Here is a 72,089-nt window from a genome sequence, read left to right on the forward strand (position 1 = left end):
TGAAGCTGTGGTGGACAGTCGTGTAAGGTTAGGGGTTGTGGGCCTTCACCCAGAAGCTTGACACGACTATGTGCTTCCAACAAGGCACGCAATGAAGGGTATGATTGCTACAAGATTAAAGAATACAAAAGAAAAGTTGATAGCAGATGCATTACCAACACATTACACAGGTATTGTCAGATATGTTGTCCTTTATGAATCTAGATGTACCTTGCAGTAACTCAATGATTACACAGAGTTGCTGAAGAATCATTGGAGTAAGATCCAATATGACTTCCATGTAACACATATGGTTTCATGGTCATGGAATTTTGTATTGATTCAAAAGCCAACTTATTGCAGAACACTGCTCTTTAGGATCCACGTCTGATGGGAATGGGAAAGACAACCTCCTGGGTTCTTTTGGACTGTAAAATTGGAGAGAGACAGAATGTCCAGAGTTTCTTTGCTCATGCCACAGTGGATGTTCAGTGAATGCACCATCAGCAGAACAAATGATCCACTGGAATACTGGACAAGACACCAGATCATCTACCCTCATCTCTTCCATTTGGGAAAGAAGTACGTTGCAATCCCAAATTCTAAAGCTGGAGTTCTGTGCAAAAAAGCAATCTTTTAAATGTTAAAACGGTCAAAATACTTACTTTTCTTAATATTTTTTTTATTCTTACACACACAAGTTTACCTGTTCTATCTACTGGAAATAAGACATACCTATATTGCTGTCTTCTATTGTTTTTTTCTTCTCCAAATCTAATTACAATTACTACACATTAAATTCACAGGTGCACTTAGAAAAAAATGCATGTTTGTTGTCACTGTAAAATTCTCCTGTTTGCAGTCAGTCTTGATCTTAATTTTGCAGGGCTCATGAATGTGCACCCAGAACCATATCTAGATTAAACAGCTTATTCTCATGACAATCATGAGTCTCCATTTGTGAGTGGTCAATATTTTTCAAAAATTATAAAAAAATATTTTTAAATAATAATAGAAACCATTAAGGAATAATTGTTACCTTTAAGGATGTCCCTAAAGATTACTTCTGTCAGATGCAGCTAACTTCTGGGGACGATTTTGCATGATAAAGCTGTACCCAACCCTAATGTAAAAAAAGAAATAAAATGACATCTCATCAGCTACCTATCAAGTACCTAAATGCACAATGCAATTGGACGGATAGTATTTGTAGTATTTATGACTATCCCAGCAGACAAATTGCATATAGCAAAGTTTAGTTAAAGCATTATTTATTTATTTATTTATTGGCATATTTAATGAATTTAAAGTAAAAAAGTCTTGTACTTGACATTTAAGATAAAGTTAACCTATGTTTTTAAGTCCTGAAATCATTTCACCTAGACCAGTGAATTAACCTTGGCTTGTTAAAGGACTATTCTGGATTCAATACAAGTTATTCTCAATAGACAGCATTTGTGGCATGATGTTGATTACCTCATAAATTAATAACGACTCTGTCCTAAATAGTGTTTATCATAAGGGAAATGAAAGAAAATCACATTAAATGTTTTAGTTAAATCTGTACTACTGTACTTTTATTTTGAATTAATGCAGTAATGCAGTCTCTCTCTATGCAAAAAAATGCAATGCCATGTCATGAAAAGGTGTGTTTACTGGTGTTTTAAAATCCCAGTAGTGGGAAACAATTAACATGAATATATTGGATATAACTTTACACAAAAAAGGTTAGCAAGTGTTATGTATCACACTAAAATCATGTTAACATTGTTTAGGTTTTGAGGATATACTTTAAAACAGTGAGTATTTGAACGTTTGCGGCTTGGCTCCATTCACGTCCATTCACTGTAACCCAGATTTCTGCTTTTCGAAATAAAATTGAAGTAAGTCTAAATAAAATTGTTGTGGTAATCAACATGCTGTCGATTGAGTTTAACTTATATTAAACCCAGAATATTCTTTTAATAGTGCAATTCGGGCAGAGGTTAGGTGATTGTAATGCAGCATGCAGTTACGTGTGCTATGACAGTCTCTTGTTTCCAAACAGCCATTTCTCCAAATTGTTCCATGTTACGGTGAAATAACAATGGCACCATTTGTCCTTACTGTTGTAATCCCATGACAAGCCATAATCTCACACAGAGCAAAATGGAAAACTGTCAGACATATCCAGTATATGTTTGCTTACTACCCAAGATTGTTGAGTTCACAATAGGGTTTTTGATTAATTACAGCAGGTTTTTCCTGCTCTTTCAGATTGCCAGCTTCACACCAGTCAAGACATACATTTCAGCCTGAAAGGCCCTTTAAAAAAAGAAAGAAAAAATGATAAATTTGGTGATCAAAAAGGTTATGCCTAGCAGTTCATAAATCAATTTCAATGAAAAGGAAGCTGGATTATATCCTTTCTCCTTAGCACAAATGGAACCGTAATTGACAGAACAAAGTGAACCAATTAACTGTTTTCTTATACGAGTGAATATGGAACGGCATGGCCATTCATCATTGTATGTCAGACTCGCGGTTGGATGAAGGAGCATTGAAAGTGGGGTGGATTATTATCAACACGCTTGGTGTTTTATTTGGCTGTTATAGTAAATGTAAGGGATTGAGCTCTGCCTGATTGTTAATGAACATAAATGAAATGCCCACCTTGCACCCAACATTTCTCTAATATAATGTTTACTTTTTGAAACATTAGGTAATGGACACAGTGTAAAACTGAATGGCTGCAACATTTGCAGGCCCAAAACATATGCCTGAACAAGTACATGAACAAAAAACGCTTCTAGCTATCCAAACTCAAATACACAATATTATTGTGTTCAGAAATGTGTCATTCTGTGATTTATTACACAACACCAGAACGTTGCATTCTCAGCTTTTGCACAAAGGGCGATATTAAGAAAATGAGTGTAAACTGTCTCCTACTCATTTCCCATTTTCTCATTCAGATTGACTACTATCATCATGGCAGAGCAATAGTTTGAAGAGACTCTTGTTACAACATGTTAACAAGCTACCTGTATAATAAAAATGGTTTACTGGCACAGTCATTTGAAGGTGCGTTCGCGTCTAGCGCTGGACCGCAGCATTTTATAGACAAAATGTCAAGTTAAAAAGAACTTGAATTGTTAAAAAAGCATCTTGACCACCTGGATTGAGGACCTACTGAACTGGGAGAAAAGGGGATAATAATTATAATAATAAAAAAAAGCATCTTGAGACAACTCTGTTTCATTCGTTGTTTCATCTATCTAGCTTGTTTTAGCACAGTTGTCATAAAGATTCCGTTCTAAAGAAGTTCAGGTTGCAAAGAGGACTTCATGTGGCCGTTACACTGGTGTAATTTCTTCCCCCAAAACCATTTGAGTGCAAACCACACCCAGCATTCATGGCTAAACCCTCAGGAAGGTTTTCAGTGGTCATCTCAAGGATGCAGTCACCTGTGATTAGTTCAGACTCCAGAAAGGCCATGAATAGATCCAATGCTGACCAACGGTAAGATAAGCCTGACGGTAGTTTTCATAAAGGGCATGGTTTGCGCTCAAGTGGTTTGGGGAAAGAAATCATGCATTACACTGTCACGCATCATTTCAGATTGTTCTTTACCCAGCAAAGTTTCAACGCTTGATAAACAGTGAGCCAGTGTTTCTTTCATTTTGCTCTGGTATACTGAGGGGCCACCAGGCTTTGTTAAAACTTTATTGTATAGCGCTTTTCACAACACATATCCTTTCAAAGCAGCTTAAAATTTTTTTAGCTGTAGCAGAAAATTATGCTATAATAAAGTCCTCATTGAGCAGTGAAAATTTTGCATTAAAAATGATTTGTCTTTAGGCCTCCTGTGAGCAAGCCGAAGGCAACGGTGGCAAAGAAACCAAAACTCCATTTAAGGAGAAAAAATAAATAAAAAATGGGAGAAAGCAGGCTCAGATAGGGGAGCCAGTTACCTTCTGGCTATAAAACATGAAAATAATGCCAATATTAGTTGTATATTTGTTATACAAGTCATGTATTAATTGTGGTCATGAAGCCAATCCAAATGGCCAAAAGCCCTTGCGATCCACCTCTGAGTAAAGTCTTTGTTGACGTAAGTGTGTGCAGAGGGATAGGGTCAGGAAGTCCATGAGGGTGCATGAGTGATGAAAGTTTGCATTTGGGACAGACTTCAAGACTTCAATAAGATAACGGCATTCTCATATATTATTTTTCATATATATGTATGCATTTTTACAAATTATATTTGAAAAGTCATGACATTAATAGGGTAAAGGAACACACTTTAACTCTTGGATATTAGTTTTTTATTGAAAAATTGCAACACTCTGGCAATAAAGCAATAAGGATTTTACTTCACATATAACAACAACAAAATCCATCTTTTTAAAGGATTAGTACACCCAACAATGATAATTCTCTCATAATTTACTCACCTTTAAGCCATCCTAGATGTGTATGTCTTTCCTTCGTTAGCAGAACCGAAGTGAAGATTTTTATTAGCACATTTCAGCTCTGTTTATCCATACAATGAAAGCGAATGTGTGCCATGATGGTCCAAAAGGCATATCTCACATGACGTTGCTTCCTCTGTTGTATAAAAAGTATGCGATACAGACTTCTTGCGTGAATGCATGTGCTTATGTCATGCAACAGCTCCGTGATGGATCGACTGGTAGCAGGAAGCATTTTTTAAAAGTTAATAAAGTTTTAATGATCTATTTATTTTTCACACAAACCTATCGATTTGCTTCAGAAGACATTAATTTATTGACTGGAGTCATGAAGATTACTTTTATGCTGCCTATATAAGCCTTTGGACTGTCAAACAGCCAGCAGCCTCACGGCACCTATTGAATTGCATTGTATGGACAAACAGCTGAAATGTGCTTATAACATTTTTTATTTCAGTTTTGCTGAATACATAACAGAACAGAACATACGCACTCATATCTTAATGTTTTAGAGACAAGTGATCCATCACTTAGTTATAATTTTTAAAAAAGATGATTGAAATCAATATTTATTCTGTGATTGACATCGCCAAAGCCACCTTTTTTTTTCTCCAGCAAGGAAACTTCAGTCCGCTGTGATTGGTCAAGAGGCTCAGCAGCGGGAACTATTGTGTAGTAGTCCGTGGAGCTTGTACTAATGTGGGTTTAGCTGAAGGACGCATTGAAGGTGCAAAGGGGGCGCCCATGAGCACACCTCTGAGCATTAAAATGTCAAAAGGCACACCCTACGGTCTCATGGACTTCGCGGGAACATGCACATGAAGGCCACGAGATTGCAAGTTCACATCAAGTGTGCCATTTGGGACAGGGCCAGAAGGGTGAGTGAACACACCAACTGTCTGATCCAGTCACTCTGATTTATTTCACTCATAGAGTTAATAGCAACAAAGATTCTCACAATTGCTTGTAACACAGTGCACAAATAAATTATACACTGTTTTGTAAGCTCACAACAGATTTCACTGAAACACACTGATCATTTTATACATGTCATTTAATGTGCAAATAAATGCCAAGCCCTGTACTCTGTATTGAAAATATGTGTAAGCTTTTTGCATTATTTAGAACTTTTGAGACTTATTCCAAGACATTGATTCACAAATATAAGTGCCCGGTTAACACACTCACATTAAGTGAATGGATCAAAACTAGAAACTAAAACTCAAACAAGACCAGTCTACCTCAGCGAAAATCAAAAGTCATGAATAATTATTTAATCTCATCATTAAATAAAAATGAGATAGTGCCATCTCATAGGATAAGGCCATGCAGTCTCATGAATAGTTATGAGACACTGATGATGTGCTGATGCACTATAGTAAATGAAAACGTTGCATCCTGTGACGTTGACTTGATGTTGATTTTAAACCCAGAAGACGAAAATAGAACAAAAATATCCCTAAATTCCTCCTAATATAAAAATTAATGGATTCTAAATTTGTGTTTTATCATTTGCAACATATAAATGTCTGTTAACATCTCAGAAAATTTTGTTTAGTGTTTGATGAGCCTTTAACTGAGTAGATGTTGGTGGCCAGTGTTTAAAACTAAAGGATGTTTATTGAACTGTAAGATCAGTGATTAAGTATCTTTGAAGTCCATCCTGAATTGACTGTTGAATTGCACGTAGATGCAGCATCCTTCTTCATTTGGCTGATGAAGGCTCTGTTTGGCATTCCTTTATAAATGTATTCTATTTTAAGCGTGTGCTGTGCAGCCAATCAATCATGTGGCAGCAGTGCAGTGCTTAAAATCATTCAGAAACGGGTCAGGAGCTTCAGTTACTGTTCACATCAACCTTCATAATGGGGGAAAAAATCGACCGTGGCATGATTGTTGGTGCCAGACGGGCTGGTTTGAGTGTTTCTGTAACTGCTGATCTCCTGGGATTTTTGCACACAAACGTCTCTAGAGTTTACTCAGAATGGTGCCAGAAAAAAAAATTCCAGTGAGTGGTGGTTCTGCAGATGGAAACGCCTTGTTGATGAGAGAGGTCAACAAAGAATGGCCAGACTGGTTCGAGCTGACAAAGTCTACGGTAACTCAGATAACCTCACATATTTGGTGAGCCTGTGCCCACTGCACCCTCAGCTATCTGTTCTTAGCTGACCGAAGTTGAACCCGACGTGTTCTTCTGCTGCATTACCCTCAAATATCGATGTGTTGTGCATTCTGAGATGCTTTTCTGCTCACTGCAATCGTACAGAGTGGTTATCTGAGTCACCGTAGCCACATTTGGAGAAATTATGATGGATTTTTATAAATATTTTTATATCATATTTATTTATACATAAATGTAATTCATGTGAATTTTCTTCCAAATTATGTGATATGAAGCACTACAGAACTCTAATACTATTATATAGTGTGTTCCATTCAACCAGGACGACAGAGGCCATTAGCACTCAAGATATGAGAGAAAACATAACAGCTGTTCCTCATCTCTTACCATAGATTAAATTACACCGCAGGCAACAATGCTTCTGGGTTCTGTTGAGCAGCAGATTTCAATGGTGGATAAAGGCAACACTGCAGTTTTAATAATCTTTCTATCATAATATAATGTTACAATGTTTTTGTCATTAATACAAGTTATTTTAAAGGGATTTCTATGGTTTAAAGTTAAGAAATATATGTAGGTTCTTTCTGAACCATCAGCAAAACAAGTTCCACTTCTGTCACTCACTCGACATTGTGTCGAATGAAGTGACACAAGGAGTCTTTCTGGGATGCCAAACGTACCTCTGAACCTGAGAAAAGGCCAACGTCAAGTTGGCAGACAGAATTTTCATAAAGGGAGCAGGGCAGCGAGTGCAAGTCAGAATTTTTCTTCGGAGCCAAACGGTTGTGCAACAGCAAGCTGAAGTTCACCTCTGTTTCACTTACCTCTGTCAGCGAAAAGCATTGCTGTTGGATTTCCAGCTGGCATTCTCTCTCTCTGCACGCTGTGCAGTATACGCACCTGGGCGCTTCAACAGCGCTTTTCACTGTTAAATGAGTGTTCTCCTCCTGAAAGAGTTTGAGTTTTCCACTCAAAAAAGAGCAATACACAGTGGCGTTGAACGTCCTTTTCAGGATGCGTCTTTTTGAAGATGCCTTTCCGCCCCTGTGATGTTCCTGGATGCAGTCGATTTCTCTCCAAGACCGGCAGATGGCCGACATGCTTGCCTGGGCTGCCATGAGCGTGGGCTTGGACTGAAACCCTCCGTTCTCCCCACAGCTTTCGCGGCTTGATGACTGGTACCTCGGTTCCAGGCGCCGCTACAGCAATGCCCCCCGCGATCGTCCATTCCCACTACCCTGGATGGCAGGACGATCCACGGGTACACGGAAGTCCAACAAGTGGATAGGGCGGTTGCAATCAACCTGTGTCCTGAGAACGCAGCAACCTGGCGGGATTCAGTCAGTGCTCAGATGCCTCGCTCTCTTCGAGCCCGGCACAGCGGTTCCTCTAAAACAATTCCAGAGGCTCCTGGGGCATATGGCATCCTCAGCCACGGCTGCGCCGCTCAGGTTGATGCATATGAGACCGCTTCAGCACTGGCTACAGACTCGAGTCCCGAGATGGGTATGGCACCACATACCGTGTGACAATCACCCCTTCTTGCCATCAGACTTTCGACCCTTGGACAGACCTCTGCTTTCTGTCCCCTTGCAGCAGGTGTCCAGACGTGTCGTGGTGACCACAGACGCCTCTTGATAGGGTTGGGGTGCATAAATTGCCAAGGTGGTGTGCACTCTCGTCATATGTCACAACTCGCCTGCCATCTCCTCCTTTGGAGTCAGCCGTGACTCAGGTCGCTGTGCGCCACTCACATCCCTGGCAACCGCAACACAACGACGGACGCGCTGTTGTAGCAGGTTTCGCCCAGCGGAGATTGGAGGCTCCACCCCAAGGTGGTCCAGCTGATATGGGACCAATTTGGCAAGGCACAGATAGATCTCTTTGCCTCCCAAGACAACTCCCACTGCCCGCTCTGGTACTTGTTTGTAAATTGGTGTTCTTCACGAGCCGAAGACCCACAGAGGTGTGCAGTTCGGTCAGTGCTTTCATTCCTGCAGGAGAGGCTGGAGAGGAGGCTGTCCCCCTCCAACTTGAAGGTGTATGTAGCTGCTATCGCAGCCCACCACGACGCAGTAGATGTCAAGTCCCTAGATAAGCACGACTTGATTATCAGGTTTCTGAAAGGTGCCCGGAGACTGAACCCTCCCCGGCCTAGCCTATTCCCCTCCTGGGATACTCTGTCAGCGACACCTGCCTGGAGTTCGGTCCGGCACATTCTCCGCGACCAGGCTATGTGCAACAGGTTCCTATGACCCCCTTCAGGGAACAGGGAGGAAGCAGACCCAGCCCTTTCATTGCTGTGTCCGGTACGTGCTTTGCGTATCTATTTGGACCGCACGCAGAGCTTTAGATGTTCTGATTAGCTCTTTGTCTGCTTCGGCGGACAGCGGAAAGGGAACGCCATCTCCAAAGAGAGGTTAGCTCACTGAGTCGTTGATGCTATTTCTTTAGCTTATCACACCCAGGATGTGCCTGCCCCTTGCGGGTTCAAGCACACTCTACGAGAAGTGTGGCATCCTCGTGGGCACTGGCCCATGGCACCTCCTTAGCAGACATCTGCAGAGCAGCGGGCTGGGCAACACCCAATATCTTTGCCAGATTTTACAATCTCAGGGTTGAGTTGGTCTTGTCCCGTGTTTTGTCAGGTCCGAGCCAGTAGAACTCGGTAACACGGCACAACTGACCGGGTGTTCCGCTTGCACACAGCGCCCTTCACCAAGTTGATCCAGTGCGCCTTCTATCCCAGGTTAGCCACTAAGCTCGCTCCTGGATATTCTCCTCCCTAGCCTTCTGGCCAGCGAATTCAGCGGATTCATTCGCGTCCAGACCCACTACGAGTCACAGGTGCTCTGTACTGGGTCGGGCCCCACAGGCTTAGTTCCCTTTTCAGGCAAACTCCCCGTGATGTATTTCCCACGGTACGGTCCACCTGTCGGCGGACCTGCGTTTCCCTTTGGCAGCCCTGCTGACCCTGTCGCCGTGCTTGTAGAGTCTCCCCTCATTAGGCCGGACCTACCACTATGCCATTTCCCACTTACGGCTTCACAACCCTTGTGGTGTATTTTCCACATGTTTCCTCCCCCTAGACTGGGCAGGATGTGGACTCCGTAGGGTATTTTCCCCCTGAAAGAATAGGACCGGGAAAGACCGCCTTCCCCGACGCATTTCATAGCGTTAAGATAGCCCCAGCTGCATCACGTCCTATGTGAGAAACATAGTGAAAGAGAAGGCCGCGGCTGCCGGGCTTGCTCCCATGCTAGTCATGTAGTACCTGTTCCCCCCTCAGGGATGCGGGAAACCTAATATCTGTATGTGACATCTCTTTTGGGGCATTGGGGAGGGCTACGTGCAGCCGACACAATTGCCTCTAGCACGCAGTAGCTTGCTTGCACTTGTCTCGACAGTTCATGTAACATAGTCAGTGCATTGTGTTTTTATATGGGACCCCTTTTGTCACTTCATTCGACACAACGTCGAGTGAGTGACAGAAGGGGTATGTTAAATTAAAAAAATATATTATAATAATAATATTAGCTTTATGACATAATAATTTACTTATCCTTTCTCAAACAGTAGTTAATGTGCGGTGGTTAAGAAGGGGTTGTTCTTCCTGTTAGACCTTCCATGTGTTTTGTTATTATAAGATCATCGTTAGGTCAAATTTGGTCTCATATCCATCACAGTGACCGCACTTTAGAGATTAAAAAAATGCCATTTGCGATCAGAGTTTGTGTAATTACAAATCAAATCCATTAAAAGCCGCTGCGGTTCAATTGGGTCTTATAGAGAAGAGGCAGTAACAGTGAAGGTTATCTGTGAAATATAATAAATAATGTCAAATCCTGAGTTTGTCCTGGCGATCCTGATAGAAATGTAAAGAAGCTGGGCTGTTTCAACCTCACAAATAGCATATTTTGGGCATTATCAGCACAGTTTGAGCGAAGTGCCCATTGAAAGAATTTCTATTCTTGGCTGCCAAAAGAACCTGGAAGTGTCTCCACCTAGCGTTTGTTTGTAAAGAGTAACTTAATCTATAGTAAGATTATAAACTCTGTTTATATCATAATAAATGATTAGACTGATACATTTTTAGTGAATAAATTGGACATTTATTAAAATATATGGTTTATCTATATTTTCCAAATGATCACTGCCATTTTTACAAGTCTGTATACTTGAAGAGTTCTTTATCTGTTACTGAACCTGTTATTTGCTTCAGTCTGCATATTCAATCAGTCGGATCCCATGTTGAAAACAGGAAGTAATCGCATTCTCATAATCATTGATAAGCACAATTCCACAACTCACATTTAGTGCCCCTCCATGGACATTTCACCTGAAAATAGAGCTCACATTTGCCCATACACCAAACAACACTTACCACTTTTGCCACTGGGGGGAAGTGTTTTGCATTTTGATAAGCACAGACTGATTTTGGTAAAGAAAAGTCAACCTATTCTTTCCGATTTCCCATGAGACCATTTTGGTCGGGGAACCAGAGAAATAGCAACAGCCCGAAGGAGGTTTAAAATTAACAGTAGTTTTTTTTTACCATTTGTACCATTGTTTTTTTCACTCCATTTGTACATTCAAATTCAAAATTCAAGCAATAGTGTTCTAAAGTCCCAGTAAAAATGGTCATTCTGAGTAGCCAATCATCAAATAAGTCGATTCCATATTTCAGAACTAACATTAACCTCCTCACGGCCTTCTCTCACCATCTCCCTGTCTCTCTCTCTCTCTCTCTGCTACAATGCTTTGCTGATCTACCATTGTTAATTAAACTGTATAGTTTCCTCACTCTCTCTCTTCTGTGTTGTACGCTGAATTGTCCTCCCCCTTACGCCCTTCCCAGCCCTGCCATCACCACTGACCTGTGCTAAGCAGGAGATCAATAGTCAATTCCATTTTGTGGCCGGCGTGTGACAGCTATTAGATAGGAGTAGATTGGAACTTGTAAGCAGCATGAGCGTGAATCTGAGTGTATCTGACCCCTCCTCCTCTGCTGTCTTGGCCTGTTCTCATCAAGAGGACCGTCAAGCGCATAGAGGCACTTATCTGTTTTTCAGCCCTACCGCTCGCTCACAGATATGCAGCACACTCTAGATTATACAAAATACATGTTTTTTGGTGACAAACTGCTGTTCTCTTCTGCATGGAGTCATTAACTTTGAAATTTTGCTTTTGATACCAAACAAACTGATAATTGTGTGGCTGTTTGGACAAAGATGACTAGCATACTGTATAGTCAGATTAATTTTCATCAGTGAACCACATTGTTCTTTTCATGCACCAACCTGGAAACTCATTTTCGTCACTTTGTTCATTCTTGAAGTACAGTGATTAGATTCACTGTTTTGGACTGCTAGCTCTATGCACCATCCAAAAACATTCTGTGTGTGATAGCTGTGCTTTGTTCAACCTGTGACACAACATGCCGTGACGCTTCTTGTCCGCTGTGCAACCCACTTTGCTGTATATAAGCAAGTGTGTTTTTACATTGTTTTGTACTGATTCAAAGATTGATGAGATTATATTTTAGAATCCAAAAATCACACACCCATTGCTGTTTACCACAGGGACCCCTGGTCTTGCCACACTTCCTGTTTTTATTCCACTGCTTTGCCCAGCTTAATTTCTCAAGAGTTTACAGAAAATGCTTAATGCTCAAGGAATCTGCATCCACCCAAGGGCATGACAGTAAAGACTAAACTGTTTTTAGAATTTGGCCTTTTGATAAAAACAACATCACAGTTGCTAAATGTTCTTGTCTTCTCAGCATTTTTACTTTTTTCCCCCCAGAATTTTGTCACATAATCATTTATTTTCACTTTGTCTTATCAGTATAGTTTAAGTTGTGTTATTTTTCACTCTGACTGTTCTAGTTGTTGTTTTCCAGTTTAACTTTAGTTTTTCAGTATATTTTGTTTTTATTTTAATTTTAGTATTTTAGGGCTGCAAAATTAACGGGTTAAATGATATTATTTGTTGGATATGTTTAACTGCGTTACATTTATCAGGACCGTCTAGTGTTATTGTTGTCTGGGGACATTTTCATGTTTAGTGAAAGTGGCATGCAGCTGTCTGTCATCACTCAATCCACAAAGCCAGTCACCTCTGTCTATGTGAATCATATGGAGCAGTTATCCTTCTACCTTATCCCATCTCCATCGTTACTGGTAGTTTTGGGGCATCCTTGGTTGGTAACGCACAACCCACACATTTATTGGCCAACCAATACTGTTATTGCACTGTATGGTTTGTCTTAACTCTGCTGTGTCCCCTGTCCAGTCTTGTGTTTCATTGCAGGATGAACCGCCGGACATATCTCGAGTACCGTTGAATACCACGACTTGAGGGCGATGTTCAGCCTGTCCTGTACCATGACGCTTCCTCCTCATCGCCCACATAACTGTGCGATTGAACTGCTTCCTGACACTTTGGCTTTTTTTTCGGCTCCCGAGAGGGAGGTCATGAACAGGTACATCAATGATTATCTGGCAGCCAGTCTCATTCGCCTTTCCTCTTCACCATCAGGGGCAGGGTTCTTCTTCATAGAAAAGAAGAATGGCTCACTTTGACCCTGTATAGATTATCCGGAGCTGACTGACATCATGGTGAAGAATTGCTATCCTTTGCCGTTGATGTCCTCAGCCTTTGAACTCTTGCAAGGAGTGTCTGTCACATTTTTGTCACAAAATTCTTTATGAAGTTGGATTTACATAACGCTTATCACCTTGTCCGGATTAGGAAAGGGGTGAGTGGAAGATGGCCTTTAACACCCATAGGGGGCACTTTTGAATATTTGGTTATGCCTTTCGGATTGGTCAACACCCCCGCCGTCTTCCAGGGGCTTGTGACTGACGTGTTTAGAGACACCGTCCATTGTTTTGTGTTTGTCTATCTTGCTGATCTTCTCCCAGAATATCCAGGACCACGTGCAGCATGTCAGGCAGGTGCTTCAGCAACTGTTAGATAATCAGCTTTTCATGCACTGTCGGTGTAACGATTGAGCAGCGAGGCAGACGAGGAGATGCGGATCCAAATGCGGTTTGACTTTATTAAATAAACAAGCAAGTAAACACAAAGGAACAACCCTCAATGGGGAAATAAAACATAAAAATGAAACACGGGCACGATAAAACAAAACAGAGAACTCAGGCAACAAAACAGAGAACTCAGGCAGGGAACACATACCAGGCTAACAACAAACAACGATAGACAAGGACTGAACCAAAAACCAGGGTATAAATACATGAACATAGGAAAAAGGGGCCAATGAACAAACAGAACTCAAACAAGATAACAAGGTGATTAACAGAAGCAAAGTGGCAAATTAACGAGGGCAGGTGCAAACAATGAACGTGAACACGAAAGCTAACAAAGAGACTATGGAGTTACACAAGGGACAAAAGTGAAAACTAAGGAATGCAAAAGTGACAAAAATGGCAAACAAAAGGGCAACAGTGAAACAAGACAAGGTAAACATAACAGAGCCCCCCCCCTCAAAGGATCGGATTCCAGATGATCCTAAGGAACAAAAAACGAAGGACAGAGAACCCACAAAAAACAAAATGAGGGCACAAGGGGCAGACCGGGGGTACAAGAACAAGAAGGCAGTCCAAGGGGCACAGAGGGCAGGCAGGAAGTCCAAGGGGGCAACGAGGGGCAGACAGGCAATCCAAGGGGGCAACGAGGGGCAATGTGACGGTCCACGAGGGCACAAAGGGAAATGAGACAGTCCACAGGGCCAATTAGGCAGTCCCTGGGGGCACAAAGGGACAGGTTTGGGGGCCAGGGAGGTATCGACCGGGCAGGGACAGGTTTAGATGGCCCGGGGGCTGGCCATAAGGCAAGGGCCGGCTCAGGGGGCCTAGGAGGAGGCCACAGGACAGAGGCCGGTTTTGGTGGCCTGGGAGATGGCCGTGGGCCAAGGGCTGGTTCAGGGGACCTGGGACGTGACCACAGGACAGAGGCCGGTTTTGGTGGCCTAGGAGATGGCCATGGGGCAAGGACCAGTTCAGAAGGTCTGGGAGCTGGCCACAGGGCAAGGATAGGTTCAGGAGGCTTGGGACCTGGCCACAGGGCAAGGACAGGTGCAGGAGGTCTGGGAGCTGACCTCAGGGCAAGGACAGGCTCAGGTGGCCTGGGAGCTGGCCATAGGGCAAGGATAGGTTCAGGAGGCCTGGGAGCTGGCCACAGGGCAAGGATAGGTTCAGGAGGCCTGGGAGTTGACCACGGGATGTGGTTAGGCTTGGGGGACCTGGGTGGTGGCCGCAGGATAGGGGCCGGCGGAGCCAAGGAGGACTTCGGAGGCAGAGCCGTAGAAGACTTGGGAGGCGGCGTAGGCAGGACCGTTGGGGGCTTAGGAGGCGGAGCCGAGGGAGGCCCAGGAGGCGGGGCCGAGGGAGGCGATTGCGTAGTAGGCCCAGCAAATGGAGCCGTAGAGGACTTGTGAGGCGGAGCCAAGGAGTGCTCAGGGGGCAACGGCGAGGATGGCTCAGGAGGCAGAGCCGGGGAAGGAGCCGGAGGCGGGGCCGAGGGAGGCTTGGGAGGCCGAGCCGGGAGAGGCGGAGCCGGGAAGGAACTAGGAGGCGTCGGAGGCGAGGCTGAGGGAGGCTTCGGAGGCTCTGGGGTGGAGCCGTAGAAGGCTCGAGAGGCCCGAGGGGCGGAGCCCTGGAAGGCTCGAGAGACTTGAGGGGTGGAGCCCTGGGAGGCTCGAGAGGCTTGAGTGGCAGAGCCCTGGAAGGCTCGAGAGGCTTGAGGGGCGGAGCCTTGGAAGGCTCGAGAGGCTTGAGGGGCGGAGCCCTGGAAGGCTCGAGAGGCTTGAGTGGCGGAGACCTGGAAGGCTCGAGAGACTTGAGGGGTGGAGCCCTGGAAGGCTCGAGAGGCTTGAGGGGCGGAGCCCTGGAAGGCTCGAGAGGCTTAAGGGGCGGAGCTCTGGGAAGCTCGGAGGGCAGAGCTCTGGAAAGCTTGGGAGGCGGAGCTCTGGAAAGCTCAGGAATCTCTGAAGGCGGGGCTCTGGAAAGCTCGGAAGGCGGAGCTCTGGAAGGCGGAGCTCTGGAAAGCTCGGGAAACTCGGAAGGCGGAGCTCTGGAAAGCTCGGGAGGAGGAGCCCTAGAAGACTGGCTCTAGGACGGGCACGACCACTGGCGCTGGCTCTTGGACGGTCCTGGCTACTGGCGCTGGCTCTTGGACGGTCACAGCTACTGGCGCTGGCTCTTGGACGGTCACGGCTACTGGCGCTGGCTCTTGGACGGTCATGGCTACAGGCGCTGGCTCAGGGACGGTCGAGGCTACAGGCGCTGGCTCAGGGACGGTCGAGGCTACAGGCGCTGGCTCAGGGACGGTCGAGGCTACAGGCGCTGGCACACGGATATCTGAGGCTACAGGCACTGGCTCATTGACGTTTGAGGCTATCGGCACTGGCTCACTGACGTCTGAGGCTACAGGCGCTGGCTCGGGGACAGTCGAGGGCTCAGGCTCGCTCACCGTGACATGCGTGGGCTCTGGCTCGCTCACAGTGACATGCGTGGGCTCTGGCTCGCAGACCGGGGCAGGCGCGGCCTGGGAGGCGGAAGCCCGTCTTCTCCTCCTCCTCTGGGCAGATGAAGATGAACGTGCTGGCTCGTGGGGGGCGACTGGCATAGGGATGAACTCGCTGACAGGTGGAACTGGCGTGACGGGAAGAGCCAAGGGCAAGCTGAAGATCGCCACCGCGGGAGGTGAGGCAGGGTTCTCCTCTGCCACGTATACCGTGAGTATACGTGGCAGAGCCTCTTCCACCATCTCCTCCAAAGTCCAGCCGAGCGTCGCCGGTGGCAACCGCTCCCTTAGTGAGGCATTCAGATTTCCCCGAAAGAAAGATGCCAGGATTAAGTCCGGGAAGTCGGAGACAAACGCCAGCTCGAGGAAGTCCTGGACGTGGTCCTCAATCGGTCGGTCCCCTTGCTTCAAGCAGAGCAGCTGGTAGTTGGCCTGTTGGACCGCTGGATCCATTGTATTGGTCTATCGTTCTGTAACGATTGAGCAGCGAGGCAGATGAGGAGATGCGGATCCAAATGCGGCTTGACTTTATTAAATAAACAAGCAAGTAAACACAAAGGAACAACCCTCAATGGGGAAATAAAACATAAAACTGAAACACGGGAACGATAAAACAAAACAGAGAACTCAGGCAACAAAACAGAGAACTCAGGCAGGGAACACATACCAGGCTAACAACAAACAACGATAGACAAGGACTGAACCAAAAACCAGGGTATAAATACATGAACATAGGGAAAAGGGGCCAATGAACAAACAGAACTCAAACAAGATAACAAGGTGATTAACAGAAGCAAAGTGGCAAATTAACGAGGGCAGGTGCAAACAATGAACGTGAACACGAAAGCTAACAAAGAGACTATGGAGTTACATAAGGGACAAAAGTGAAAACTAAGGAATGCAAAAGTGACAAAAATGGCAAACAAAAGGGCAACAGTGAAACAAGACAAGGTAAACATAACAGTCGGTTCCATTTATGAGGTTCATCTTTTCGTCCGAGGGAGTGCGCATGGACCTGACTAAAGTTAAAGTCGTCTCTGATTGGCCAACCCTAGATTCCACCAAAGGCATTGCAGAGGATTTTGGGGTTCGGTCATTTTTATCGGAGGTTTATAAGGAACTACAGTCAGCTCAACGCACCTTTGATGAACCTCACCTCCACACATACTGAATTTTGTTGGTCCCTGTGAACTGAGGCTGCGTTTTCTAAATTAAAGGAGTGGTTTTCTACCGCACCTATCCTTGTTACTCCCGATCCTGCAAGTCAGTTTGTGGTGGAGATGGATGCGTCTGAGGTTGGTGTCGGAGCAGTCTTGTTGCTCCGCTCCCCCTCAGATGGAAAGATGCATCCATGTGCTTTTTTTTGCACCAGCTGAATGGAATTACGAGGTCAGCAACCGAGAATTATTGACTGTCCAGTTGGACTTGGGCAAGTGGCATCATTGGTTAGAGGGTTCGGGGGTACATTTCGTGGTCTGGACAGATCATAAGAACCTAGAGTATATTCATAGTGGCAAACGCCTCTATCCAAGCCTCTATCCAGCAAGCCTGTCTAGAGTTACGATCGGGTGAACTGTCTAAGATTAATTAATTTTTATTTTTTCAAACAATCCAAAATAGAAGGAAAACAAAGGGGGCACAGCAAAAAGTGTATGGCATTACAAAAGGACACAAGGAATCACATAAAAAAATATTTTGTTCCTAGGAACAAAAGGAATAATCCTAAACCCTATTTGTAGAATAACAGTTTGACAAAGCCAACATAAAAATTATTTTATAATTTCTTTTTAATTTAATATATTTCTCCTTCAATATTCAGTTAGAAAAAATATATTTTTAATCGTCATATTATTTGAGAATGGAAAAGTAAAAACATTTCCTTATGGGCCTTTTGTCCAAATGTACCAATTATCCATTATAATGTCATTAAAAGTTTGTAAATAAAAAAAAACAAATGCAATGTGAGAAATGCAGTCCCTGATTACACAATTATTAGTTTTCTCATTTGTAAAAAGTGGGAGCAGGAACATGGGGCACATGTAGAAGAGTTTCACAACAGTTTCTCATTTCCTGCTTCAGTTTGTGCTTGTGGTTCAGGATGGAGAGAAGGGTACACAACGTAAGACAGACAGCACGAAGTGACTCATACACAGAACACCCACTGGTCAGGCTCACTTCAAGAAGATTTAAATCTTTCTTTTTTAAAGAACACTTCAACTGTACACCATACCTCGCTGGACAGAAACTAAAGAGAAGTGTAAAAGTGACTCCAACCTCCGACAGATGTCTTTTAAACACTTTAAAGTATGTACCATATTTTTTGTATTACCTCCTTAATTAGAATCATTGGTAACACATAAGAAAAAATGTAATTAATGAGTCATTAACAGTTCAAATATTATATAATGCTTAACAACAGTTCATGTACATTCAAATGTGAATATATTTTGAAATCAATGAAAATCAAAGTTGGACATTTCTAACTGCTTAATTGTACATTAACTAAATAATTAAGCATTATGTCATTGTTATTTCACTATAAAAACATTTTAATCATTATATTAACATCTTTATTCCCACCCCTTTAACTTGTCACAGTGGTCATTTCGGTAACACTTCACAATACAATGCAACCTACATTTGTTATGGTGAACTAACATTGAATATTTAGGGCCCAAGCACTGTAAGTGCAGAGACCCTATTGTTTTCCTAAGGATTACTGTTAACATTCTTCTTTTCAAGGTTTCAGGGGCTTTTGCCACCCCCTTGAAAATTGGATATTTGGGAGGCTCTGTAGCACATTCCTTTTCACCTACAGTCACCACACTTTGTGCACATATGGATCTCATGAAGCTGGACAACTTTCACCCTCATAGTCATATGCTCTGCCCAAGTCTGGCATGTTGCAATGTTTGAAAAACGCATGCTCTGAAATTTGAAATACTCCTCCTAGGGGATTAATGTGACAGGCACCAAACATGGGCAACATCATCCCAAGACATTGAAGATGCTAAATTGCGAACAGATTTGTTATATTTCATATGGTGTTGCCATGGTGAGGTGATAAATGAATGGCGAAAAATGAAAAAGAATTGCTGATATCTTCGGCGTGCATTGTGCGATTTAGATCAAAATTGAGATTTATGTTTGGTATCAGGGGCTGATCACATGGATATGATTATTGTGGGGCACGATCATAGCGCCATCAACTGGCAGCAGGAAGTGTGGAACTTTTTACAGACTTTGGAATAGCACTCTGAACTGCTTCAAATATTTTTAGAATAATGTCAAGACAGTACAGATTTAAATTTATGAAGGGATTTTCGATATCTTAAAGGGTTATTTCACCCAAAAATTAAAATTATCCCATAATTTACTCACCCTTAAGCCACCTTAGGTGTGCTTTTTTCTTTCAGCCAAACACAATCCAAGCTTTATAATCGGAAATAATGGTACCTGAAGCCCAGAAAAGTGCATCCATCCATCAAAAAATAATTTTTCGGCTCTCTGAAGTGAATTATTATCCATATTTTTAACTTTATAAACTATAATCACTGGCTTACGGTAACGGACGTCCGCACGTTCACTAGCTTCCTCATACTCTGCGCTTCCGCGTTCGTCACTTCTCACGTCATATGCCGGAACTCGACTCACTTGTGAACGTGCTACTAAACTGTGCTACCTCTGGTAAGGCACTATATAAATGTAACATTATTATTATTATTATTATTATTATTATTATTATTCAACTAAATAATGGTGTTTTATCATTTAAAAAAATGGCTATATTGATTTTATAATTATTTATTTTAATGTTTGAATTTGTATTTATTGTTCACTGAAAAATGTGTGCACTCAAAAAAAAATATACTTAAACTATCTCAATTAAATTATGGACAGTGGTTCCACACAACCAAATTAGTTTTTATTAACATGAAAATATATTTTTAATCTATGCAAACTCCTTGTGTTGTGACAACTCAACTGAATGAGGAAGAATCAGTGTGAAATAGTAAAGTCAAACAAAATCAATTTAATCACTTCCCTGTAACTTAAACTAGTTACGTTTTCTGAACATGTTTTGATCTATTAAAAACTCTTGAAAAAAATTATTTTTCACTCAACCAACATAAGATGATTAAATACAAACAACTTCATTCAAACAACTTCAATTGTTTCTATTTAAAGTTAGTCTATTTAACAAAGCAGTTGATTATTTTGTAATGAGTCATAAAAATACAACAAAGATATGTAACAAATCCTCAAACTTTATTTGTTAAACATAAGTGCAATAAACAGTGTTTTAAACATTCTGCTCAATCATTACATGCAAAAGAGTCATTAGACTTGTGCAAATGCATTTAGAAAAGTCTACAAATTAAAATATGCTTTATCCTCTTTGAAAATGAAACCTAAAAACATTCTTGAGGTTAGAAATTACAGTTGGCAGACTCTAATTTAGGCCTGGAACTTGTGTCTAAAAAATAACATGAATCTTGTCAGAAATCACTTCTGGAATAATCTAGACCAGGGGTTGGGAACCTATGGCTCGTGAGCCACAAGTGGCTCTTTGTTAAAAAATCAGGTGGCTTGCGGGGTGTATCACTATTCACCAACACATGATCATTTAAAGCTTTCTAGAGAAAATGATCCTGCAGAAAGTGTGGGTGTGATTGCAAAGCTTGAAGTCATAGACACCGAATTTGTCGTACAGCCTACTCCTGGTGAACAAGGTTTAAAATTAACACCTGCCAAATGCGGATTTGTCATGTGCAGTGGCGGGTAAATTTGCTGATGTACCAGCCACTGTGGGGGGAGACCCACTTCTCAGAGTGATATATGACAAGAAATTAAACACAAAGTTGTGCGTTTGACGACACATGTGTGATTATATTTTGAAGAACAGACAAAAGAAAAGCTATTGATGTGCGTCTGATTTGATATGTGAGCTCTGCTGTTCACGAGTGCAATGAAACCACTTCTCCAAGACATGCACATGCATAGAGTTCTGGGCCTCATTTACCAATAACTACTGATCTTAGCATTTAAGCATTATCTATGAATGATTTTACGAATGTTCATTATTTTTATGAGTGCCCAGGGTGTGAAATAGCACCCGCCAAATCCAGTTCCCGAGCTGTTCGTTCAAATGCAGGTATTTCACGCGCTAGTAATTTTGCTCATCTACACACCAGGCGGGTGACCTGTAAGGCATCTCGGAATGACACATGACAAGAAATTATATTAGTCATAAAGACGCGCTTAAAGAAACTTTATAATATATTTATTATATAAGATCAGAGAAAAGAAAAGTCATCAATGCTCATGCCTGATTCGCTGTTTGTTTGGAGGCGTCCAGCGGGACCCTGTCTCGTGGAACACGCGCATGTAAATTTATCCCTCATCCCTCAGTTATCCCTCATTTTTCTTGTTATGTTGAATGTTGTTGTTAATATATATTTTAACAAAATGATTACACAGTTAGTTCTGGTCCTCGAATCTGATTGGATGAGAGACGTTCCATGAGCACTGATGGTCTCACACCATCAGCACTGGGACACTTCACTGTGTGTGTATCACTCCGCTTGTGTTCCTGCTGTTCTAAACTAAAGTGTAAGAGCAGTGCAGATGTGTTAAGAGTTACTGTATAAGTGTCTCTTACATGTATTTTTATTAAATTTTTTGACATTACATACAGCAGGTGGTGGCAAAAGATCATTTTTGTGTGTAATATGAGCAGTTGGTGATGTGAAGTGAATCCGTCAGCAGTTGTTTACATACAACAGCACTCCGTGATCGCTTGTATTACTATTACAGCTTAAAAATAGACATCTTCAGCATTACGGCTGATCACAGCTGAGAGACACAACAGACTGATTAATTACACAACTCAAGGCGCTTACTGGATTTTCCACATTGGAGAAAAAGTACTGTTCAAAATGGTGTAATACATTGCGGTTTCTATAGTGAAAGACTCTTGCGCACCGGCTACCGTGAAATAGGGAGAATTACCCCTGCTTGGATGGCTATTTTTCCACTGAGAAAGCTGATCTCCAGAGAGATGGCAGCATCTCTGCTTGGGTATGGCAACAGGTGATCGCACACGCTCTCTATTAACCACATATTCCACAGTTAATGTAGCCAACAATTCAGCTTCATCTTATAAGAAATAAATTATAAAATAATATTTTTTTAAATAATAGTTGTATAATAATAATAATGATTTTTATTAGGCTATTATTCTGAAAAGGCATATACAAGGAATATTTTATTAATACAAATTATAATAGTAAAATTAACATTTACAAATGGGCATTTCATTTCGTTTTGACCTACTTCCAGTTTAAGCCCCGCCCACAGTCGGTTCTATATGAATACTGAGAAAGATACAAATAAAGATAATGGTTTCACTGCACACCACTAAACGCCATTTCTACATGACTTTAAGGGTATTTGGAGTTTTATCTTGGTTTTCTTCATCAGTAATTACATTTAAAAATGGTTGAATAATCAGACTTTTAATTTATTTAGAAATTTAAGACAGCAATTTGTATTATAATAATATAATTTGTATATAATAATTGTATTATTAAATGTCTATTTAACATAAATGTATATATATTTATATTGTTTTATCATTTTATTTGTTTTCCTTTCTTTTTGTAATTTCTAAGTCTGTGATAAACTGAATGCTTTGTCATTTAAAGATGTTACACCTCTGAAACCATGTCTAAATTTGATGTTTTTTCTTTCAGTCATTGTAACCATGTCTTCAGTCTGGCTTGTATTGGCTGTCCCATGGATACATACGATTGCCTTGATTAAAGGTAAAATACCTTTTCACTTAACACCCTTTACAACCACATAATATTGAAATAATTGTTCATTATTATCACCTTAATTCATGTTTTAAATGTATTGTTTTTTAAAACTGTAAAAACATCTACAAAATGCATCTACGACAATATTCAACATTTCTTATCATTCATGTTTTAAAGATATAAAATTGTGAAAACATCTTGTAATCTCAAAAATGTATCAAATACCCAGCACTTAGATCGTTTGTTGAGTCTCTAGTTGGTTAGAACACCAAAGTACATGTTTTTTATTTTTTGTCATGTGAAACCTATTTTGACACACTGTAGATTTGTGTTGGAGGATGTTGTCGGGTAAATGTAATGCAATGCTGTTTCACAACACTTAGGCAGTGGATTGTGGTAGTCGACTTTTAAGTGAATTCAGGGTGAAAAAATAAGACTCAAATAATGAGTATGATACAAAACTGTTGATGTTACCATTAAGGCTGTCAATTTAACATGTACATTTTGTCCAGTTAATTATAAATAATAATGTGATAAACAATAACGCCTGCCCCCTGTCCCATACATTAATACTGTTATAAGAAATTTCCATAAAATCTGAGACATTCAAATTTGAAATATGAGCAAAGTTCTTTTGCGAATTGAAGTTAGCGTGGCCCCACTTGCTACTACAGACAATATGCCTCACCAAACCACACTTACTGAGAGCAGACAGCACAGATTGACTAAGGACTTTCATACAGGAGGCACGGCCAAAGAAATCCATCTGACGCATGTGTACATAAACCAACAATTACAAAATAGCGCAGATGGGATACAAAAACAGGTCCTGTGTGAACAGCTCCTAAGACAGATTGTCAAGCATGACTGTAGGCCAGTAATAGTCTTATATTCAATGATATGGAAATAAAATATATTAACTAAAGACTTCTAAAACAACTTTTTGTAATGTCTATTCCATGATTCACATGTCTGCCACAATAATGCAATGTCTTAAAGGGATAGTTCACCCAAAAATGAAAATTCTCTCATCATTTACTCACCCTCATGTCATTCCAGATGCGTATGACTTTCTTTCGTCTGCAGAACACAAATGAAGGTTTTTAGGAGAATATCTCAGCTCTTTTGGTGCATACAATGCAAGGGAATGTGAGCAAAAAGTTTGAAGCTCCAAAAAGCACATAAAGGCAGTGTAAAATTGATCCATTACACTCCAGTGGTTAAATCCATGTCTTCAGAAGAGATAAGATATATGTGGGAGAGAAACAGATCAATATTTGAGGGCATTTTTGCTAGACATTCTTCTCCCTGCCCAGTAGGGGGCATATACATGAAGAAAGTGAATCGACAAAAAACGCAAGAAGAATGTGAAAGTGGAGATTGACTGAGCAGGGAGGAGAATTTATAGAAAAATTTACAAAATTATTTATCTGTTTCTCACCCACATTTATCAAATCTCTTCAAAATTTGGCACCCATTCACTTGCATTGTATGGACCAACAGAGCTGAGATATTCTTCTAAAAATCTTCATTTGTGTTCTGCTGAAGAAAAAAAGGCATAAATATCCAGGATGGCATAAGGGTGAGTAAATGATGAAAGAATTTAAATTCCTTTAAATTATATTCATTCTGTGGTTTTTCCTCAGCAAATATTGAAATATGCTCTAAATTTGACTATTAAATTTTGCATTTCATGTAATTAATTTGATTGCAATTTTTTATTGATTGACAGCCCTATTTACCTTCCTTGAAATAAATCTTTCTCCCACAGTGGTTGAAGCATCATCATGTGCTGAGGTATACACTCCATCATCAAAACTGCCTGTCGGCTCGCCCATATCAGCGTGCTGCCGCATTAAAGATGACTGCCTGCTCACCAAAAGCACAGACCTCTGGCGTGTGAAGTGGGAACTTAATGGCCAATCCCTCCATAGTAATCTCTCTTACCAAGAGAGTAATGGAACATATGGTGTACGCATCCCCAGCTTCACAGACACAAGGGCAACTGTCGCTTGCTGTGTTTGTGACGAGGACAAATGCAATGAAGTCGGTGAAGTGACTGTCGACTTGGGATGTAAGGCTGATTTTCAATGATGATTAATTACTATCTAAACTACTAATTAACAAAGTGCAGCAATGCAGCTCTACTGTATGTGGCGCAAGCTAATAGGTTCTTTGAACTTGTTATCTTTTAGCCAATTGGCTTGCTCACATGTGACATGTTAAAGGTGCACAAGTGGCTTGGATGCAGCATAATTTAAAATCAATAGTTTTCAGTTTCAGATGCCATTGTAGAAATGTAGTATTCATAGTCAGCCATGATTACTTTAATCACTGAGTGAAAGTGTCAAATAACAGGACAGTTACTGAGATTAAGTGAGTATAGTTCGGCTGGTCATGTGATTCTACTATGGCAGCCCCCATGTGTGGACCCTCTCCATGTAGAATAAAACAGCTTTTATAAGGTTACTGATATAACTGGAGTCTTCATTTTAATGTGAGTGCTCATGTTTTACTACATATATTGTAAAATTACAGTCCATGTCTTGAGGAGTTCAACTTTTTTAATGATGAAAAAAATACTAAGTGCACCAATTGGCTTGCAGGAGGTAAGCTGATTGGTGCTTTGACATGTAATCGTGTAGCCAATCAACATGTCTCTCTCTTTGTCTAATATTTAACACTATACAAAAAAATAAAGGCTTCTAAAACTGTGGGAAAAAATACAGTTTTGAATACACACATTACTCTGTGTGTGTGTGTTTGTTTGTATTGACTTAAGTATATGATATCCAATTTTTAATGCTTCGCAGAGACTTTTCACCAGTTTCATTCCAGTCCAAAGTTCATCTGACTTTTGTCACTTTCATCTACAATCCTTTTACTCTTACAGATCCTCCGGACGTCCCTAAGAACCTGAGCTGTCACCTGAATGTAACAAATCCAATCAGACTGCTGTGTCACTGGGATCCTGGTCAGGCAAGCAAAACAGCAAGCAGAAATACAAACTATACTCTTCACGGCAGCAGAAAAAGGTACTTATTTCTGCTGACATTAACATAAACATGCTGCATGTTTATGCGTTTATCCCATAAAAACAAGTCCAGGTCACGTTTCATAGATATCATAAAGAGAATTTTAGGACCAGTAAAACAGTTTTCATTGTTTTTGGGCATTTTCACACCTGGCTCATTGGAGCATTTGTTTCGGAACCTGTTGCGTTTTCTCCCTTGGTTCAGTTTAAGCAAATATGAACACAGCAATGGCTTGAATGAGGTGGTCTCGGACCGATTGCAAATTAACTCTGGATCAATTCGCTTGTGGTGAGAATGAAAACCAACCCAGCGGACCAACGGACTAAACAATATCCCTATTAAAACCATGAACATAACTGAGGGATCTTTGAAGAAGACATCTGTAGATCAACACTTTTCTGTAATTCATCATCAAAACATGGATATAACCTTTTGGCAACTATATTAGATGTAATTGCACATTTAAAATAGGCTGTTTGTGTGTGTGTGTGTGTGTGTGTGTGTGTGTGTGTGTGTGTGTGTGTGTGTGTGTGTGTGTGTGTGAGCGTGTATTTATCACTTTGTGGGGACCAAATGTCCCCATAAGGATAGTAAAACCCGAAATTTTTGACCTTGTGGGGACATTTTGTCGGTCCCCATGAGGAAAACAGCTTATAAATCATACTAAATTATGTTTTTTGAAAATGTAAAAATGCAGAAAGTTTTCTGTGAGGGTTAGGTTTAGGGGTAGGGTTAGGTTTAGGGGATAGAATATAAAGTTTGTAGAGTATAAAAACCATTATGTCTATGGAAAGTCCCCATAAAACATGGAAACACAACATGTGTGTGTGTGTGTGTGTGTGTGAGTGTGTGTGTGTGTGTGTGAGCCTGTATTTATCACTTTGTGGGGACCAAATGTCCCCATAAGGATAGTAAAACCCGAAATTTTTGGCCTTGTGGGGACATTTTGTCGGTCCCCATGAGGAAAACAGCTTATAAATCATACTAAATTATGTTTTTTGAAAATGTAAAAATGCAGAAAGTTTTCTGTGAGGGTTAGGTTTAGGGGTAGGGTTAGGTTTATACAAGTTTGTACAGTATAAAAACCATTATGTCTATGGAAAGTCCCCATAAAACATGGAAACACTATGTGTGTGTGTGTGTGTGTGTGTGTGTGTGTGTGTGTGTGTGTGTGTGTGTGTGTGTGTGTGTGTGTGTGTGTGTGTGTGTGCGCGCACATGCGAGAGTGGGGGAGAGAGATCTGTGATAACAGGTGTGTTTCAATGGAGAAATTATGCAAAAGCAGATCATTTGCGGATAATTTGCGGATAAGTGACAGATAATTTGTATTTGGAGCACAACCTCAAACTGGTGACGCTCAAGAGCACAAGAATTTGTAATGGTTGACAAATGTTTTACAGGCATAATATTAACCAGTATATCAACGGATGAGCTTAATCTTGGAACAGCGAACAAACATAATGACCAATTAGGGAACAGCTTGCTCACATGTGACTTTTATCATCATAGTTTTGGTCCGTTTTGTGAAAGCGAACCGAGCTAAGAAGAAAATGTGACATTGTAACAATTTAGTTCCCATTTTGGAACAAAGCAAACGGTCTACAGTCTGAAAATGCCCTTAATTTACTTTAGCTTAATATCTATAAACCTCTTATATAATTTTTTATTATTATTTAAATTGGCATACATTAGAGAAAGTACAACAAATAGTAACATGATTCACAATCTAAATAATGTCATTTGTTTAATTTGTATTTTTATATAAGGTAATAAAAAAATAAATGGGGATGAAATATGAGCTGGACATGCTCTTGACAGGCTTGGTATATTAAATCATATGATCATTTAGAGTAAATTCAGTTTGTCCAGACACATTACAAGGGGACGAGACGGGCAACTCTGCACTTTACATATGGAGAAATCCACTTAATCAGCCTGAACAATTGTGCTTTTTTTTTGGCATAATGTGATCTAAAGAAGCATAATTTATACCATTGTAGATTTTATTGTTGATTTGAAATATGTTATATGAACATAATATTGACAAACAGTTTTGGAGATTTTGGGCTTTCCCTATTAAAGTAGAAATTAGCTGTACTTGTATGACTTCCCAAGTGACCGGACTTGCCTTAAACAGACTTTGCTTTATTATAATTTCCTCAGGTTTCCTCTCAGGTTTCACTATGTGCTCCCTCCTGGTGTGCACTTCCAGTGGATTCCACGTAATAATTTGAGTTTATTTTCTGAGATGGAGTTTTATGTTATGGCAGTGAATGCTTTTGGAAACAGCACCTCAGCACCTCTGCTGTTAACCCCTATGAAATATGGTATGTAGAGTGATCTGCTTCATTTCATTATTTCATTTTCATTTATTTTTTCAGCAGATGCTTTTATTCAAAGCAACTTGAAAGTTAGAATACTACAAGCAATAGCAATTAATCCAGTGAGAATCCAAAGAGCTGTAAGAGGCTCTTTATAAATCTTTCATAAAATCAAGGGTTTAAGAAACTCTTGCATACAAAATTATTCAGGAATTAATAAATAGGCTAAGGAAGGCTTCTAAAAATATATTTTTTACCCCACAAATTTTAATTCTGTCATCATTTACTCCTCACGTTGCTACAAATCCACACAAAAGGAAAGTTTTCTTAAAATGTTTTGCCATACAGTACAATGAAAGTGAATCTTTACACAGGCAAGTATCACTCAAATTAGCCAGTTCTGAATAAGAAATCCAAAGTATTTAGATTACATTCCTGACCTTGAGTAATCTCACAGAATACATTACAAATTACATTTTAAAGCATGTATTCTGTAATCTGTAGTGGAAAACATTTTACCCTCAAGTAACCCTCCCAACCCCTCCTTGTTGTATTGGGCCTGTCCAATGGAAGTATTATGATTCAACTTGTGTATTTAATTTTTTTTCAGCAAAGTTTGAGCATCCTGAGATTCAGTGGGTTGAAGCACATAAGTTTGGATGTTTTCTGTACAGCTGGTGGCTTCCAACGACTCAGTGGCTGAAGGTGACCTGCAAAGTGGAGTTGAGACTGACAATAGTGCAGAACAAGCTTGACAAAGAGCTGGTGAGTGATTGTGTGTCAGTAATATGGACTATTTGTATAATAATGCCTGTGTGGAAGTAATACAAATTGTCTTTTTAATAGTGGTCGACTGATATATCTCCAAGGCCTATAAATTGGCAGATATTAGTAATTTTTTAATTGTCTGTATCGGCCGATAAATGTTCTCATTTGGCCAACTCATTTCTCAAGCTGTGACGGTGCAAAAAATCACCTGCTTGCACGTGAAGAAGCTCTCAAAAACATGTGACCAATTGTTTTGTTGTCATGTGGCATCGTGTTACCACAGTAGTAGACGGTCCTGCATATCAGAGCGGTGAAAGATGCGTATGAGCTCATGATGTTTAAAGTTCTCTGGTATTTCATTCTCTCTTTCTCTCTTCTCAACAGTTCCCTGTAACCATTAACTTTCTTGACTAATGATTAAAAAGCAAATATCAATACAAATCTTATCATATATCATCTGCAAATATGCTGATATCTTGTTTAAATAGATTTAATTCTCAAACCTCACCTCATCAAAATGTAATTTGTGGTTGCTGGGTGCACTGTTGTTACTGTATTTCCTTTTTCCTAATGTATTACAATTTCTTAATGTGCAAACAATTACTAAAATGGGAAGAAAAAAGCACACCAAATCAAGATTATTGTATTATTATTTTTAATAGTTTTTGGGGGCATGTTTTTTTGTGAAAGTATGAGTAGATATAATGCAATTTTCTTTTTGCCAATGTATGTATATGTAATTGAATATGATATATCAGCATTATATCAGCTTATCTGCCACCCTACTCTCTAGAAATCGGCATTGACCATTAAAAAAAAAAACATATCAGTCAACCTAATCTTTAATTTATGCTATTTCAGGTTTTCCTCAAGGAAGGACCACCACTGAGAAAAATCCAGGTGTGTGGACTTCTTCATGGTACAAATTACAGCACCAAAATGCGAATTAAGTATTACAATGGATCATGGACTGAATGGAGTGAGCAGAAAGTAGCTACCACACTTAAAAAAGGTATGTAACAAGTACTGGTTACTAATTTATGTTCAACCTATTTACTATACTGTATACTTAAATATGAAGTGTGTACTTTTTTCAATAAAAAACTTTCTCCTACCCACTTTAAAATGCAGAAAAACTATAAGCCATTTATTATAAACACTGTAACTCAGTGGCACTTTCAAACACATTGCTCTATTTGTTTGAGCATCCCAACCAGCTCGACACAGTTACACTGACTTAACCAATGGAATGGGTTTGCCCAACTAATTTCATATGGGAGAAGTGTTTGTTAAATCTGTTTGAAACCATCATTCATTTTGCCGTTCCATTGGTGACACTAGAGGTGGTTTCTTCAACTACCCTGACCTTTATTTTTGTATGTTCTCTCTTTTCTGGGTTCTTTCATATTGAAATTCTATTGTCTGATAAAGATTGGAAAAAATTAAAAAAGACACTAGTGCCACAGAAATTACAAATTTTACATATGACTTATATCATTTTATCAAATCCCATTATAAAGGTTTTTCCCCTTTACTTATAAACTTAAAATACTTTTTGTACTTTTTTTTGTTGTTGTATGAAACCTCATACAGTATTTAAGTCAATGAGTGTGCCGGCCAGTGGCATAACTTGGATCTTAGGGGCTCCACTGCAAAGCAGCAATCGCCTCCCCTTGTTAGTCCCCTTTAGTCGTTTTAGCTGGCAGAAAAGTAATGGTTCTCACCTTCAGCCCCCCTGCCATTTTCAGCATTGTCATTTTTATCTAAATTATAGTACATATGACATATTTTGTGAAAGGAACATTTACTGTTTTTCCTTAAGGAAAACTATTTTACTGTTAAATACAGTATTAGGTAACAGTGTGAACTACCTAAAATTATTATAGAAATTGAAGAACTTTTTTCTTCACAAGATTTTCCTTGTGTATATTTGAATCAATTTGTATGTATAGTATTTATATATATATAAATATTATTTCAGCGTATACTGTAAAATGAAGTGGTAAAGGAATGTCCGTTATGACTCGTTTTGATGTTGGATTGACAAAGATGTACCCCTCCGTGGAACACTTTTTAAAAAAATTTTTATGAAACAGAATCATCTCTTCAAATTGTGTCTAAAGGCTTCAGTCCTTTGGTAAAGGCAACAGTCTTGTTGTGCTGAAGTATTCACAACTGACTGCTTCTTTTTCAGCACCGACTGGCCGTCTGCACACATGGCTTAAAGCACAGGACAATAATGAAACCGCACATCTGTACTGGAAGGTGAGAGTCCATCAGACTGATCTTTCTCTAATCTGATATAATAAACCCGTTTAGGATTGGATATTTTGTGTTTATATACATACATAAAACATCTTAAATCTTAATCTAGGAGTGATCTTATATGTAGTTTAAAAGGCATTGGTATTTCATTTGTCAGTGTCATTTGTTAAAGGAATGTTCGCGTTCAATACAAGTTATGCTTGACAGCATCTGTGTCGATTACCAAAGATCACTTTGACTCATCCCTCAATTTGAGTAATGTTCTTGAAATAGAGGTCTATAATTGTGCAAGTCATTGCAACAGGATAAATGTTACAATACACACTGTTTGTAAAGTACATAACCACACTTTTTAATTTCAGCCGTCACCACAGTTTCATGCAAATGGCTGGAATCTTGCATACATTGTTGAATCAAAGGAACCTAAAAAGGTGTTGTGTGTTACACAAGAAAGCCACTGCTCTGTCAAACTCACCAAGAGGCTTAGAAAGATCTACCTGAGAGCTACTAATGAAATGGGAAGCTCGAATCATACTGTAGTGCCTGTATATCGGAAAAAAGGTATTGAATGTTGATCCCTGGAAATCTCATTCAGTGTTTTTGATACAGAGTTCAGTCCACTGTGTTTTACCAGTGAACTCTACATATTGTTAAATGACTTCTTATTGTCTTTTTTTTTAGTACTGGGGGCCGTTTTTAATTTCAGTGTGCGTCCACAGTCGGAGACATCTCTGCTGATCACTTGGGAGCGTCCGGTGTCTTCCCAGTACAAGGGGTACGTGCTGGAGTGGAGATCTCTGATCGAGAAAGATGCAGCTCTCCTGTCATTTGAACTGTTGGAGAAAAACAACTTGAGTATTGTAGTAACAGGTAAGGCAAAAAAGAACAAACCTCGGTTGAAAACGAATCGGTTACCTAACGTAACCTCGGTTCTCTCTAGATGAGGGAACGAGTATTGCGTAAGCTAGCTTACGCTACGGGAAAGATTAATCTTTTCTGAGATATTGAAGCCAAAAAATTATCCTTAATTTTGTATCCATTGTCAACGCAGTGCAGCAGCTGCATACCTTGAGCGGGCTAGCTAGCGAGCTCATTGGTTGCTCTGCGGCAACTGCTGCAGCCTATAGACGAACTTGAGTGAACTCGCGTCCAATGAGAGGTGCCCGCGCCGTCAATGTATCAAAGCCCGCCAGAATGGGCGTGGCTAGATTGCATATATGCGTAAGTTCTTAGGCTGGAACCCTGGTTTTCATTGAATGAAGCGAAAGTCGCTCGTGGCGCGAGCAATACTCGTTCCCTCATCTAGAGAGAACCGAGGTTACGTTCTCTTACGAGAGGTTCTCTCGTATTGCGTAAGCTAGCTTACGCTACGGGAACCGATTGTCAACACCGTGCGCGCCAAGCATCCACTGCATGAGCCCGGGGGGGGGGGGGGCGGCGGTGCCGGTCTGTGTGGAATGTATCCCGTCAGTGCAGCTCACCAGGGGAGCTGTAGCGTATTAAACCGCTAGTAGTTTTGCCTGCAGGGCGGGCACTTCCAGATTGTAAAATCTGACAAAGGTGGAGGGGGAAGCCCAGCCCGCTGCCACACATATGTCGTGAATGGAAATCCCGCTGGACCATGCCCACGAGGAGGCCATGCCTCTAGTGGAGTGAGCCCTAAACGGGCATGGTAGGTCTTTTGACAAGTACGCGGCAGCAATAGCGTCCACTATCCATCTAGACAGTGTCTGTTTCGAGGCGGCGAAACCTTTGGTGCGCCCTCCGAACGAAACGAAAAGCTGCTCAGAGCGTCTGAAAGAGGCGGAGCGCGCAGTATACAGTCTCAGTGCTCTGACTGGGCAAAGGAGATTGGCGTCGCGTTCGCTATCGGATGCTGGCAGCGCCGATAGGGAAATGATTTGTGTTCTGAAAGGAGTACCGATCACCTTGGGGACATAGCCGTGTCTAGGCTTTAAAATGACCTTGGAGTCACTTGGTCCAAACTCAAGACACGCAGCACTGACATACAGCGCGTGAAGGTCTCCCACACGTTTAACTGATGACAGGGCAGTTAGAAAAACGGTTTTGAGTGAAAGGTATTTCAAATCCACGGATTGAAGCGGTTCGAAAGGGGGGGCTTTCATAGCTTCGAGAACTACAGAAAGATCCCAGATAGGAACCGATGGGGGGCGCGGGGGGTTCATCCTTCTAGCTCCCCTGAGGAAGCGGATGACCAGCTCGTTTTTCCCAGTGACTGGCCGTGCAGGGTTCAGCGAATGCCGCGACGGCCGCCACGCATCACTTTGAGCGTGGATGGGGATCTGCCCTTATCCAGCAGCTCTTGTAAAAACACGAGCAGCGACGACACCCCACATGTCCGTGGGTCCAGGTCTCTGTCGGTGCACCATTTTGAAAACACAGACCATTTGGACGCATAGAGTCTTCTCGTGGAAGGGGCTCTAGCGTGTATGATAGTGTTTATTACTCCTTCTGGCAAAGCGACGAGTAGTCGTTGATCACCCACGCGTGCAGTGCCCAGCGCTCTGGGTGGGGATGCCAGATTGTGCCGCGAGCTTGAGATAGTAGATCTGCTCTCACTGGAATGGGCCACGGGGCTGTCAGTGACAGCTGCGTAAGCTCCGGGAACCATGTCTGATTCTCCCAGCGCGGGGCTATAAGGAGCACCGAGTGACGCGTTTCCCGAGTGATGCGTAGCGAGACGGGAGGGAAGGCGTAAAGCGGGCGGTTGGGCCAGTCCTGGGCCAGCGCGTCCTCGCTTTTCGAGAAAAATACTGGGCAGTGAGAGTTCTCTTCTGACGCAAAGAGGTCTATCTCTGCTCTGCCGAATATGCTCCATAACTTCTGGACTGTTTGAGCATGCAGGGACCATTCCCCTGGGGAAATATTGTCTCTGGACAGTCTGTCTGGGCCGTCGTTCAGGTGGCCTGGCACGTGCGTAGCCCTCAGCGAGCGCAGGTGGCACTGGGACCAACTCAGTATGCGTTTTGTCAGATGGAAGAGGTTCCTGGATCTGACACCGCCCTGACGGTTTAGATAGAATACCACAGATCTGTTGTCCGAAAGGACCAGGACGCGGTGACCCTGAATGACCGGGAGGAAGCGCACGAGCGCGTACTCGACCGCTATCATTTCCAGACAATTTATGTGAAGGAGCTTTTCCTGAACTGACCATAGGCCAAAAACCGGAGAGCCCTCGCAGACCGCGCCCCAACCCGTGTTGGACGCGTCTGTCGAGATGACTTTTCGGCGAGATACAGCTCCCATAGTCACTCCCCGCTGATACCATTCGGCCACTGCCCAGGGCTGCAGAGCTGAGATACAGGTCTGAGTCACTCTGATCGGCTGGCGGCCCGTGGCCCAAGCCCGGTAAGACACGCGGGTGTTTAGCCAATGCTGAAGCGGGCGCATGCACAGTAAACCCAGCTGAAGTACTGCTGCGGCTGAGGCCATGTAACCTAGCATTCTCTGAAATTTTTTCAGAGGCGTGAGGCTGTTCATCTGAAAGGATGCCGCTAGTCGCTGAACACGGCGCGCACACTGTGTAGATAAGCGAGCCGTCATTGCCATGGAGTCTAGTTCTATTCCAAGGAAGGAAATTGCCTGACTGGGCTGTAGTGAGCTCTTGGTCCAATTGACTGCAAGACCCAAACTGTTCAGATGACTGAGGAGAACTGTCCTGTGAGACAGAAGCTCCGTATGTGACTGTGCCAAAATCAGCCAATCGTCCAAATAGTTCACAATTCGCAAGCCCTGACTCTGTAGGGGTGCGAGCGCCGCATCCATGCAATGACTTGCACAATTGGTGCTAAAGACAGGCCGAACGGAAGGACGGTGTATTGATAAACCTGGCCGTCGAAGGCGAATCTCAAGAATGGCCTGTGACGGGGATTTATCTGAATCTGAAAGTAGGCATCTTTCAGATCGAGAGAAATAAACCAGTCCCCCTGGCGCACATGCGCGAAGAGTTTCCTGATTGTAAGCATTTTGAACGGTCTTTTTGCGAGCAACTTGTTCAAAACCCTGAGATCTAATATTGGTCTGAGGCCGCCGTCTTTCTTGGGGACAAGAAAATAACGGCTGTAAAACCCCGACTCGCTCAGAGAAGGTGGCACTCTCTCTATGGCCTTTTTGCACAGAAGGTTTGCTATTTCTGAACGAAGCATGCAGGCTGCTTCCGTGTGCACGGTAGTTTCGAGCCGCACTCTGAAGCGGGGAGGGCGGCGATCGAACTGTAGCAAATAGCCCTGTTTTATTGTGCTTAACACCAATTTAGATATCCCTGGGATAGCTTTTCACGCTTTGAAGCATAACGCTAGAGGGTGAATGGCCAAGTCGCCCTGATTGCCGCACACAGCGAGCTGAACAGAATGTGTGAGCGCGCTTACTGTGCTTATGCATGACTGCTCGCAGACAGCAGGGACAGGCTGTTCTGTGAGTGACTTCCCGATTGAGGTGAATGGGGAAAGTCACATCTGTTAAGTGATGCGCGAGCATAGTCACGGGCATGGGACTTACATACAGAGAGGTGTTTGCTGGCCGTGTGACAGAGCGGGCAGAGAAGGGGCGCACGCACGGACTCGTGGGCGCGTTTATTGACTCTAACACTCGAGCTGGCTGTGCCCGCTTTATGTGAGTGGGCTCTGATAGGGACACGGGAAGTGTAATGCTTGTGTGTAGTGGTGAACACTGGATTGTGGGCACATTTTCTACACATAAGGCATGTTTACTTTTTACAAGATTTCTTTGGGTCGCCGTGAAAACGGCATTTGAGTGCAGGCAAGCGGGCAGTATCACCGGCTTGTTGGCTGCTGAATCCACCACTGCAGTAGCCTGAGAGAAGGGGACTGACAGGGGGCGAAGCTTTGACGGTGGTCCGGCCGTCAGCGCAATCTTAGGCCGAGGCCCGCGGAGGGGCGGCGGTCTGCGGGGGCTGTCTGAGCGCGATCTAGGGTGGCCGCCTTGTCGTCGCTGAGAAGTCTGGCTTTGCTGAGCTGGGCGCTGTCAAGAGGCTCGTGCAGGAGGCTGGTCACGTGGGCGGCCTGCAGAGGAGCTAGCGCGACGAGGCAGGAAGAGACTCATGGCTTGGGTGGCTTTCTGGACATCCGAGAAACGGTCAACAATGCCACTCACTGCGGAACCGAAGAGACCGGACGGAGAGAGCGGCGCGTTGAGGAACGTGGAGCGTTCAGCTTCTCCCATGTCGGCTAGCGTTAGCCATAGGTGTCTCTCGGTCACAGTCAGCGCGGCCATGCACTTCCCTAGGGCTTGAGCTGCAGCTTTGGTGGCGCGAAGGGCGAGATCGCGCTCCTTAGATCTGAAACAGCCTCTGGGTGCCTGCCTTTCTCATCCCACTCTCGAAGAAGGTCCGCTTGGAGGATCTGTAAGACAGCCATGGAATGCAGAGCAGATGCGGCTTGGCCGGCGGCGGCATAGGCGCGGCCAACACAGGCGGAAGTAGTTCTGCAGGCCTTAGACGGGAGCACTGGCTTAGACCGCCATCTCGCGGAGGGCGGGCAAAGGTGTGCTGCTACCGAATCCTCGACCGGGGGGATGGAAGAGTAGCCCCTCTCGGTGGCGCCATCCACCGACGGTTCCTGGCCGAGAGAGGCGCGTTCCATGATTTAGAGAGCTCGGCGTGGAGTTCCGGCAGGAAGGGAGCGGCCCGGGCCGCGGGCGCTGCGCGGCGACTTCTCTGAAGAAAGCAGCCGTCGAGTCTGTTGGGAGCCTGCTCAGAGGGCGGTGACCACTCGAGCCCGAGGCGGTCGACGGCCTGTGTGAGGAGACGTGTTAGTTCTTCTTCGACTCCGGCACGGGTCCTGCTGGATTCCTGGGCCGAGGAGGCGGCTTGGGAGCCTGACCACTCCTCGCTGTCCGAAGCCATGATGGAACAGCAGCCCTTATCCTCCTCCTCGTCATCTGAGATGGCAGCAGTGCAGCCGCTCGGCGGCAACTGTGCGTCCCGGGGGGGCGGGGAGGGTGAAAGCGAGGCTCGAGGGAGAGGCTCCGGCGAGCTAGTCGCTTCTAACACCGGTTCCGGCAGCCTTTGGGAGCGGCGCTTCTTTCTGCGCGGCGAAACAAAAGGCTTGTTACAGTCCCAGGCAGAGAGCACAGATGAGGTGGCGGTCTCCGGCGCTGAGAGGGGCGCGGCATGAGGCGCAGGTGGTGCGAGGCATCTTTAAAAAGACGCTCGTTGCTCTTTTTGTGAAGTTCGCTGAGGAACTATCTTGCTCTAAAAAGGATACGTCGCCGGATGGTGTAGCTCGCAGGATGGCTGAAGGTGGCGAAGACGGCCGGCTTCTTCGAGCGCTGTCCAAGCTTGCTAGATGCCCCTCGAACGGCGACGCGGTTCTGCAGTTCAGAGATGCGAAGAGCTTCGCTGAATAGATGAAAATCAGGGTTCCAGCCTACGAACTTACGCTTATATGCACTCTAGCCACGGCCATTCTGGCGGGCTTTGATACAGTGACGGCGCGGGCGACTCTCATTGGACGCGAGTTCACTCAAGTTCGTCTATAGGCTGCAGCAGTTGCCGCAGAGCAACCAATGAGCTCGCTAGCTAGCCCGCTCAAGGTATGCAGCTGCTGCACTGCGTTGACAATGGATACAAAATTAAGGATTATTTTTTGGCTTCAATATCTCAGAAAAGATGAATCTTTCCCGTAGCGTAAGCTAGCTTACGCAATACGAGAGAACCTCTCGTAAGAGAACCATTTTTCATGTTGTGCTTGCTTCTTTTATAATAATAATACAAAAAATAACCCAACCCATACATACTATTTATAATAACGAATGGTCCTAATATTTCAGCATTTCAAGCTTAATGTACTACCTTTTTTTTTGCAATTAATATTTTTTATTGATTCACATATACACAACAAAGAAAAATCCAAAGACACATACAATGAATCAACATTTCACATTCAAACCCTACTAATATCCCTCCCCATTCACCCCACCCTGACCCCCAACGAACACCCCTGCGGTCCCACATAATAACACACACAAAAACAAAAAAAATTATAAATAAATAAATATAATAAACAACTAAACTACACTCGCCACATCCCCTCCCAGAGAGTCCCCCAAAAATGCTAAATACATTAATTGCCCAATTTCTTTAAGTTGCAATATGTAGCAATTTTCATGTAATATTTGCCTTTATTTTGCCAATATGTGAACCGCTTGTAACGCAATTTAAAAAACTAGCCCGTCCCAGACTTCCAAGGTTGCATATTAAATGCAATTAGTACACTGATTTTCATGCGAAGGGAGTGGGTCGCTTTTGCTGGGAGAATCCAAAGGATGTGACATTTCATTTTGTTCCCGAGAGCCTTGCTTCAGTAATAGCTTCTCTTCCGCATAAACAGATAGTCTGCAACACTAGGTAACGTTATTTGAGAGATGGAATCCAGCAAACAACTGGCTCCCAGCACTCCTACACAAACTCTGAGTAAGTCAAAAAAAATAAAAATAATAATAAATATTTATCTACTGAATCCCATCTGGCTAAGAGGGAACGTGATCATGGTCGTGCGAAAACTAGAGTGAACATCGGCAGGGCATTTGATTCCCGGAGGGACCTTTGTTCGTTTTGGGGACCCTGAATTAGTGTTGTTCTTATTGGACAGGTAAGCTTACATAACTGCAAAATCATGTTAGATATAGTTTCATAAGGATTGATCTGTGTCATGTTAGCTTGCAAAGTAACTGTCATAAACAATGTAAATCTGTAATTATTCGGCAATGTATACTACAATAATACCTTAAATTAATGCTAGACAATGTTCAAGATAATTCAAAAAGCTCCATTCATTAGTGTAACGTAACTTGGTTATACAGAAAATATATACTTTCTTTTATAATAAAACAATATCGATATATCAAAATGACAGTTGTGATGTCACATTAATACTGAACTGTGTCAACATATTTATAAATGTACAGTCTATTTTATAAACAGCTACTTTCATCATCCACCAAATTTAGCTAACAGCTATAGCTGGCTAGCTAGCTAACGCCAAAATAGGCTATCGTATAAATGCAGTCAATGTATCATGCAAAGAAAAGTGATTATATCAAACTACAGTCTCTCATAGTCAGACCTATATCCACACTTTGTTTTAACTCTTTTCCAGCACTGAAGAGTCAAATATAATATACAATCTCAAAGTTTGTAATAAAACAATTGTAACTGTGTAATTTTAATTAAGCTACATCATCTGTCAGCATGATGCCGGTGAATCACATTGTCACTTTGTACGTTACGTCATTGTTTTGGCCGATGCTCGCGTCCCTATGGAGTGTGTACACGAGCACTGGCTGCAGTTCACTTAACGGCCACAGGTGTCTTTAATTACTAACAAATAAGGCCCACAAACCCAGCCTTCTACTTGCCACCTCCTTGAAAGCAACTACACACCACTCTGAAAATCAGGGCGCTCTATCAGACTTCCATCCCCATAAAATGATATGCCTGCCAATCATGAGACTAGTCAGAACAATTTTTTATGTGATTATCCTCCAAATTTATGACCGCCCCATCATCCAAAATACAGAGTCTGGGACAAAGTAAAATTTGAGTGCTCAAAACGTCACACATACAATTTTGAACTTTCAAACAAAATTCTTGAATCTTAACAAGGATAGTGTCTCCAGCTTCTGATTGGCATCACCAGCAGGTGGGTGTGCCTTTAATACCAAGCCTATAAAATCTAGAGGGGCCACTGGAAGGCACCCAGCTGGAAAGCCGTTACCGGGCAGTATGCTGTCAGAGCCAAAGTTTCGGATTTTGACCAACTGACTCTGTATCCTGAGAATTTAGAAAAGGAATTAATAATTCTGTATTGGCAAGACATAGACCTAGTAGGGTCGGAGACATATAACAAAATATAATCTGCATAAAGCAAAAGCTTATGTGTCATACCTCCCAACACCACCTTATCGTGGCTGCTTCTGGTTCCCCGTCAACAGAACAATAATGGGGAAAAAGTGCAACCCTGCCGGAGGCCCCTATACGGAGTAAAATAATCTGAAATTAATCCATTCGTTTGTACTGCCGTGTCTATAAAGTAACTTAATCCAGCCAATAAAAGTATTTTCCGAACCCATATATTTCCAAAATCTTAAAAATATAATCTTATTCTACCATATCAAACACCTTTCCGGCGTCAAGTGAGATGGCAGCGACCAGAGTCTGATCATTCACCACTGACCACATGATATTGATTAAATGCCTAATGTTATCAGAAGAGCTATGACCCGAATAAACCCCACCTGATCTATATGTATAAGAGATGTCATAACTTAATCGGTTAAGCAGAATTTTTGACAATATTTTTATGACTAGCTGGATCAGGGAAATTGGACAGTAACTCTTACAATCGCTTGGATATTTTTACATTTTAAGAATTAGACTGATCTGGGTTTTTGTCTTGGTTGGCGTAAGCGTTCCATTCTTTAATGATTCCTTATAAACTTCTAACAAAAGTGGAGCCAATTCTGTAGCATAATATCTAATAAATTCAGTAGCAAAGCCATCTGGCCCTGGTGCCTTGCCTGTAAGGCCTTAATTACCTTGTCAAGCTCCTCCAAGTCTATCTCAGAATCAAGATAATTTTTGCACAGTTGTCAATTTAGTGAGATTGAATGGTTCCACAAAGTTTCTAATACCTTAATCAGTAGACGAAAACGTGGAACTATAAAGATCAAGATATAATTCTTTAAAAGCATTATTAATATCAATGGCCGAGGTAAAAATTTCACCACCAGCAGATTTCACTGAGGGAATGGTTTTATATATCTAGCAAAAAGCTTCCCTGCTTTGTCCACTGATTCAAAATATGACTGTCTTGCCCTGAATAACCAAAACTCCACCTTCCGTGACAAAATAGTATTATATCTGTATTCCAATCAGGGCAATTCTTTGAAGCCATCAGATGACATTCGGTCTTTTAATGCACTTTTAATATTCCCTTCCAACTCCATAAGTTCATGTGCTTTGGATTTTTTGGTGAATGAGGCATACTGTATAATCTGGCCCCTAAGAACTGCCTTAAATGCCTCCCAAGCCATGCCCACACAGTATACTGGGGACCAGTTAGTCTCCATATAAACATTGATTTCAGCCTTTAAGATTTGTAGGAAATCAGGATTTTGCAAAAGGCATACTATTAAAGCGTCAACTATATGATTTATTTCCCTCCATATGAGGCAACACATCTGAACTCACCAGGGCGTGATCTGAGACTAAGATGTTTCCAACTGAGCAATCAACAACAGATGAAATGAGGGACTTAGAAAAAAAAATCTATTCTAGAATAAATATTATAGACTGATGAAATAAAATTATAGTCTCTACAAGATGGGTTCAAAAGTCTCCAAATATCTATAAGACCAAGATTTTTACACAACCTGTGAAGCATTAATCTTGCACTTGGGGGCTTGCACACTTTTGCTTCACTATGATCAAGAACTGAGTACACCAAAAGATTAAAGTCTCCTCCCAATATTATATCATGAGGGGTGCCAGCGGCTTGTAACATCCCCTCAAGATCTAAAAAAAATCCCTGATCAACAGCGCTAGGTGCATAAATATTAGCCAAAATCAACCTTTGCCCCTGAATTTCTGCTAAAACAATAATGATTCTTCCTAATTTATCTTTAATCTGTTTGAGACATTTGAATTGTATATGCTTACTTATCAGCGTAATGACTCCCCTACTCTTACATGAGCCAGCACTCAAGAAAATATTTCCACCCCATATCTTCCCAAAACTTTCAGCTTTCTGTGGAGAAAGATGCATTTCTTGAAGAAACACTATATCCTATTTCCTTCATTTAAGAAAATAAATAACCTTCCTTCTTTTATTGGGGTGCCCCAACACGTTCACATTCCACATGAAGATAGACAATCCACACATATTAACATTTGACATTTTGACATAATAGAAAAAATAGATTGTGTTTCAAAAATACATTTATAAAGACCACATTCGTGGTCACATTAGTGCAACAGTAAAACCGGGAACTTCCCCAGAACCAAACAAACAGAAAAAAGAATCATGTTCGCATTAACCCCACACATGACAGTGCCAACTGGCATCCATCCCTCTAAACTCAAACAGTCCATGTGCGACTACGAAAGCCCCCCGCGACAACTTTGCCGTCGGATTGCTCAAGTCTGGTGTTTCTATACAAATTTTGTGAGACAGAATTACATCACAGAAAATAATCTATAAAACAAACTCCAGCCAATTGGCAGAATAAACACAAATAACATTTAGATTCATTCAGAAAACTGAAGAAAATTTATAATAATAAAAAATTATATTCAGTCTCACAAACAAATAAACAAATATTCAGTGAGCTGGCTGTTCATGAACGCAGCAGATGACCTAATCCATCCAATGTCCTGCAAAAAATACTACACAAAACAAACTCCAGCCAATAGGAGGCATAAAAACAAGGCACATGCCGATTCATCCACAACTGTCTCAAAGAAGTGTAATTCCACAAATCAAACTTCAGCCGCTAGGCGGAACCAGCACATAAAGAAACAAAACTGGCGCCTTGTTTCCTCGGACGGTCACGAGTATGTTCAGTGAGTTAAGCTCACATGGGGGCAACATGAGAAGCACACCATGACTTCCTCAGTCCATTGATTTTATGAAAGACATCTAATCTCATTTTGGCTGGGAACATCAGTGCAAAAGCTATCCTCCGTCGATGCAAGAGTTTCTTGAATGAGTGTTACTACACAAAACAAACTCCAGCTGCTAAGTGGAACCATCACAAAAAGAAACAAAAAGGTGCCCAGCTTCCTTAGATTGCCAAGTGTATGTCAAGCTCAGTTTGATCATGAAAATCATCAAATGGCTTACTCACCCCATTGTCTCTATGAAAGACATCACTTGCTGTGGGAATGTAAATATTTACATCAAGATGTACATAATGGTTTATGCTGGTTTGGTGCTGGTCTAGCTGGTGGACATATTATCAACATGGCAGAGAAATATTGTGGTCTTTCAAGGTCTTGGCAGAGAAATATTGTGGTCTTTCAAGGTCTTTCTAGGCCTGCTGGTTAAGCTAGTTGGGCACAAGGAATCGAGCTTCCATTGCTTGACACCAGCATCAATATAAAAAACATATGCTGGTCTTTTAAACAGGTCTAATTTCCATTAGTAGAAAGTTCTAGGTCACATCCACACTAATACGCTTTTGTTTGAAAGCGCATTGATTTCGCTGTGTGTATGCCTCTTATCCACCGAAAACCGAGTGTTCCAAAATCGATGACAATAGGAAACTGAAAACTGAGTTACTCTCATTCAGTAACATCATTCAGTGCTTTTAAAACATCCTGTACATAATCATTTATATTCTTATTTGTTGCTTAAAGAATGCATTCAAATCTATGGCTGTTTTATTTCCAATTTCAGGTATTAAGCCTTACACGCCCTATGAGATTTCTATTTATCCCAAATACGCAGGTGGGACTGGACGTCCTTCTACTGTGACAGCATACAGCAGTCAGAAAGGTTAGTACTATCAGATCTATGATATATGAAGGCTTCCTGTAAACTAGGCAAGTGATTTGTGTGTGCTAAAGCAGAGCTGAATAATGATGCAATACTTCCCTCTAGTGGATTTACCTGTGTTTAGTTTTAACATGCTGACAAATGTTTTCATATGTATCAGCACCCTCTGTGGCTCCAGAGTTGAAATTTCGTCAATTACATCCTTCACACGTGAAAATATTCTGGGTAGAAATCCCCCTGGAGCAGAGAAATGGGATTATTCAAAAATATACAATTCACTTCTGGGATGACAGAGGGCATAATCAAGGTATTTAAGGATTTTGATTTTGTAAGCGGTTTTTCAGTGGAAGATTTCTAAAAAAAATGTATTAACCAAAATGTTTGTCTATTGGTTCAAGTTAAAGAGACAAATCAGACTGAAGTTTTGGTGAATCTTCAGCAAAATTCTACATATTACTGCCTTATAACGGTTCATACATTGGGAGGAAGTTTGAATGGATCTGTCACAATCCTGAAACCTGGACATATTGGTAAATGTCTATGATCACACTGTTCAAGTGAATTTTGAAAATCGGTAACAGAACAATAAATCATCTTTCCACCCTTGAGTCATTCCAAACCTGCATGCTGTTATTTTTCAGTGGAACACAACCGAGGAGAAATTGAGGAATCTTCACACAACTCTTCTCCGTATGACATTAGTTCATATTGACCACACCTGTCAAGCTCTAAAAACACACAAACACCCCCACACACACACATATGTGTGTGTGTGTGTGTGTGTGTGTGTGTGTGTGTGTGTATGTTTACATATCCCATATATATATATCCTGTACTTTGTGTGATGAGCAGACGGAAAGACTTAATTCACCAAAAAGGGGAAGATGAGTCAGTAAATAACTACTTAAATTTTAGCCTTTGTGACTTTAGAAGACTTGGAATATAGAGCATGACTCATATGGACTACATTTATGATACTTTATGGTATTTTTGATAAAACTTGATAAAAGTTTCCATTCGTAAACATGAATATATATATTTGGCGTAACAATGGACAATATATTTTTACAGCATTTATTCATCTTTGTTAATGTTAGTTCATACAAATACAATTGTTCATTGTTAGTTCATGTTAGTTCATACTGCATTAAATAAGATTATTATATATATTATGTTAACAAATGGAACCTTATTATAAAGTGTTACCATATTTTTTATTTTTGGCCCATGACAGACATGTTATTTATTTTTGGAAAAGAGTTGTGTTAAGATTTCTCCTTGTGTGTTCCACAGAATAAAATAACAGCAAATGGGTTTGGAATGACCTGAGTGTGAGCAAATAATTTTCTCACATGATTCTTAATTTTCATTCTAAAATTAGATTGAAATTCTCAATTGGTACTAAATAGAATGTAACATTAATAATGAATAATTATTGCTGATGTTTTTCAGATGGCATTGAGATGTTGCTCATCGTAATTCCTGCATGCGCTGGCTTCTCACTTCTCATGATCATTACTGTGTTAACCTGTTTTAGCAAAAATGAACGGTGAGCATCCACAGGCTTGTTATTAAAGTAAAGGTTTGTTAGGCCAGTAATAATAGTAAAATTAGGGGCCAAACACCGAAGGTGTGTAGGCACCTATTGTGATTGTTAGTGTTCTTTTTATTATTATGGATATGGTTCCTTTAGCAGCCCATACAACCGTTCGTGGAAGGTTATGACATTTTGCACACAGGTAGAGGACAGTCTGAAGTGCTACTATAGCACATATCTAGCGCCCTCAAAAGTTCAAAGTTTTCAGGCAAACCTACTTTTTCAATTTGAAAATTGACGTGCGACATCTGGAGACACTCAGGACAAAAAGTCTTTATAAAAAATGTTGTTAGACCAAACCATTTTTTAATGGCACATCAACAAATCCAATGAAGAATGCACAACATTTTATTTGAGGCTGTATTTCTACAACACCTTCTTTTGACACTGAATACTGTAACTACACTTAACAGTGCCCCCTTTGGGTCAGGAGATATAAAAGTGGCTTTTTTTGTTTATAACATCTGAATGGTTTGTCCTAAATCACGAAACTGGACTCTTTAGTTTGTGTGAGAAATACCATGTCGAATGATACCAATTTTGCCTATGTCGGCCATTTTGAATTTTGTTGTAAAATGCTGCATTTTACAAACGCATTGGTGTATCATTACGAAACTCGGTATGTGAAACTTCGGCACGATGCTCTGATGGTGCTCAATATTCTTGTGGTCAAAAATATAGCGAAATGCTAATAACGTTTAATAATTTTAGCCTATTGGTATGACTGGTCTTGATAGATTCCTTGGGTCAAGCCAAGTTTAAGGGTACCACATTTGTCAAGGTACTTGTCGGCGATTATTCATTTACTTAAACTTAATTACTTAAAAAAACTACTTTTTTAATTCCTCCCACAGCAATAATCAAATTTTCCCCAAATTCTGTTCAGATCATCTTCAGACCATGCTAATCAAATGTTTTTGTGAGCTTGCAGTCTAAACGGAATGTAACAACACCAAAAGAAATTTTGGTACCACCAAATAATAGTAAAAAACTATTTTTTTGTATTTTTTATTTTTTAATTTCTAAATGTACTCAAATTTTACTCTAAATTACTCTATAGCATCGCCATAATTTACTCTTACTCACAAACTTGCATGTTGATTCAGCCTGATAAATCGTTCAACTAAATGAATGGGATCAATCAGGGCTGTGTTAACCAAAAACATTGTTATCCCAAGTTGCTCTTAAAGAGCATTGGTGTGTACAATCAACTTACACTAACTTGCACTGCATTTCTTTACTCTCAGTCGAATCTGACTTCAAAATAACAAATGTTCGTTATAGCTGGCACTGCGCTTTTTAGCATTTACCTGAAAATTTAATTTGTAACTTTACGAAAATTAGGTCTCTATTCACAAGCATTCAATAGTAAAGTAAAATAAAAATACAATTCTAAGAATTATTGTAGACGCAGTACCAAATGTGGCCACAAGATGACTTCATTATTCCAAGAGTGACATACTCCGATTTAAATGCCTGGGTCTAGAGACATATTTATAGACTCTTTTTAAAGAAGACACTTGTTATATTATTGTGCAAGTGAAATTAGTTAAGTTAATAAAATAAAAATTTGGTGCAAGAGTGTGCAAGTAATTTAACTTTTTCAATTTTAATTGATTAATCAATTAAAAATAAGCTCCCTCTTTGACACGTTTGTTTTTAGTTATCAGGTAATTGTCACTGAATTTCGAATTAAGTGAAGTCACGTCATGCATGATCACCATCGATCATTGTTTTCATGATCGATCAATGCTGCCATGTCTGTACATATCTAATTAAATGTTTGTACATACATCAGTTTTTAAGTGTAGATTTTTAAATCTGCAGCAATATATCAGGGCGCTCTGTCCTGCATACCGAATGTCAAAAGCGGTATTTATGCATTTACCCCATGCCCTTGCGGGGATAATGGAAAATATTGTAGCTACTTTGGGTGGATTAACTGTATAAATACATGTAAAAATCCATGTAAAGTGTAAATGCCTTTTGCTCTGCCGATCACGTTATTGACAACTGGAGTTCAAACAGACAGCATGTCACAGGCTGCATAGAGCAGCTGTACTGCTGTACAGAACTAATTATCTAAATTATTTCGACACTGAATACTGTAACTACACTTAACTAACAACAATAAGCTATGAAATAGCAGGAGTAGGCATTAATAAAACATGATCATGCTTTGGTTTATATTTCCCTATGGGACATTGTTCAAGTTTTCACTGTAATAATTACTATATCGTTTTCCAAACCTCTCTTCTTATTGACAAATTCATTCAGATCTTACAAGAGCCCTTAAAGGGATAGTTCACCCAAAAATTACAATTCTCTTATCATTTACTCACCCTTATGCTATCCAAGATGTGTATGACTTCCTTTTTTCTGCAGAACACAAATAAAGATTTATAGAAGTATTTCTCAGCTCTTTTAGTCCATAAAGTGCAAGTGAATGGGTGCCAACTTTTTAAAGATTAAAAAAAAGTCTGCATAAAAGTAATCCATAAAGCTCCAGGGGTTAAATCCATATCTTCAGAATGTGATATGAGAACGTTTGGATGAGAAACAGGTCACTTTAACATTCTTCTTACGTTTTTGGTGATTCACATTCTTCTCTGCATATCTTCTCTGCTGGGCTGGGAGAAGGGCTTCTAGCAAAAAATGACATAAATATTGATCTTTTTCTCACCCACACCTATCATATCATTTCTGAAGGTATTGATTTAACCACTGGCGTTGTATGGATTACTTTTATGGCACCTGAATTTGCTTTTGGAGCATAAAAAGTTTGGCACCCATTCACTTGCATTGTAATGACCTACAGAGACCTACAATATTCTTCTAAAAACTTAATGTATGTTCTTCAGAAGAAAGGAAGTCACTTGAGTAATCTTTTAATTGAATACCTTCTAATTCTTACTCAAGTAATTATTATGTTAGCACTTTTACTTCTACTTAATTCTTTTTTTTTAATTACTTTTTTTGGCTCCACTACCCACCTCTGGTAATGGTGGCCTTAGGTTCTCTAGCCAAACAAACACCAAGAAGTCACTGTTCTGGAATGAGCAAGGCCAACCCCTATAACCATAGAAACATTATATCAATGGCTACATTACCTGACAATCAAATCTTGACTAGTGATGCACATTTTGGAGAGGCGATGGAGCCTTTGATATGGTTTGATTGACAGCTCCGCCTGTGAATTACAGAGAGACTCATGTGTGGAATAGTGGAGACCTCAAGACCTCAATGCTGATTGATAATATACGTTTTATAATCAAAATTTTATGGATAATAGACATTTTAATTTACGGGATGACACAAGCAAAGGATAATCAGTTGTTTTTTTTCCCCTACATTTTCGCTGTTTTGGATAAAATGGTCAAGTCTATTTTCAATTTTGGACATTAACCATGGATTTTAAACTTGAATTTCCTGCCATAATCTGATCAGATCAAAACCAGAAGATGACATTCAGATCGCAAAACAGTGGGAATATTTCAAAAGCTAGAGACTTGTAGCTTTTGAACAATATAAGGTTTGTCAAGATTAAAGTTGGATATGAAGGTCATATAGTCCAATAAACATACAGTTGAAGTCAGAAGTTTACATAAACGTAGCAAAATACATTTAAACATAGTGTTTCACAATTCCTGACATTTAATCGTAGAAAACATTCCCTGTCTTTTAGGTCAGTTAGGATCACTACTTTATTTTAAGAATGTGAAATGTCAGAATAATAGTAGAGCAAATGATTTATTTCAGCTTTTATTTCTTTCATCACATTCCCAGTGGGTCAGAAGATTACATACACTTTCTTAGTATTTGGTAGCATTGCCTTTAAATTGCTTAACTTGGGTCAAGCATTTTGGGTAGCCTTCCACATGCTTCTCACAATAAGTTGCTGGAATTTTGGCCCATTCCTCCAGACAGAACTGGTGTAACTGAATCAGTTTGTTGGTCTCCTTGCTCGCACATACTTTTTCAGTTCTGAAACACAAATTTCTGGATTTTATCAGATTGAGGTCAGGGCTTTGTGATGGCCAATCCAATACCTTGACTTTGTTGTCCTTAAGACATTTTACCACAACTTTGGAGGTATGCTTGGGGTTATTGTCCATTTGGAAGACCCATTTGTGACCAAGCTTTAACTTCATGGCTGATGTCTTGAGATGTTGCTTAAATATATCCACATAATTGTCCTTCCTCATGATGCCATCTATTTTGTGAAGTGCACCTGTCCCTCCTGCAGCAAAGCACCTCCACAACATGACAATGCCACCCCCATGCTTCATGTTGGTATGGTGTTCTTCGGCTAGAAAACCTTACCTACAAACATAACGATGGTCATTATGACTAAACGGTTACATTTTTGTTTCATCAGACAAGATGACATTTCTCCTAAAAGTAAGATCTTTGTCCCCATGTGCACTTACAAACTGCAGTTTGGCTTTTTATTTTGGTTTTGGAGCTGTGGCTTCTTCCTTGCTGAGTAGTGTTTCAGTTTATGTCAATATAGGACACAGGAGATTTTACTGTGGATATAGATACTTGTCTACCTGTATTCTTCAGCATCTTCACAAGGTCATTTGCTTTTGTTCTGGTATTGATCTGCACTTTTTGCACCAAACTACGTTCATCTCTAGGAGACAGAATGCGTCTCTTTCTTGAGCGGTATGATGGCTGCGTGGTCCCATGGTGTTTATATTTGCGTACTATTATTTGTTCAGATGAACGTGGTACCTTCAAGCATTTGGAAATTGCTCCCAAGGATGGACCAGACTTGTGGAGTTCCACAATTGTTTTTCTGAGGTCTTGGCTGATTTTTTTTTTTTATTTTCCCATGATGTCAAGCAAAGAGGCACTGAGTTTGAAGGTATGTCTTAAAATGCATAAATAGGTACACCTCCAATTGACTAGGCAATTTGCCAATTAACTTCTGATAGGCTAATTGTACAGGCTTGACATAATTGTTTTAAGGCACAGTTAACTTCTGACCCACTGTCTGTAAATAATTGTTGGAAAAATTACCCTAAACGACTTGCCAAAACTATAGATTACTAATATGAAATCTGTGGAGTAGTTAAAAAATTAGTTTTAATGACCCTAGCTTAAGTACTGACTTCAACTGTAAAAAATGCTAAACAAGCATTTATGGGACGAGGCCAGTTAACGGGCTAAACTAGCTCTTCAGTATACTTACTGTCTGATTTTTCATATTACTAAAGAAGAGAGCATTTGCAACATTTTGTATGGAAGTTATTTCATTTGAATCTATTGCATTTAAATGTTTATCAATTTTATGAATTGAAAAAAATAGTTCACATCTGAGTTTGTATTTTTATAAAATAATTGAAAAACGATAAGATAAATCATCATTATGTTTTGATTACAAAATAAGCCTTGATGCAGCATGTTTAAAAAAACATTTTTTATAATTTTAGTCTATTGTCATTGTTCTTGGCATCAGCCACAGAGTCTATCAATGTATATTGCATGTCAAGTGATTCAATTCATTGCTTTTCGAGCAGTTTGCCTAAAATCTTCACAAAAATGCAATTTGCACAAATGTTTTGCCATTCTTGTGCCTGGCCCCGATAATTGCTGCTTGCAGCTATAATTAAATTTGTATTTGTTTGTCACAGGTTGAAGATGTGTTTGTGGCCCATAATTCCCGATCCAACCAAAAGTAGTATTAAGAGGTTGACCACAACTGAATCATTGCTGGTAAGATCACTTTTTTTCATAACCGATCTGACTGATTAATAGCAGAATTGTATTTTAATTGTTAAAATGGTTTTGATAAGCTGGACCCTGTTCTACATATGTAATTTATCCTTGCGGATGTGATTGTACATAGCTTTTGGGAATCAAGTTTATTTTGACAGCCAACCTACTGTAGAATCAGTCATTATTCTGTCTGCTCTTTTTTAATGATTATTTTATCTAAATTTGAGCCAATTCAACTGAAACTTAAAGGAAGAAACAATGTTTTAATAGAACATAGATATATAGTCTAGTTGCATCTAGTTAAAGGTGCATTCAGTAAGTTGTGGCTAATTTTAAAAGATTTACACGTTAGCAAATAAATTGTGTTTTTGTGATGAGTGGTCTTAATGGACTGTACTCATAATGTTTTTTTTATAAAAAGTGGCTGCCATTGTCATTGGCTGCCGCCTGTGTAGATAGATACGCTTAACTATGCTTAGTGCAGTGTTGTTTGGTGATGAAAACACAATGGAACATACTGATAATAGTGCTTTAGAAGCAGAGACAACAGGAGATTCAGTAGCTGTAATGCCGAAGAAGCGAAAAAGGTCTGAAGACAGAAAGACCGGCAAATGCAAAAAACAAGAGTAAACATCGATACGGTATACACAAGGTGGAAAGATTTGATGAAGGAGAAACACATGAGTAGTGATGCCGATGTTGCTTTATTTTTTTTAGACATTATTCATTGTTTAGACCACTCTCTAAAATAGTATCAGTGGAATTTCTTATACAAGTTTTCCTCAAACTTTTAAAATTACATGTGTAGTCAATGTATGTTAGTAATGGACAGTTTTCAGCTGTGTTTACAAATGCAAGCGGAAAGCAACATGTCATTTTATTTTCTTTGTTGTCACAGCTATAGTAAGGGGGGGCCCATCTTCATTCATTCCATCTTCATTCGTTTAGAAGCTGGCACAGCGATTGCTGTGGATTTTGTGTAAATCATGATGTTGGTTTGCTTGGAAACAATACGAGTTAGCCAAACACAGTAATCATAAACATTCTAAATTTGAACATCAAAAACAATTCTAATCTTTCCTTTACCGTAACATTCTGTATTGCTAGATAATTGAGGTTTATATCACGCTAAGCGGTTCTCTAATAAAAGTAATAACTGTCTTTGGAAATAACATGAAATGCAGTTTCCAAAGATGATTGATTTGATGGACAATAATTATCAGTCCTTAACAGTAAAGCATGTCCGCTTGATTTCTGACGTTTTTTTAGGCAAAGCAATTATATTGTAGTTGTAATATATAACTTTAGAAATGACCTCAAACTCCGACATTTTCCAGATGCAAATGATATTCCAAAGCTGACGGGGACAGCAGAGGTGATCATGCTGATCCATGTCGATAGATGGCAGTACAGCATCTAACACCACTGTAACATCAGTACTTAAATACACGAAGAAGAGCAACGCTAACGCTAGCTAGAGAACTACTGTATGACCCTTTAACTCAAAAGGTTAAATTCAAAGTAGATGGAAATTGTAATTTTGACTCAAACTCCAAGTCAATCAAACTAATTTTAACATTGTTTTTTTAAGGGCACGCCCCCCTTTAAAGAATACAAGGACCCTGTGCTGGTGTATCTGTCCCAATTCAGTCTTCTAGATGTTTCTGAGAAAGAGCAGTACAAGACTGATTATGTTAAGGAGAACCCGTGGTCACATGACAGCGGCAGCAATGTTGAAGGTCACGACTCATTGCAGGTCTTCAGCAGTTACGACTCAGAGCAGGACAGGGACTCTATCCCTTATGCCACTGTTGAGTTCGGGTGTCCGTATCAAAGCCAGCGATCCCCTCCACCGGTCTACATGCGCTCAGAGTCCACTCAACCCCTTTTAGGGGTGGAAGACCCTAGGAGTCCCCCACCCTATGAGAATATGCCAATCGGAGGGAGTGTTTCTGAAGTTAACCACTTCAATAGATTCCCTCAGGATTCTGCTGAAAACGAGGAGAATCAAGCAATTTGGGAAGATTTTCCGATGCTCAGATCCTTGGAGTTTAGGGAGACTGACCACATCTCAACTCAAAGTCAATAAATGCCTGTTTATGTGCTTCTTATATAAGGATAAGATTGAATGTGTGTTTCTTCTTTGGATGCATTTTTAATTATGGAAAGAAACATACAGTTGCCCTAAAAGTATTTGTACACTTAGTACACTTAAAACATTTGAATGTCATTGCAATATATTACAATTAAGAAGAACAAGAAGACAGCTCAAGCATACATCTCTAGTAAAGTTTTTGGGTTCGAAATTATGAAATTATACATAAGTGTCAAATCGGATGTATACGATGTGATATGATTTATTATGAAATGTGAATTCTACAATTAATCTAATATAGTGACATGCAGACATTTTAAGTGTCGCTGAAGTGTTTATGTAAAGGGAATATGTTAAGGACAGAATCGTATAACGTATAGGTTTTTTTGGCATTTTGAGTAAATCATTTCAATTAGAATATGGAAAGAAGCTTATTACAAAAGGAGCACAAATGAAAATTGCAATGAAATATTGCTGTTTTTTTTATTGAAAGAGATGATATTGTTTGTGGAAGTCATTCACAGTTACTTATTATTACTTTATAAATGTTACATGTTTTTGCTGTATTTGTTCACTATTTGTTTGTTTCCATGGTGCTTAAAATTCAGTGATTTCATGCATGTGAATATTTAGAATAAACAATGTGGCTACATCTGGCAAAAATTGTGACACAAGATTATAATTGATGTTAAAACTGTAGTAACAATACAGGAAAACCAAAACAATGGTAAACTATCATTAGTTTTATCATTAGTAACATGGTTGAAATAATTATTTAGCAGAATTATTGTGATTTTTATTATCATAGGTTTGTTTTTTCAGTATTTGCACTATAGTTTTACCACAATTATCATGGTTAAAATATAGTTGCTGTTGTAAAACCATGGTCAATTTTGTGGTTAATATGGTTTTACTACAAATACTGTACAAAACTTCAACTATGGTTACTGTAGTAAAACCATGGTAAATTTTCATGGAAAGGAAAGGCAAATCTACTGCAAGGAACCCCCAAAACGTTTTGTGAGGGAACGCAAAACTATTTCAGATGGGAAAGAAGTTACCTTCCTGTCCTCTAAAGGGGCTCCGTAGATGTACATTTCTTGAATTTATATCTCTTAAATGCAAGTTGGCTCATTGTATTCAGTATGTATGTAATGTTTGTTCATGTGTGCCTTTTTAGATGATCTGTGCCTTTTTAGATACTCAACATGCCACCTCATAAGTAAATCATTTATAACACGTTTAAGGAATGTTTCACCAGTTTATGTTCATATGTTGCTAAATCACTATTTTCACTCCGGTAATTGTGTTACACTGTAAAATTATTAAGTATAAAGTAATTATCTTTTGCATTAGATCTAATATTCTCTTTTCTGTCCATTAGCAATTTGTAATTGTTGTGTTGATCTTTGCTTTGTTTTTATGTGGGACATTTATTTTCAAGTTGTAATTGGCTATGTTGAGGATAGATTATTATCTCAAGCACTTTTGTTACTGTGTATAGTATGTGAATGTTCTGTATGCTTACATTTAAAAAAAAAATATATTAAATAAAATAGAAATACTGTGGACACCTAGCACATGTGGAGGCTTAAGCTATTTGCAGCTACATCTATGCACAATTCACCACGTGCACCACCATAGCAAGAACCACATTATAGCAACCACGAGGAGGTTAACCCAACGTGACTCTACCCACCATAGCAACCGAGCCAGCTGGTTGCTTAGGAAGCATGACTGGAGTCACTCAGCGTACAATCCAAAGGTTAGTTAAGATTAACATGGCTGTGGAGGTGAGGGCGTGGTTGAGTACCCATCTCGGGAGAGAGAAATCTGTAAGGACATCCACCTGAGATTAATTGTAAATCTTTGTGTTCACAGTGAGAGTCGGGGGAGATAAAAAGATGGCCAGTTTACAGAGAGAGGAGACAGACAGATAGTGGTTGTACCAGATTAGTACCATCCACTAGTTTTGGGTACTAATAATGTGTGGAGTTCGTTTTAACCATGAGCGAAGGAAATGCCAATGCAAAGGTTAACGGGAAATGCTGAAATGCTCTTAAGATTACTTCACCACCACTGCGCTCGAACAGAAGAGCTCATACCGTATAAAAACGTGAGAACCTGTGACCCAAACTGCTTAGTTCACACTGCATTCGAAGATGGCGCAGAGTAGATAACCTTGCCGAATTGTGGTTTGCGATTAGTATATATATTTATGAGCTACGCCCCTAGACTTTTGATAAGTGGAAAACAGTAGAGATGCACCGATTGCAATTTTCTTGGCCAATTCTGATTTCCGTTTTTTTTGTAAGTGTGACCTGCCGATACCGATTTTTGCAGATTCCGATTTTCTTTCAAAGAACAATAATTGACAGCATATACAAACAAAAATCTACTTTTCTTCAATTTATTTTCATAATAAGAAGAAATGATTAAACATTCTAATTTCCCCCAAACTGCACTAAGTTACAGGATCTTCTCTTACTTAAACAACTCTCAAAATAAAGTGCTCTGTAACTGGAAAGAGGTAGAAATAACAATTAACTGAAAATGAGTTGCTTTATATAACAAAACAGATGTCATTTCCCACTGTTTATAATTTGACCCTTTTCTCTTTTTTACTGGTCTCACTAAAGTCCAAAGATTACACGCCTATGAACAAAACTGAAGTGTTTTAACTGAAATAATAATAGGTGCAGTGTGTAATAATTAAATAACAAGGCATTTTTGTTGCCAACATATGTATAGGCAAAATGCTATTACTTGAGCATTAATGGCAAGTTTTTCTTCACAAACAGAAGTATCTCTGCCTTGTCACCTGATAATCGTTTTTTCCTTTTATCTATCACATGTCCAGCCAAGCTAAACAAGCGCTCACTTTCAACACTTGTACATGGAACAGAGAGGTAGGTTCGGAAAGTGGAGCAAGCGCCGGGAAACTATCTTAGTTGATCCTCCAGTAGGTCAATCCGTTTTCACTTCTGCTGCTGGGCAACTCGGAGAGGTAGCTCTGTACCTGAACAGATGAGGGGCTGGCCAGCAGCTGCTCCACCTCAGCATTCTCCTTCAGTATTTCATCATGTATTGAAAGTAGTAGACTACATGGCTTTTTGGCTGCAGGTGCTTCTGTGACAGGACCAGGTACTGCAGACGCTTCTTCAACAGGTTCATCAACTGCATGTCTGGTCACCCCCTCCAGCATAGCCAAAAATGCCTGTTTCACTTGGTCTTTAACTTCTGCTGAAAAGTAGCGATTCTTGTACCTTTTGCATAAACAGACAAAGACAAACCATTTGACCAATCCTTCTTGTCTTTGTGTATGCAAAAGGTACAAGAATCGCTACTTTTTCCTTTTAAACACAATTATTTGACTCAAATGATTGTGTTTCAAATATAGCTAGAAGACATAAAGCATAACTATTAACCTACAGGTATAACTATGTTCATCCAATTTGTTTTATACTCTAGGCTACACACGTTTTTAACATGATGATGGTTATTATTATTGGCAATAATTATATTGTTTTTGTTGTTATATTATTAGTAGTATTAGTATGTAGTAGCAGAAATATTGCTAATAATCATCATCATCGTGTTTACAGTACAGTAACAGCTGACTATATAACCTACCTGGGATCAATAACAGTGACCAAAGTATACAGTGGCTCCTTTTCAGTGTTGCTGAACCGTCTCTGAACAGCCTCCAGCAGTGTGGTTTTTGCAGTGCCCACTCCACGATCTGTGTCTGCCCTTTTCTCCAAAAGCCGTTTAAGTGCAGTGATGGCTGGAATGACGTATGCGGCTGATGCTGTTGAGGAGCTCATTTCCTTTGTGAGTTCCTCAAAAGGTGCTAGCTTTAGCCGCTTTCCCCTTTTTAGCTTCTTCAAACTGGGCATGTTCAGCTGGGTGATGGTGTTTCATGTGTCTAATTAAATTAGTTGTTCCAAACGTTTTCGTGTTGGTTCCCCCACGGTTTACTTTAGCCTTACAAGTTTTACAAATTGCGAACTTTATGTCTTCACTCACAGTGAAGAACTTCCACGCCAACGCCATGATTACCTGCAGCTGTAAGCGTGGCTGTGACGTCATTGCCTGCGCCGCTAGCAACAAAACGGACCAGCTCGGAATCGGAAAACGTGAGACTAACTGGCCGGTCACCGGGTCCGGACCGAGCATGCGGAAAATCGGCTGATTCCGGTCCCTGGCCGGTCGAACGGTAAATCTCTAAAAAACAGGCCTATGAATGCAGTTCTTAGACAGTGCATTTGCGCAGTTTGTAGGAATGATGCCACAGTTGTTGCACCTGGACAGCCCATTTGTGCTGCTTAGGGATGTTTAAAGCCAGCGGTAGGAGCAACGCAGTTGGAGCAATGCAGTTGTGCTTTCTAGCAGCTTGCCATCTTTGGCTCCTTGGAAGGTAACGGCGAAGTCTTGGAATGATACCTAGATAGCGAAAGCAAGAGGAAAACCTGTGAACAATCCCATGGAAGGAATTTTAGATGGGCTCTCGTAGAGACCTGCTGGAAATAATATCGGTGAAACCCTTCTGTAGAAATTACAAAATATTCATATTTAGGTGAAACTTATACACATTTCAAAACCCTAAGAAATCTGTAAAAAGGAGATCCATGGCCAGTGGAGTGTGGGATGCACTTCCACTGATAGAGGGATAACCTCAGACTGCTTATTTGAGGGGAAAACATGCGGACTGCTAATGCTTATTTGAGGGAAAAGTATGCTGTCAACGTTTCAGGGACATGAGACTAGAGAGAAGAGAAACAAATATATTAGTAGCAATTAAAAACAATAATGTGACCAACAGCATAAATTATCTACGAATAAAGAGAATTGCAGCTCTGCACTGCTTATGGAAATGCAGGAGAAATGTGCTGGGAAATACATCTTTATAAACAATAAAAAACAGCATAAAATTATCTGAGAAATGAAAGAGTTTTGGCTCTGCAATAATTATTTTGTATAACTACTTGCAATAATTATTGAGGGATTCACTTGATTTGCTCCTTTGGAGTATGACTGCCACCTGCTGTACAATATACATCTTGCATAGGAAATGCATTGCATACCCATAGATGTGAACAACAGCATGAAATTATCTAGAAATAAAGAGTTACAGTGCATACAAAAATGCAGGAGAAATGTGCTGGGAAATACATCTTTATAAACAATGTGGAAAAAACAGCATAAAATGATATAAGAAATAAAAGAGCTTTGACTCTGCACTTCATACTGAAATGCAGGAGAAATGGACTTGTGATCATTATTGAAGGATTCACCTGAGGCCAATATCTCATTTGGAGTATGACTGCCACCTGTTGCACAATACACATCATGCATAGGAAATTCATTTCATAGCAATAGATGTGAACAACAGCATGAAATTATCTAGGAAAAAAAGGAGTTGCAGCTCTGCACTGCATACAGAAATGCAGGAGAAATTTGCTGGTAAATACATCTGAATAAACAATGCGAAAAAACAGCATCAAATTATCTGAGAAATAAAATAGCTTTGGCTCTGTGCTGCATACAAGAGATGAAATGGACTTGCGATCATTATTGAAGGATTCACTTGTGGCCATTCACTCCTTAGGAGTATGAATGCCACCTGCTCTACAATATACACTTTGCATAGGTAATGCATGGAGATAGTTTTGTGAGGAGGAAGTACTCCCTTGATATTTGAAGAATCAGAGCCCAGGCTAAGGCTCGGCTTCATGTTCAACTCCTCCGGCTTTCACACAAGGCTCCTTGAGCTCCGGTGCGTGAGGAGTTTGTCAGGAGTTGTGAGAGTGTGAAAGGGGTAACAGCTGGAGCGCCGCAATTAAATAAAGAGGAACCACCTGTGCGCTAGAATGGGAATAAAAACATCAGGCATGTGGGGACAGTTACAATGAAAGGACCTGTGCATGGGCTTACGAAATGGTATCACCAGTATATGGTGAAGCAGTGTCTGGTCTTGCAGAGGCAGCATTGACGCAATTGGATCTTCTTCGACGAGTAATGTTTATAAAGGAAGAAAGGCAAAGTAGAATAACCACCTACTGCGTTAAAGTGGCAGCTGCCATATTACGATGTCTGAAAATAGTGAGCTGCTGTGGCAGCTTCCATTGAATAATGTAATGATTGTGATAAAATGGCTTATCTGATGAGGAGGTCAAATGCTTTAAGCAAATAGGAGGTTGCATGGTTCTATTTTGGATGGGCGGGGCCAATGCCGGAAAGACTCACGGAATTGTCACGGGAAGCAGGTAAGTAGCAGCTTATATACTCCTACTCAAGGGCCATGATTTTTCTGATTAAAATTAACATGCTCCTCCCGAACCTCAGTTAATTAACATTTTGTTTCTAAGGCAGATAGATTTGAATGACATCCTCATAACAATTAAAAGACATACCATGTTTCTTAAGAATATAACCTAATAGAAGCATTTAGGAAAACAAAATGGGAGCAAGAATAGAGCCTTGAGGCATCTTACAAGAAAGAGGAGCTGCAGAAGATGAGAAACCACCTATGCTGACTGAAAAACTTAAGATTGATGCTCATGTGGCATTCCCGATTGGAGGGAAACGTAAATCCAAATGAAATTAAACCCGACTACGCCACCCTGGGGGAGAGCCAGGGAAATACTCCCAATAAAGTGCACACAGGTAAGTTGTACCAATTGAAGGCAAATAAATAAGCAAAAGGGAGACGTGAGTATCTATACAAAAATATAGCTTTTATTGACACTTCAGCATTACTAAATAAAACATACAATTATAGGTTGTTTCTCCCTTGAAGCACAATAAATATTTAAAACAAAATAACAATTCACAGGGCCAGGCTTAGCAGGAGCAAGGCAGGCCAGCCGACTCGGGAAATAATCCAAACCCACCTCAAATTCACACCAAATCGTAAAATACCACACACACCATAAATTTGTGTTAGCACACTTAGCACACTTGTGAAGCACACCACTGAATCAAGACAGCTAGCCTCCCCTGCTCCCCACAAAGACCTCACTGGCTCCTGGAGAACAGAGAAACACAAATTAGACCAAGATTACACAGAAATAACAATATACACTAACACAACATACACCACATCAAGTATAAAGTGACTGTGTGGGAAATACCAACCTGAAATAACAGGTTGGAGGTGGAGACATGCACCAATTTAAAAAACCGCCTCACATTATATGTGGTCACAAAACAAATTTACTCAACTTAAAAATCAAAACAATAGCCACAAGATAACTAAACACTATAACAACAACTGAAGAAAAAAAAAGAAAGACACAGCACAAAGGGGAAACAAACTACACAAACAGAAGCTGATATGCAGCACAGCCAACACGAGGCTCATAACCGGACAGCCCAAGCGAGCCGCAAAGCGTAACAGCCAAACAATTGCCGGTGAGCAAGCAGCAGAATCAAATGCCCGAAAGCAAAACAAAAGAGACAAAATGCCCATAAGTAACACAGCAGCAGCGTCACATATAGCGTCTTCGGCTAGCGATTTGTTTTAGGGTTAGAGGTTCAACTCCCCACGCTTTAACAAAAAGACAGAGTTAAATTACATCCAAGGAGCCCCAATGTGAAAAAGGTAGAGGCGTACTAACAATTTGGTTGAGCAACCACCAGACGCAAAGTTGTATGATTGTTCACAACAAAACCTGCGGCTCAGTGTACAGACCATCATTCACCCACCTACTAAGGCTGCTGTTACTGTGAACATAATACAATAAATACCTCCACAATATGCAATCTAGAAAATGTAAATACCAGACATACCTGAAAGCGACCTCCGCCGCAAACACGCCACCAGCTCCGCTCTATTAAAAATGGTACATCAGCATTTTTAGCCTCGAGATGTTCACATCATTAAACAGTGAGCAACACCTCAACCTACCTGAATGGAAACAAAACAGAAATGCCAGGAAGTGAGGAACCCAGACTCACCAGGACCTGTATACATCCATCAAAATAAGGGTCCTTAAATGGTATGCTCCCACCTCATTGGGCTCCCAAAACCATACTCCAACCAGGCCAATAGGATGGTAAAATCACTTATCCTGCCACACTCAGATGCCCGCACATTGCTCTAGATGGGAGATGAGAACAGCATGGTCTGTTTCAACTGTTTAAAATGCAGCCTTGGATATAAAAGTACAAGTATTGCAGAATCTCTGAAATCAACAGTTAATAGTACTGTATATCATTAAAAACTTTCAGAAGTGCAGTTCAGTACTATGTGTTCTAGAACCTGACTGAAATACTTTAAAAGAAATCTTATTTCCATCCAAAAATCTCTGTAGTTTTGTAACTATTTTCTCTAAAATTTTAGAAATAAAAGGGAGGTTAGAAATAGGTCTAAAATGAGACATGACAGTGGGGTCTAGGTTAGGCCTTTTAAGAAGGTGTTGCACAGGAGCATATTTGAAATAATGCACTTATTAATAGTTAGTAGAATCCCAGGTCCGGCCGCCTCAAAAACATGTTTAAGAAGACGTGTGGAAATAACATTGAGGGGAGAACCATTGGGCTTTAGCTGACCAATAATTTCTTGTAACAATAAGGAAATAGGTTCACACTAGTGCAAGAAGAAGGGACAGAGGGATCATATGCAGATTAAACAATATTCAACCTAATTATCACAGATCCACTGGGCTCTCCCTCTCTTTCTCCCTCAATGCCGACACAGCACTGACTCTCCCTTTTGATCACACGCACCTGCAAATCATTAGTGGATAATCAAGGACGGCATTTATACCCAGCTTTCACACACACCCATTGTCAGTTCTTGTCAATGTTTTCTCAGAGACTACAGACTGTTTTGAGTTATCCATTTATCTGTACATCATGTTATTTCCATGTCTGGAAATTACTTACCTCTTGTCTGCAACACTGCTCAAACTGGATTTACTCACCTGTTGTTTACATCTCTGTTTCATTCGCCTGTTCAATAAAACCCTGCTGTTGAATCCATATCTCTGCCTCCGTGAGTTTCTCTGTGACAGAAGAACAGACCACCAAAATGGACTCAGTGGGGGCTTCCAATATTCCACTAACACTGAAAAGCACAATCATCGAGGAGCTGATAAATTAACTTCGTCTTCATGCCAGTCCCATGGTCAATCCTTCTCCTTATTCGGGTGCAGCGGAGGATTGCAGCACATTCCTGCTGCAGTGTTCACTGATGCTCGAGATGCAGTCTCAGAGGTTTCAAACAGATAGAGCAAAGATCGCCTTCATTATTTCATTACTTTCCGGTCGTGCACTGCAGTGGGCAAACTCTCTGTGGGATCAGGACAGCCCAAACATTCAGTCACTGGATCCTTTCCTCACACACTTTAAGGAGGTTTTTGGAGTCCCCGTTGGCTCAAACAAGGAAAGTAGTCGATCACAAATTATACTATGCAGTTTTGAACGCTTGCAGCCGCGAGTGGCTGGAATGAACCAGCCCTTCTAACATCCTACCGACAGGGGCTGGCACCTTCTCTGCGCTTGCAGCTAGTGGCACGCAATGACTCCATCTGTCCCAGCGGATGAAGACCTGCATCAGGACCCTTCCCTGGTCCCGGCAGATCTAGAACTCCTAAGAGATCCCACTGTGTTCTCTAAGCTTGACTTGCGTAGTGCCTACATCCTTGTTCGTTTCTGGAGGTGGGACGAGTGGAAGACCGCCTTCCTGACCCCAACAGGCCACTATGAATACAGGGTCATGCCCTATGGCCTGGCAAATGCCCCCTCTGTGTTCTAGAACTTTATAAACGAGGTGTCTTATTGGAGTATCTCCAATGATTTGTTATTGTCTACTTCGATGATATCCTCATCTACTCCCAGAATGAGACTGACCACCGTCAGCACGTGGTGCTCATACTGAATAAGCTAAGAGAACACCAACTGTACCTGAAACTGGAGAAATGTGAATTTCATCAACCATCTATTCAGTTTCTTGGATACATCACCAGTCCCAGAGGGGTGGAAATGGACCAGGGGAAAGTTTTTGCAGTTAATTCCTGGCCCAAACCCACCACAATTAAAGAACTTCAGAGATTTCTAGGTTTTGCAAACTTCTATAGTCACTTTATATATGCAATTTCAGTTTTATGTCTTCTCCTCTAACCTCTCTTCTCAAGTCTAAGCCCTGATATCTGTCCTGGAACCAGCCCGCCTTGGAGGCCTTCCAACATCTAAAAGAAGTATTCAAGACTGCCCCCATATAAGTTCATCCTGACCCAGAACAATCTTTTGTTGTGGAAGTAGATGCCTCCACCTTGGCGTTGGAGCAGTATTATCTCAGCAGCAGGGGAATCCACCCAAGCTTCACCCATGTGCCTTCTTCTCACGGAAGCTCACTCCAGCAGAGCAGAATTATGACATAGGCAACCGGGAGCTACTCGCCATCAAGCTGGTGCTGCAGGAGTGGTGCCACTGGCTGGAGGGATAATGTCATCCATTTCTGGTCATCACAGATCATTGCAACCTTGAATACCTGAGAGAAGCAAAATGGTTGAACCCCTGCCAGGCCTGGTGGGCCTTGTTTTTTACATGGTTTAACTTCTCTGTTTCTTATTGTCCATGGTCCAAGAACACCAAAGCGGATGCTCTATCTCGAGTATGAGGTTAATTATGTGTACTCTGTTTTGGAATGAAAAGTGATCTTAAAAGGCATATATAAGAATTATTCATGATTTTGGATATGTTCTGGTTAGGTCCTAGTCATGGAATTCAAGTGTCACAAAAGGACTGATCCTATCTACTTGAATGGGTAAAGACCGAAATCTCCAAAACTGTTAAATTTACTCCCCAAAACTCGGCAATAAAAAGACTTTAGATTCTTTAGATCAAATCACACCAAAAAACTATTTTTCAGGCTGGTCCAGCTAATTTGTATGCATATACTCAGGCTGATTGACTGGCAATATCTGTATATAAAAGGTGATATGCTGTTTAACCTGTATATTTACATTTACATTTATGCATTTGGCAGACACTTTTACATGCAAGGTGACAGTGTATTCAAGGTATACATTGAATCAGTTCTGTGTTCCCTTAGAATCAACCATATTATCTTGGCATTGCTAGTGCCATGCTCTACCAGCTGAGCTACAGGAACTATAAGACAGTACAGGAACTGTAAGGCAGGACTACTTTTTCTACATCTGACATTTTTGGGCACCATACAGGACAAAAATCTGATCTGTGCGATGTGTAAATAAAATAAACCAGATGCAGCTGTTATCAGTCTATTGTTAATATTAATCAAACAACAATATTGACAAGAAAATGAGAAAAGCACTCGCTGTCCTTGGCTGAATAACATCAGTAGTTTTAAGCCCAATCATTTTCAATGACAGGTCTGCTTTTAAGTCAATGTCTGACTTTGTCGAATCTGTATTAACACTCTGGAGTTGCCGGAGGAGCCAACATGATAACTTGTTTTTGTTTTTTATGATAACAATGGCAACAACTTAAAATACTCCATAATTGATGGTCATACATAAAAGAGGAAGACATCATTCGATTGCTAAGAGCAAAAGTAAATTTACAAATATTTCATACAAATTTACTAAAACTGAACCAAATAACTGTCACACAGGCATAATAAATATTTCCATAGAAACCTTGAAATGTCTACTTTTAAATGAGCAATTCAAATCCAAATAAATATTCTCAGATTATGTAATGCGTATGAAACTAACGAGAGGTACAGTTTTTCTGTCTCATCTCATTAGCCCTATTCAAGACACCACGATTCACGGTAATGACCTGGATGAGACTTACAAATATGGTAAACCCCCCATCAATACTATAAAAACGGCATCAAGCTTTATCAGTTTCATTGACTTTTCATTGATTTTGGAAAATGGCATGCTACTCGCATGAAGAAGTTCTCCAGCTGATCCTTGACAGTGATGAAGAATTCACCTTTTCATCTGAAGAAGAGCATGACTATCTGATGATGAATGGTTGCATTTTGAACAATGTCTTGATCCAGCTGAAGATATCATTTATGATGAGTAAGTAATTTATTCATCAGTTAAAAGTTGTTTTAGATAAACATGTAGAATAACCACCTACTGCGTTAAAGTGGCAGCTGCCATATTACGATGTCTGAAAATAGTGAGCTGCTGTGGCAGCTTCCATTGAATAATGTAATGATTGTGATAAAATGGCTTATCTGATGAGGAGGTCAAATGCTTTAAGCAAATAGGAGGTTGCATGGTTCTATTTTGGATGGGCGGGGCCAATGCCGGAAAGACTCACGGAATTGTCACGGGAAGCAGGTAAGTAGCAGCTTATATACTCCTACTCAAGGGCCATGATTTTTCTGATTAAAATTAACATGCTCCTCCCGAACCTCAGTTAATTAACATTTTGTTTCTAAGGCAGATAGATTTGAATGTCATCCTCATAACAATTAAAAGACATACCATGTTTCTTAAGAATATAACCTAATAGAAGCATTTAGGAAAACAAAATGGGAGCAAGAATAGAGCCTTGAGGCATCTTACAAGAAAGAGGAGCTGCAGAAGATGAGAAACCACCTATGCTGACTGAAAAACTTAAGATTGATGCTCATGTGGCATTCCCGATTGGAGGGAAACGTAAATCCAAATGAAATTAAACCCGACTACGCCACCCTGGGGAGAGCCAGGAAATACTCCCAATAAAGTGCACACAGGTAAGTTGTACCAATTGAAGGCAAATAAATAAGCAAAAGGGAGACGTGAGTATCTATACAAAAATATAGCTTTTATTGACACTTCAGCATTACTAAATAAAACATACAATTATAGGTTGTTTCTCCCTTGAAGCACAATAAATATTTAAAACAAAATAACAATTCACAGGGCCAGGCTTAGCAGGAGCAAGGCAGGCCAGCCGACTCGGAAATAATCCAAACCCACCTCAAATTCACACCAAATCGTAAAATACCACACACACCATAAATTTGTGTTAGCACACTTAGCACACTTGTGAAGCACACCACTGAATCAAGACAGCTAGCCTCCCCTGCTCCCCACAAAGACCTCACTGGCTCCTGGAGAACAGAGAAACACAAATTAGACCAAGATTACACAGAAATAACAATATACACTAACACAACATACACCACATCAAGTATAAAGTGACTGTGTGGGAAATACCAACCTGAAATAACAGGTTGGAGGTGGAGACATGCACCAATTAAAAAAACCGCCTCACATTATATGTGGTCACAAAACAAATTTACTCAACTTAAAAATCAAAACAATAGCCACAAGATAACTAAACACTATAACAACAACTGAAGAAAAAAAAAGAAAGACACAGCACAAAGGGGAAACAAACTACACAAACAGAAGCTGATATGCAGCACAGCCAACACGAGGCTCATAACCGGACAGCCCAAGCGAGCCGCAAAGTGTAACAGCCAAACAATTGCCGGTGAGCAAGCAGCAGAATCAAATGCCCGAAAGCAAAACAAAAGAGACAAAATGCCCATAAGTAACACAGCAGCAGCGTCACATATAGCGTCTTCGACTAGCGATTTGTTTTAGGGTTAGAGGTTCAACTCCCCACGCTTTAACAAAAAGACAGAGTTAAATTACATCCAAGGAGCCCCAATGTGAAAAAGGTAGAGGCGTACTAACAATTTGGTTGAGCAACCACCAGACACAAAGTTGTATGATTGTTCACAACAAAACCTGCGGCTCAGTGTACAGACCATCATTCACCCACCTACTAAGGCTGCTGTTACTGTGAACATAATACAATAAATACCTCCACAATATGCAATCTAGAAAATGTAAATACCAGACATACCTGAAAGCGACCTCCGCCGCAAACACGCCACCAGCTCCGCTCTATTAAAAATGGTACATCAGCATTTTTAGCCTCGAGATGTTCACATCATTAAACAGTGAGCAACACCTCAACCTACCTGAATGGAAACAAAACAGAAATGCCAGGAAGTGAGGAACCCAGACTCACCAGGACCTGTATACATCCATCAAAATAAGGGTCCTTAAATGGTATGCTCCCACCTCATTGGGCTCCCAAAACCATACTCCAACCAGGCCAATAGGATGGTAAAATCACTTATCCTGCCACACTCAGATGCCCGCACATTGCTCTAGATGGGAGATGAGAACAGCATGGTCTGTTTCAACTGTTTAAAATGCAGCGCTTGGATATAAAAAGTACAAGTATTGCAGAATCTCTGAAATCAACAGTTAATAGTACTGTATATCATTAAAAACTTTCAGAAGTGCAGTTCAGTACTATGTGTTCTAGAACCTGACTGAAATACTTTAAAAGAAATCTTATTTCCATCCAAAAATCTCTGTAGTTTTGTAACTATTTTCTCTAAAATTTTAGAAATAAAAGGGAGGTTAGAAATAGGTCTAAAATGAGACATGACAGTGGGGTCTAGGTTAGGCCTTTTAAGAAGGTGTTGCACAGGAGCATATTTGAAATAATGCACTTATTAATAGTTAGTAGAATCCCAGGTCCGGCCGCCTCAAAAACATGTTTAAGAAGACGTGTGGAAATAACATTGAGGGGAGAACCATTGGGCTTTAGCTGACCAATAATTTCTTGTAACAATAAGGAAATAGGTTCACACTAGTGCAAGAAGAAGGGACAGAGGGATCATATGCAGATTAAACAATATTCAACCTAATTATCACAGATCCACTGGGCTCTCCCTCTCTTTCTCCCTCAATGCCGACACAGCACTGACTCTCCCCTTTTGATCACACGCACCTGCAAATCATTAGTGGATAATCAAGGACGGCATTTATACCCAGCTTTCACACACACCCATTGTCAGTTCTTGTCAATGTTTTCTCAGAGACTACAGACTGTTTTGAGTTATCCATTTATCTGTACATCATGTTATTTCCATGTCTGGAAATTACTTACCTCTTGTCTGCAACACTGCTCAAACTGGATTTACTCACCTGTTGTTTACATCTCTGTTTCATTCGCCTGTTCAATAAAACCCTGCTGTTGAATCCATATCTCTGCCTCTGTGAGTTTCTCTGTGACAGAAGAACAGACCACCAAAATGGACTCAGTGGGGGCTTCCAATATTCCACTAACACTGAAAAGCACAATCATCGAGGAGCTGATAAATTAACTTCGTCTTCATGCCAGTCCCATGGTCAATCCTTCTCCTTATTCGGGTGCAGCGGAGGATTGCAGCACATTCCTGCTGCAGTGTTCACTGATGCTCGAGATGCAGTCTCAGAGGTTTCAAACAGATAGAGCAAAGATCGCCTTCATTATTTCATTACTTTCGGTCGGTGCACTGCAGTGGGCAAACTCTCTGTGGGATCAGGACAGCCCAAACATTCAGTCACTGGATCCTTTCCTCACACACTTTAAGGAGGTTTTTGGACTCCCGTTGGCTCAAACAAGGAAAGTAGTCGATCACAAATTATACTATGCAGTTTTGAGCGCTTGCAGCCGCGAGTGGCTGGAATGAACCAGCCCTTCTAACATCCTACCGACAGGGGCTGGCACCTTCTCTGCGCTTGCAGCTAGTGGCACACAATGACTCCATCTGTCCCAGCGGATGAAGACCTGCATCAGGACCCTTCCCTGGTCCCGGCAGATCTAGAACTCCTAAGAGATCCCACTGTGTTCTCTAAGCTTGACTTGCGTGAGTGCCTACATCCTTGTTCGTTTCTGGAGGTGGGACGAGTGGAAGACCGCCTTCCTGACCCCAACAGGCCACTATGAATACAGGGTCATGCCCTATGGCCTGGCAAATGCCCCCTCTGTGTTCTAGAACTTTATAAACGAGGTGTCTTATTGGAGTATCTCCAATGATTTGTTATTGTCTACTTCGATGATATCCTCATCTACTCCCAGAATGAGACTGACCACCGTCAGCACGTGGTGCTCATACTGAATAAGCTAAGAGAACACCAACTGTACCTGAAACTGGAGAAATGTGAATTTCATCAACCATCTATTCAGTTTCTTGGATACATCACCAGTCCCAGAGGGGTGGAAATGGACCAGGGGAAAGTTTTTGCAGTTAATTCCTGGCCCAAACCCACCACAATTAAAGAACTTCAGAGATTTCTAGGTTTTGCAAACTTCTATAGTCACTTTATATATGCAATTTCAGTTTTATGTCTTCTCCTCTAACCTCTCTTCTCAAGTCTAAGCCCTGATATCTGTCCTGGAACCAGCCCGCCTTGGAGGCCTTCCAACATCTAAAAGAAGTATTCAAGACTGCCCCCATATAAGTTCATCCTGACCCAGAACAATCTTTTGTTGTGGAAGTAGATGCCTCCACCTTGGCGTTGGAGCAGTATTATCTCAGCAGCAGGGGAATCCACCCAAGCTTCACCCATGTGCCTTCTTCTCACGGAAGCTCACTCCAGCAGAGCAGAATTATGACATAGGCAACCGGGAGCTACTCGCCATCAAGCTGGTGCTGCAGGAGTGGTGCCACTGGCTGGAGGGATAATGTCATCCATTTCTGGTCATCACAGATCATTGCAACCTTGAATACCTGAGAGAAGCAAAATGGTTGAACCCCTGCCAGGCCTGGTGGGCCTTGTTTTTTACATGGTTTAACTTCTCTGTTTCTTATTGTCCATGGTCCAAGAACACCAAAGCGGATGCTCTATCTCGAGTATGAGGTTAATTATGTGTACTCTGTTTTGGAATGAAAAGTGATCTTAAAAGGCATATATAAGAATTATTCATGATTTTGGATATGTTCTGGTTAGGTCCTAGTCATGGAATTCAAGTGTCACAAAAGGACTGATCCTATCTACTTGAATGGGTAAAGACCGAAATCTCCAAAACTGTTAAATTTACTCCCCAAAACTCGGCAATAAAAAGACTTTAGATTCTTTAGATCAAATCACACCAAAAAACTATTTTTCAGGCTGGTCCAGCTAATTTGTATGCATATACTCAGGCTGATTGACTGGCAATATCTGTATATAAAAGGTGATATGCTGTTTAACCTGTATATTTACATTTACATTTATGCATTTGGCAGACACTTTTACATGCAAGGTGACAGTGTATTCAAGGTATACATTGAATCAGTTCTGTGTTCCCTTAGAATCAACCATATTATCTTGGCATTGCTAGTGCCATGCTCTACCAGCTGAGCTACAGGAACTATAAGACAGTACAGGAACTGTAAGGCAGGACTACTTTTTCTACATCTGACATTTTTGGGCACCATACAGGACAAAAATCTGATCTGTGCGATGTGTAAATAAAATAAACCAGATGCAGCTGTTATCAGTCTATTGTTAATATTAATCAAACAACAATATTGACAAGAAAATGAGAAAAGCACTCGCTGTCCTTGGCTGAATAACATCAGTAGTTTTAAGCCCAATCATTTTCAATGACAGGTCTGCTTTTAAGTCAATGTCTGACTTTGTCGAATCTGTATTAACACTCTGGAGTTGCCGGAGGAGCCAACATGATAACTTGTTTTTGTTTTTATGATAACAATGGCAACAACTTAAAATACTCCATAATTGATGGTCATACATAAAAGAGGAAGACATCATTCGATTGCTAAGAGCAAAAGTAAATTTACAAATATTTCATACAAATTTACTAAAACTGAACCAAATAACTGTCACACAGGCATAATAAATATTTCCATAGAAACCTTGAAATGTCTACTTTTAAATGAGCAATTCAAATCCAAATAAATATTCTCAGATTATGTAATGCGTATGAAACTAACGAGAGGTACAGTTTTTCTGTCTCATCTCATTAGCCCTATTCAAGACACACGATTCACGGTAATGACCTGGATGAGACTTACAAATATGGTAAACCCCCCCCCATCAATACTATAAAAACGGCATCAAGCTTTATCAGTTTCATTGACTTTTCATTGATTTTGGAAAATGGCATGCTACTCGCATGAAGAAGTTCTCCAGCTGATCCTTGACAGTGATGAAGAATTCACCTTTTCATCTGAAGAAGAGCATGACTATCTGATGATGAATGGTTGCATTTTGAACAATGTCTTGATCCAGCTGAAGATATCATTTATGATGAGTAAGTAATTTATTCATCAGTTAAAAGTTGTTTTAGATAAACATGTACATATTTTACTAGTTTGATTATTTCAGACCTATAACCAGACTGAAATCTGAAACCAGTTTGTAATATTTCAAGTGAAATCTAAATGTTGTACAAATGGAGTATGTAACTTTTAGTCTTTTTGTCTAGCTTATGACCAGTGTTTACTGTAAAATACTGCCTCATCAACCAAGCTATTCCTCGCGAATATCTGCTCAGATGTATATGTTAGAATGTGCGAAAAATATTTTTTAGGTAGGGTCAGGCTTGTGGAGTAACACATGTTACGGGATTATGTATTTAAAATACAAAATATTAGTAACTGTATTCCATACAGTTACAATTACAATCATTGGTAATTAGAATCAGAGGTGGGTAGAGTAGCTAATAACTGTACTATTACCTCTCTGCCAATAGCTGGTGTGTGGGGTGGGCGTTCTGGCGCACTATGGCTGCCGTCGCATCATCCAGGTGGATGCTGCACACTGGTGGTGGTTGAGGAGATTCCCCCTATACTATGTAAAGCGCTTTGAGTGCCTAGAAAAGCGCTATATAAATATAATGAATTATTATTATTATAATTATTAATTATTATAATTACTCAAGTAAAATTACAATTACTTCAATAACATAATTACTCAAGTAGAAGTAAAAAACAAACATAAATAATTACTTGAGTAAGAGTAAGAAAGTATTCAATTAAAAGAGCACTCAAGTAGTGAGTAACTCATTACATTCACAAATGACA

At 40.6% G+C, this 72,089-nt stretch overlaps 1 protein-coding gene across 3 annotated transcripts; it reads left to right on the plus strand.

Moving 5' to 3' along the window:
• The first annotated feature begins 18,242 nt into the window (after positions 1 to 18,242).
• On the plus strand, positions 18,243 to 54,832 carry LOC127655531 (granulocyte colony-stimulating factor receptor-like). 3 transcript variants are annotated; one of them, XM_052143416.1, is made up of 16 exons: positions 18,243 to 18,408; positions 22,860 to 22,931; positions 24,697 to 24,999; positions 25,819 to 25,960; positions 28,124 to 28,287; positions 28,892 to 29,046; positions 29,911 to 30,061; positions 31,244 to 31,314; positions 31,677 to 31,875; positions 31,996 to 32,184; positions 43,752 to 43,850; positions 44,011 to 44,157; positions 44,249 to 44,380; positions 45,303 to 45,399; positions 51,087 to 51,168; positions 52,763 to 54,832. In XM_052143416.1, exons 2-16 carry the CDS (start codon positions 22,871 to 22,873, stop codon positions 53,258 to 53,260), a joined length of 2,490 nt encoding a protein of 829 aa, XP_051999376.1. In that variant the 5' UTR covers positions 18,243 to 18,408; positions 22,860 to 22,870; the 3' UTR covers positions 53,261 to 54,832. The 3 variants fall into 3 exon arrangements, with proteins under 3 accessions (XP_051999376.1, XP_051999375.1, XP_051999377.1); XM_052143415.1 differs by lacking the exon at positions 18,243 to 18,408 and adding an exon at positions 21,598 to 21,717; XM_052143417.1 differs by lacking the exon at positions 18,243 to 18,408 and adding an exon at positions 22,515 to 22,553.
• The last annotated feature ends 17,257 nt before the right edge of the window (positions 54,833 to 72,089 follow it).

The sequence above is a fragment of the Xyrauchen texanus genome, chromosome 15, assembly GCF_025860055.1.
Source record: "Xyrauchen texanus isolate HMW12.3.18 chromosome 15, RBS_HiC_50CHRs, whole genome shotgun sequence".
NCBI classification, from domain to species: domain Eukaryota; kingdom Metazoa; phylum Chordata; class Actinopteri; order Cypriniformes; family Catostomidae; genus Xyrauchen; species Xyrauchen texanus.

Bases quoted from the DNA above. Each gene is read 5' to 3' on its own strand.
- LOC127655531 (XM_052143415.1), top strand. From the start codon at position 21,627: ATGAGCACTGATGGTCTCACACCATCAGCACTGGGACACTTCACTGTG. The intron at 25,000-25,818 runs GTAAGGCTGATT...TTACTCTTACAG, and splicing joins AGTGACTGTCGACTTGGGAT to ATCCTCCGGACGTCCCTAAG. The intron at 45,400-51,086 runs GTGAGCATCCAC...TGTTTGTCACAG, and splicing joins TGTTTTAGCAAAAATGAACG to GTTGAAGATGTGTTTGTGGC.